We start from the raw sequence: 72089 nt of genomic DNA, 5'->3' as shown, positions 1-72089 counted from the left end.
CCCAGAACCTCCACCGCCAGTGCCCCCATCCCCACGGCGAGCCACAGCCACCCCCCGCCTCCGCAGGAAACCCTCCAACACCAGCAGGTGGGTCTGGTACAGTCTCCCCTGGGGTCACTGCTCCTTCCCCTGGGTCCTGATGCGCACACTACTTTGTGTGCCCTCCGAGAGTGGAGTCTCTATAAGTCTGATTCTCTAGGAATTCCTCCTCCCGTTGCTGGACCCCCAGGTTGGGAAGCCTGACATGGGGCTCAGAACCTTCACTCCAGTGGGTGGACTTCTGTGGTATAAGTGTTCTCCAGTTTGTGTGTCACCCACCCAGCAGTTATGGGATTTGATTTTATTGTAATTGCGCCCCTCCTACCGTCTCATTGTGGCTTCTCCTTTGTCTTTGGATGTGGGGTATCTTTTTTGGTGAGTTCCAGTGTCTTCCTGTCAATGATTGTCCAGCAGCTAGTTGTGATTCTGGTGTTCTCACAGGAGGGAGTGAGAGCATGTCCTTCTACTCCGCCATCTTGGTTCCTCTTCTCTTTTGAGTTTTTATGTAAACAATTTCTGGCAGTAGCCTTTTAAAAGCCTGCTAGTGTTGGAGGGCCTACTGCAGAGGCGGGGGTTGGCCCTGTCCCACCGTGAGGACAAGGGCACCAGCAGCAGAAGTCCCAGGAAGCACTCCCTGGCATGAGCCCCTCCAGAGTCTGCATGCATTTGCTCTTTATTCTCTTGTTTTTCCTTTCTTGCCTTCTTTTGGATATTCAAAATTTTTTTAGTGTCACATTTTAGTCCCTGTATTTGGATTTTTGGCTATATCTCTTTGTAATAGTTTTTTAGATTTTTTTCTTGTTTGATGCAGACCTTTATATAATTACATTAGTCTTAGCTTGTTAATTATATTGTCCACATCACCTATATATTCTTCCTAATTTTTTGTCTGTTTGAACTATTCATAATCAAAAGGAAGATGTTGAGACCTCTTACAATGAAGGCAAGTTTATCACTTTCCCCTTGTGGTTCTAGAAATTTATTAGGTGTTCAGATGCATAAAATACTACATTTTACTTTGTACCTTTTAAAATTATACAATAACTCTCTTTGTTCCCTACCCTCTCCATCCCTAATATTGCTTTTTTGCCATAAAGTATATATTCTCTGATAATTAGATACCCCAGGTTTCTTTTTATTTGTATTTGCCTGATATTTCTATTCCTGTCTTTTCACTTTACATGAAATTATATTTTAGATGTGTCACTTTTAAACTATGCATATTTGCATTTTATTTTTATTCAGTTCATCAATCTTTGTCTCTTAACTTGTAAGTTTAGTTTAATTATGTTTATTGTTACTATTGGTATTTTTTTGTCCTTGTTTTCATCTTTTCAAATTATTTCTTACTTTTTAAATAGTTGATAACTATTTCTCCCCCCAAATAAGACAAGAATTCACCTCACTTTCTTATTCCTTGCTCTTTCCCAAGTCTTACATTTTATTGATATCATCTAGACTTACACTGTCCAAAAAGTAGTTACTAGCCACGTGTCTATTAAGATTAACATTAATTAAAATTAAATACAATTTAAACATTCAGTCCCTAAGTCATAGAAGCCGTATCTCAAACATTCAATAGCCATGTGGCTAGTGGCTACCATTTACAGGGTGAAGATGTAGAATACTTCCATCATAACAGAAAGTTTTCTTGAATAGAATTGATCCAGACTTTCAAATCAGGGCAATTATGGATATACTTTGGGGGAGGGGGCTATAACTATTTTGTTTTAGGATACATACATTTTATCAAGATGTTCAATCATCTCTGCTTCATATATTTCTTGTGTTGTACTCTTGATTTTTTTTTTGTCTCATTTATTAATTTATCCAAAAGGCTTTTCAAGTAGGTCTTTGTGTAGTCAATTTCTGTAACCCCTGATGCTTGAGAATATTGTTGAATCAAATCCTTATAATTAAATAGAGTTTGGTTGGGTATAAAATCCTAGTTCTAAGTTTTTTCCTTCAAAACTTTAAAATTGCTATTGTATTTCCTTCATGAATCTATTACAGCTGTTGGAAAATGCGAGGTCAATGAAAATCTTTTTATTTTTTTTCTGTGTGATATGCTATTTCTCTTGGAATCACTGGATGTTTTTCTTTGTTTTGATATTCCTAAATTTGTCATAAATTTGCTAAGGGCAAGATTTTTTTTTTTTTAATGTTTTGTTTCCCTTCCCCCTTTGACTCTCGATGGCTTTTCTCATATGGTGCTCTTTTCTCTTTCTTAAGTCTGGAAAATTCATCTCCATTATTCAAATATTTACTTATCTCCCCTTTTTTGAGATATCATTTTTCTGGGATTTCTATTATTTGGACTTTAGCATTTTTACTTCTACACTCCATAATTTTTGGCTCTCCTTTTTTTAAAAAAAATTCTTCGTAATTTTTTTGGTTATTTCTGGAAAAAACTTTTTATTTGGTCTCTGCAGTTTACTGATTTGTTCCTCAATTCTATCTATTCTATTATTTATTCTATTTTATTCTGTATATTTCAACTATTAAGTTTTCTTATGTCTCATATTTTCCCTTGGTTCCTTTCTTTATGTTTTAGTTTCATATTTGAACTATCTTCCTTTACTCCTATTAGTATGTTTATTATTACTTTTGTCTCCTCTCTTCTAATATTTCTGCCTAGGTTGGAATCTGTAATCCAACATATTGCTTGTCTTTGGAAATGTTTGTTTCCCTAATGTGTTATTTTTGGGTCAGCTACCTCATTTTTACACAACACTATTGCTTATTCTACTAAGACATGCATATCGAGAAGGACAGCCTCAGATATTGTTAGCTAGAAAAGGGAGAAAGTGGGAAGTTGATGCATATCTCACAGGGTGGAAAACCTCAAATACAAGGAAACAAGTCAGTTACTCCCCACCTACAGACAGCTCTCAGACCTTCACCGTTTGCCCCTAGAGAAATAGCATTGTAAGATAAACTCTTCAGATGTTACTTCCTTTGTCAATTTAGAGCCGGTGAGGTGAGAAAGCAACTGTTAAGGATTAGTCTCATTTCCTCTGGAATCATACTGCTCAGGGTTTCTTTATTGCCCTGATTTTATTCCTGAATCCACCAGGACTAATCCCAGTTGGAGCAGATATAATACACAACACTGTGTATTCAAGGCAAATCTGGCAAACAGCCAGAGAAGCTCAATACATTCTGTTCCTCTTTTACCCTCTCACAGATTTCCAAGCTGCCTCCTGTTCCAAGCCAAAGCAGCACACAGAAATCTACAAACAAATCCACCCCCACTCCCACATTATCTGGGGAAGTCTTCCAGCTTCCTTAAGTTCTCCTGGGACTAAAGAAATAGCCAGATGTGCCACATCAGCTTATTTCCTTGAAATGACTGGATGATTTTTAAATGTAAACAAGATATGCATGTTTTCTTTCCTCACTAAATTTACCTAGAATTAGATCATTCAGCTGAATGGATCCTTTAAAACCCCTTTCTAATTACAAAACCTGTTTCTATCAGCCTAGCTTCCTTTTTCCCTCTTTACTTCTCCATTTTGTGTTTTAAGAAGAAAGCAGAAGTCTAAACCAAACAGCTCGTGTATCTTTAGTTGTGAGACCCACCTATTGCTAATGGAGGTATTATTTGATGTCATCTGAGTCACGGCATGGAAGATTTACCATCTCAAGAGATATTAGAAGGACTCAAATACAAGTTTTATTATGACATTATCTTCAGTTGCAACAAAATAAAAGGTTCCTGGATCAGTTCCAAAGGGTATGTTTGGCAAATAAGCATATGAAAACACTCAACATCGTATATCATGAGGAATTGCAAATTAAGGCAACAATCAGATACCACTACACACCTACTAGAAAGGCCAAAATCCAGAGCACTGACAGTATCAAATGCTGGGGAGGATGCAGAGCAACAGAAACACTCATTCTTTGCTGGTGGGAAAGCAAAATGTTTCAGCCACTTTGGAAGACAATTTGGAGTAACCCTACAATCCAGCAATCTCTTTCCTTGGTATTTAGCCAAATGGATGAAACTTATGTTCACACAGATACCTGAATATGGATAATTATAGAAGCTTTTTCATAATTGCCAGAAATTGGAAGCAACTAAGATATCCTTTAGCAAGTGAATGGATAAATAGACTGTAGTACATCCAGAAATGCAATTTTATTCAGCACTGAAAAGAAATGAACTATCAAGAATGAAAAGACATGGAAGAAACGAATGCATATTGATTGCCACATGACAAGCCAATCTGAAAAAAGTTACATACTCTATGATTCCAACTCTATGACATTCTGGAAAAGGGAAAACTTGGGAGACAATAAAAGGGTCAGGGGCTTGGGGGTGGGCAGGGGAGGAATGAATGTGCAAAGTAAAGACAATACTTTGTATGGTACTATAATGGTGGATATATGACATTATATGTTTGTCCAACCCCTAGAATAGACAACACTAAAAGTGGACCCTAATGTAAACTATGTACTTTGAATAATAACGGTGTGTCGTTGTAGTTTCATCGAGTATGACAAATGTACCATCTGGTTGGGGATGTTGATGGTGGGGAGGCTGTGTGCATGTGAAGGGGGCAGGGGTTCCATGGGAACTCTCTGTACCTTCCACTCAATTTTACTGTGAACCTAAAACTGCTCTAGAAAATAAAAGCTTTCTCTTTTCTCTTCAATCATGGGAATGAACCTCAAAAATTTAGTGAACCATGAATGTGTGTGGCAACTAATCAGATTATCCCAATTGCTTTGGGTTCTGCTACAGTTGCATATATTTTGTTGTTTACACTTGATATCCTTATACAACTTTCTTATTCAGTGACCACCAAGGGAGAAAATGATAGCTTCAAATATAAATATTGCTTGTTCTTAATTCTTTACAAGTTGAATTTTCAATATTGTCTGTAGCCTTTGTTTCTAATACTTAACTTTGGCTTCCTTTTACTTCAGTTAAAGCCCCAAAGTTTTTTATCAGTTGGAATGAAATATCAATACCAATAAAATATCCTATGTTTATAATTTAATTACAGTGTATTGGATAAGAGGTTGTGATGGCTGAAAAACATATATATATTAAAATATTTTTGTAATCTAATAACTTTTCCTGTTCCTGATGCTAATTTCCATGAACAAACAAGACCAGTTAGGATATAGGTAGCAAATGATGGCCGAGATATTCCCATTAAATCTTTGGTTCTTAGTGAAGAGTACACATCGGGATCACCTCTAGAATTTATTAAAAATCTGATGTCTTGATTCCTTCCTCCTTTGTTCAGATTCTGTTGGTGTAAAGTGGGGTCCTTATTATTTTAAAGTAATATAGATGATTTCAATGCTCACCTTTGGTCAAGACTCATTATTGCAGGAGAGAGAATATTGTAATACTCTCTCTAAATATTTTAGTGACCAAAAAGTATCAATCCAATGAGGTTAGAAATGATTTTATAGAAAAACAATAGATTCAGGTTTCCAAATAATCAATTGAGATAGGAACATTTATAACTAATGATTGTAAAATGATATAAAATGTAACCAGTGTCACTTGGTGTAAAGCCATCCAGTTTTCAAATATTAAATTTTCTCAGTGGCAAATTTAAATATGCTATGAATGCACATTTAAAAAAACTTTGAGTACTCTTTTTAATTTTTAAAAAATTTTTATTGAAATATAGTTGATTTACAATGTTGTGGTAGTTTCAGGTGTACAGCAGAGTAATGCAGTTTCATATGTGTATACATATATATATATATATTCTTTTCCATTATAGGTTATTGCAAGGTATTGAGCACAGTTCTCTGTGCTACACAGTAGGACCTTGTTGGTTATCTATTTTATATGTAACAATATGTGTGTATATATATATATATATATATATATAAAATATAATATGTATATTTTAATCCCTAACTCCTAATTTATCCCTCTCCCTGCTTTTCCACTTTGGAAAACCCTTTGTTTCCTAGGTCTGTGAGTCTGTTTTTATTTTGTAAATAAATTCAGTTGTATCATTTTTTTAGATTCCACATATAAGTGATATCATATGATATTTGTCTTTGTCTGACTTACTTCACCTAATATGATAATCTCTAGGTCCATCCATATTGCTGCAAGTACTCTTAAAACAGGTTAAAATATCTATTTCACTTGTTCAGTGATGATATGAGATATTAGCATGAGAAAGATCAATTATCTGGTTTCTCAATTCATGGTTTACAGCTTAGTTAGAAATAATTACTCCATTACTGTGACAAGTAATGGATTAAAGTCACTGGTGAAAAGGTTGGGTCAATGAGCTGAATTAAGCCTACACATTCCTCCCTTTTGGGGTTCTTTTCCTACTGGGTGTGAGTATAGCGTGGGTTAGGGCAAGTAGTTGAGAATCTGTATCTGTGAAATACCTGGGGGATACCAGTGTGAGAGCCCAGGAAAAAGGCAAAGTCAGGTTCTCAAGTTTGATCCAATAAATACCACCATGAAAACTCTCAGAAACAGAAAGAGCTGTGCTCCTTCTGATTTTTATGTATTTGTTTGGTTGGCTTTGCTCTGTTTATGTAGTTTTATTATCCTTGTTGATAGTATGTTTGTTTTTATTTTATGGGTGCTATCCATCTCCTATCAATCCTGTTTACTTCTCTTGTTTGTTTGCTATTTTGTCTTCAGATAGTTTGGAGTAAAACTTAGAGCTCATACTTATCAAACTTGTAGGGCTGTATGTTTTATATTTCACTGGTCTCATCTTACCCATGGCTTCATGGTTTCTGGAACTTTCTTGCTTTCTTGTTTTCTAATTCTCTTGTTTCTCTTCCTTTTGTTATACTTTTTGAAACCTCCACAATTTGTGTGTGCACAGTGTGTGTGTATGTTTAATGAAGGGTGGTGTATGTAAATATATAAAGAGACTCCTTAAAAAAAAAAAAAACGCTTTATTTCAGGCTAACCTCGATAAACCTGATGAACCATGACTTCATACATGCTACTGTTGAATCTCATTATCTCCCTAGAATGCCCCCTTCTTCTTGTTTCCTTTATAGGCCTGACAAACCTGCTATTTTAAGGTTTAAATGGCACCTCCCTGAGAAATTTCTCATGCCCTCCTTTGATAAATATTTCCCCCATGCTCCCTTGTGCTGTTATTTTAGCAATAAATTTATTTCTATATTTATTTACGTCAGTCTTTAGAACGAGGCTGTGTGTCCCAGGACAGCAGGGAAAGAGGTTAATCTTTCTATCCCAAAGGTCAACATTTTTGCAAATGTTTGCATTAAAGAACAAAAAGAACAAAAGAACAAAAGAAAACGTAAGTGTAAGTTGCATAATGCTAAATCCAGAGTCTTGACCAAAGACTTTTGTTAAGGACTTTTTGAGTACTTACCATTTTCCAGGCTCTGTGCTATCAATAGCAGCAAGAATGGGGAGAAAAATTAAAAGTTATTTTCAGAAGGAGTAGACAGCCAAGGGGCATAAAGTTTGACACCAACATCAGATAAATTTTCACTGGTAACACTGTAGAAAGGAAATTATAGCGGGAGATAAAGGGGAATTTCTCTACTTAGTACTATAATGTTAAATGTGCCTTTCTGTTCAAAATAGTTTTGCCTGCAGACAGTGTGGTTGTGTAGAAGGAACTAAAAACTTGGAGTCAGAATAGTTGGGTTTGAGACCCTATTTCAACACATCCTAGCTGAATAATCTGGAGAAAAATAACCTACTCTCATTTTTATTTCTGTTTTCTCATCTGTAAAATGAGGACAATGTAAGGATTAAGCGAAGACACACATGCACACACATATACACAGGCTTGCATAAATTATATTGTACTCTACAGTTGTAAACTTTTATCATTACCCTGTGATATTCTAACTTTTAAAAAAAATCACCAAATTTACAATCAGGTGTGATTTCATTTTTTTCTAATAGTTTTGTGGATTCAGTGCTTGTTGATTTCCCTCAAATATCAATTCCAGGTCATTTTACATGGCAGCCCCAAATCTAGGACAGTGTTTGATTTGACCCAGAAGTTCTGGCTGAGATTTAGACTTAATGGAAGAGGAGGAATAAAGGTATGGAGACAAATTCTAAAAGCACTTCATAGACGCAACAAAACACTAAGAAAAATAGAGGCTCACCAATGAAATATCTACACATAATAAGTAACTTTGCCCTACTTCCTGCTCAAAGATGCATGAAACAGTAGCCTGTACAGAGAAGGGCTCCACCTTTGACAAATCCAAGAACGGAAGCATCTTTATGGGTAGATCCATGACAGATGGACATTATCTGCCCTTCTAGACTATGGACATCTCCCTTCTTTTCTCTTTTTCTTTTTATGTTTTTCATACTACCTTTACATATTTCTTAGAAAACCCTCTTTAGATATTGGCAATTCGTGAATTGTTAATTGCATTTCATAGGAAATTTAAAGATGCCCACAGAGTTCAAATTATTTACTAAGTCTAAAAGGCTAGTTAATGGAAGAGCTGGGGTAACTGTCTCTGCTTTTATCCCTGTGTTTTGTATATTTCCCCCACATAACATATTTTTTAAAACTTTTCCTTATTCTTTTCTGAACATTTCCATTAAATTTGCTCATGACTTTCTCCGAGTCCCCATCTGACACTTCAGCTTTTCACTGGGTCTGCTCGGCCTGCTATTGACATGTAGGACTAAAGGAGTCTGCCTAGAACTGGCTGCTGTAGACTCTATTCTAATTATAGTTATAACATGTCCCCAAAGACACACAAACCTCAGTGGGCTACTTCACAGCAGTTGGAGTTTAGAAAGCCAAACAGGTGACACACATTGACTTAGAAGGGAAAATGTTATATACTGAGTCATTATGTACTTGGCCTCTGAATCAGGGGCTTTCTCTATGAAAAATGCAACAATTTTTGCAGTTAGAGGCTGCAGTCACCTTCATCAGAAGTTACTGGGACATCAGGAGGAGACCATTATCTATAGTCAGGTTGTTATCACCCTGTTTTTCACTTAGACAAACTTATCAGCTTCCTTTAGGTCCCCATCAGGGTTGTACACTAAGGACTTCAACACTCAGCTCATGCAGATGCTTGGTAAGGCTAGGAAAGCAACCTAAGACATGGTTCTTGCTAAGAAGAGGCTAGCAAGACCCTTGCTTTAAAACAACGTTCTAAAATACTAAGAATAAAGTGAGTAACATGATCAATTCAAAAGTATGTTCACCAAGAAGCAACGTGTAAAAAGAATTAGTGGGTTAGGAGACAAGCAAGCCTGAAAACAGTGATAATGTGCATGAGGATGTGGAACCCCAGAAATTGTCTCCAGCTGTTTTAAGGAGAAAAATAAATATATTAAAATGATATTAGGCTCTTAAGTCTTTTAAAGGAATCACATTCTGATATATTCTACAACATGGATGAACCTTGAAAACATTGTGCTAAGTGAAATAAACCAGTTACATGAAAGAAAAAAAATACTGTATAATCCCACTTATTAGGGTACTTAGAATTGGCAAATTCATATGGACAGAAGGTGAAGAAAGGTTATCAGGCCTGGGGGAAGTAGTAATGGGAAGTATTTAATGGGTACAGAATTTCTGTTTGGGATGATGAACAAGTTTTGAAAATGAATAATGGTGATGGGTACACAGCATTGTGAATGTACTTATGCCACTGAATTGTAAACTTAAAATTGGTTAAAATGGTAAAATTTGTATATATATTTTCAGAAAAACAGCCAGGTTTAAGAAAATGGGCAAAGGAGCCTAACACATTTTTCCGAAGAAGACAGACAACAGGTATGTAAAAAAGTGCTCAACCTCATTGATCATCAGGGAAATGCAAATCAAAACCACAGTGAAATATCACCTCACACTTGTTAGGATGGCTAGTATCAAAAAGGCCAGAGATCAGAAGAGTTGGCGAGGGTGTGGAGAAAAGGGAAACTTTGTGCACTGTTCGTGGGAGTGTTAATTGGTACAACTGCTATGGAAAACGGTATGAAGGTTCCTCCAAAAAATTTAAAATGGAACCACCATATGATTCAACAATTCCACCTCTGGGTATTTATATAAAAAAATTAAAATCAGGGTCTCAGAAAAAAAAAAAAATCAGGGTCTCAGAGAGTTATCTGCAATCCCATGTTCATTGCAGCACTCTTCATAATACCCCAAATGTGGAAACAATGTAACATCAATGCATGAATGAGTTTTTAAAATGTGGTATATATGTAAAAAGGAATATTATTTGGCCTTTAAAGAGGAAGGAAATCCTGTCATATGCAACAACATGGGTGAACCTGTAGGACATTATGCTAAATGAAATAAGTGAATTATAGAAGGACAAATATTGCATGATTCCATTTATATGAGAGATGTCTGAAATAGGCAAACTCCTGGAAGCAAAGAACAGAATTGTGGTTGCCAGAGGCTGGGAGGGGAAAATGGGGAGTTGCCAATCAATGGGTATAAAATTTCAATTATGCAAGATGAATAAGAACTGGAGAGCTGCTGTCTAATATTGTACTTACAGGTAACAATACTTTGATGTACATTTAAGTATCTGTTAAGAGGACAGATGTCATGTCAAATGTTCTTACCACAAAACATTGTTTAAAAATTTATTTTATAAAAAAGAGTATGGACTTCAACACCAGGTGTGAGAGAGAAAAGAGTTAAATTTTCACAAGGAGATACTTTCATAGTAAACAGCATACCATAATTTTCTTCTGCTTAGGGATTCAGTTTCCATAACAATGTTACTTATTTAGAAGATTAAGAATAGTAATATTGTAGTGTTGAGCAGAAGAGCAGACTGCCCAGGGCTAATTGCTAAGCAATGTCTATAGTTGTCATTGGCAAGGGAAGGTCTTTTTCTGGAAGCAGTCTATAGCGGTGATGATGAAGTGGAAAGCATGTGCCCTAATAATAGGAGCAGCTACGTTATTAGTCAGGATGGCTTCTGTCACAAATAAGAGCACATTTAACTTGAAATGGCTTAAACAATAAGAAGATTTTATTGGTCATGCAACAGAAGTCCCAAGAAAGTACACGGTGATGCAGGCGGTTACTAATCTACCAGTTCATGACATCATTAAAAGACCAGGTTTTATTCTTTTCATTTTTCTGTTCTATCTTATTCAGTATATCAGCCATGCCCTCATAATCACAACATGGCTGCAACAATACCAGATAGGATATCCAAATAGCCAGAAGGGACAAGGATATCTTTCCTAGAAATTGGGTTAATACACTTACCTCTAAATCAATCAACCACTGGTAAAGGAAATGAGGTTATTATGATTGACTGACTTAGAGTGATGATAGAAATGTATCCAGGAGATGGCGTTAGGATTATCTTTTTTGTTTAATTTTTTATTTTATATTGGAGTATAGTTGATTTACAATGTTGTGTTAGTTTCAGGTGTACAGCAAAGTGATTTAGTTATACATATTCATTTATCTGTTCTTTTTCAGAGTCTTTTCCCATATAGGTTATTACAGAGATGATCTCTTCACGCATGCGTGAAAATGGAAATGCATATGGAAAACTGAACAAAATTTGGCTTCTAAAAAGCAAGAAAGGAGTTTTTGGTAAGGCAACCTACAATGTTTGTTTGTTCCATCACCAGTCAGCTAAGTTGATGGTTGCTGTGGGCAACGTGATTCCAGTGTTGACAAACCATTTGATTACTTTTAAAATGCTGGATCTGGATGTTTATGCAGGATCTCCCAAGTTTTAAATATTGGCAATACATTCAAAACATTAAAAAGTACTTTTTGGCCAAAATCATTGAGGCCAAATAAAATAAATCTGCAGTCCAGACACATCCTGCTGGTCAGCAGTTTACAACTTCTGGTTTACGTTATTAATTTATTTAACTAAAACTTAGTTAGAAAGTACTACTAAGTTTCTACTAAAACTACTTAGAAAGTAATGTTCACTTTAAGCTTACCAGCAACTGAATTATACAAATTTCTATGAAAAAAAATTAATTAATAAAGTCTTAATCAGTTGTAGTGAACTTCCAATGACACAGCTAATAAGAATTCCAGAAGATGATAATGTAGGGTAGGAAAAAGACATGATATAAACCAGAGAATGTGTGTATAATTTTCTTTGTAACTGAGGGTTCTAATTTGACCATTTCAGGGTTAAAACAGTTAAGCTATTGCTAGTCATCCAATGAGGAGTATACAATTTTCTCCCATCCTTTCCAGTTTCCTGTGATTTCTTGTTTTTTGTTTTCATTAGAGGGTGAATTAATTCCTACTGAATGAGAAAATCAAGGTGCTCAAAACCCTTTAACAAATATTAGTCAACATCACAGTAAAAAAGCTGGGGTGGGGGGTGGGAAAGGTTAGGAAATTCACCTAATTAGAGATTTCAGCTTTATAACTCTTTCTTTAGAGCCATCCTCTTTCCCGTGAGTACAGAGAACAGAAAATTTTAATTCATACAAAGATTATCAAGAGTATGTCTGTCTTGAAAGTAAGTTTTATGTCTTCGAAGTATAATCAAGAAATAGTAAGGTCCTTGAGTGTCAAGAGCGACATTAGTACATTTATCTTCCATCCAGTTGGTCCAGTCGTCTTCTAAGCTGATCATTTACCCACCAATCCTTGCTTAGCTGTTACTTCAGACTTTCGGATTGGAGCCCTAAAAAAAGACAGAACTCTTAAATAATGAACTTTTCCTAAAAATTTAGATATTACATAACTTTGAACTATTAAGAAATTAAAATGATTTCTCTGTAGTCACTCTTCCTATTCTGTAGCTTGATACTTCACAGTGAAGGAGTGGAAACATAAGAGGGTAGAGAAAGGAGAGAAAAACATCACAACTGGAATTCAACTATCCACCTGGCCACTTATCAGTTGTAGAGGGTGGGGCATCAGGAGAAGAATTATGCCATGCTGAGTAATTTTTCTGTGGAGAATTGCCTCCATCTCACTATCCCTGGGTAATTTTTCTGAGAAAACAAAGAATATTGGGGTCATCATCACTGTCTAGCAAAGACCCTTACGTCGTCTTTCTCTTGGTTTTTGTCCAAGCTCAGAAGGAAGACATATACTAGAACCCAAAATATACTCATATAGACACGGTCCTTAGTGAGCATCTTCTAGGAAGACATGGTTAGCACTTCTGTCCTTGATTCTAGAAGGGCTACAAGATTAGAATAGTTTGGTTACAGATCTCTTACCTTAAGTGCAGGCATTGGCTTATCCTTGAAAACAGTAGGGGAAAGTCCTTTTGTGTCTTTATGCTATATTAGGGACAAAAATAATGGGAGGGCGTTAGAAATGCTGTGCAGTTCCCATCTTTGCTATACTTATTCCCTTATTTAAATCCTTCCTACCTCCTTGTCACTTATTTTAAATTCTACCCAACCCTCAGGGTCCAGTACAAATTCCAACCACTTAGTCAATGGACCTTCCTCTTACTTTCCCATTCCTACCCCATTCATTGTCCCCTCACCATACTTCTCTCAGTAGTATTGCCTGCTTTGGCAAACGTAATATATGAGGAGTTAAGTGCTCCATATGCATATGACTTGTTTTCCCACCAAAAATGTAAAAATTATTGAAGAAAATGACCTTAAGTTTTAATTCTCATGTACTCACAACAAAGTACCAAGTATGAGGGGAATATGTTCAGGACCCACTTGAGCGAATGACTACCTGTTACTTCATGAGTGCTTGGCTTTTATTCTGGGTTTGCCTCCATGTGCTCCGTTTTTCATACCCTTCCTCCTCTAGAAAACTGTGAATAATATAGACCTTATTCTGTCTAGAATAAACAAGTACAGTCTAATTTATAATACAATTTTGTATCCTCCAAAATGAGCGTCTAGAAACTAACCTGTGAAGGAGACAGTTCAACTTCTACAGCAGAACCATTTATCATTTCTTAACAATTATGTAACAGTAGAACTATTTTTAACAGTAAAAAATTAATACCCATTCTAATTTGTAGATAGTGAGCAGGCCTTCTTTCTCAGATATTCCCATGGGCTATGATATCTCAGGTTAGCTTAGCGTATCCTGAAGGGGAACCCAGAGATCTGAAGACACCCTTCACATGGGGCACAAGAGACATTTAAAACACCGTCAGTGACCATCTGATACTTACAAGGAAAGAGAATGACACAGATGTAGGAATCAGCGGTGGAGAAAAATCTGGCTTCGTAATGAGCTAGTAAGAAGGTTAAAAAAAATTTTTTTTAAATGGGGCCTCGAAAACAGGTGTGCTTAACGGAAAGGCTTAAATCACTTTCAGAAACGGAGAACTAGGCATCTTCTAAACCTGTACATTTAATTGCTTTCACTAAGGTGCGCACATGCAGTTCAGAAACAAGCTCAATGCCAACAGACATAGGATGAAGACGGCATTCTGTGAAGCAGATCGGTTCTCTTCTTTAATGAATTAGCTTTTCAGACCCAGTAACTCAGGTTGAAGGGTTAAATTTAGTAGTATAATGGAAAGGCAAGCTCGTATTTCGTCTTTTCAAAACGTTCTGCAGAAGAATCCATATTTTCTATGAATATTCACACAGGTCTGAACGTTCTCCTGAAGAAATAATTGGGCATTGCGGGTTATGTCTTTCACTAGTATTCCCCTGAGGTGAGATTGGAAGGGATTTTTAAGAGACGTTACCAACTCACGACAGAAGCTGGAGGCGCATCCTTCTCTGCCAGGAGCTCAGGTGTGTCAAGCTTCATCTAAAAAGAAAAAAATAAAATTTTTAAATGGGTTTATATGAAATCATGTGTGTGAAAACTTTGAAAATTGTAAAGCACTATAGAATTTAAAGAATGCTTCATTCAATAAATTTTTAAAAATGATCGGTGTCCTAATTTCAGCTTCCAAATAAGCACCCCTTCCTGATGTGAGCTCAGAACTAAGATGACACTAAGAGATTGGATGGAAAAATCACAGTGGCCCAGCTGCTGCATTCTGCTGTGTACAGAGCTATCAGAGATGGGTAAGTTTCCATCAAAAACATTATTACCAATGTCATTGTCATTAGGCAATTGCCACTTAAATTTTTAAACTTGCAGGACACAACTAGGGCATTAAGGATTATACATATTACAGGTGTTGTCATACAAGTATACATATTGTCACTATTGGGATATTGCAAAAGGAATAAGGAATCAACCTAGAATCCCACAGAGAGAAAGAGAGAGAGCTGGCATCTGCCCTCCCCTTTCTCTTTATTCTCTTTGCATTTTGTGAACCCCAGCAAAGCAGCCCCTGAATTGTAGAGAGACTCTTTTGCATTGAACAAAAGGCAAAGGTGAACTTTCTGAATGTGTAGTTCAGAGCCCACAGTCCTTGCTACATACTAACTAGTGAGATAGATTTGTAAAACACTGCTGAATAGAGATGACAGCTAGCTGGTCAGGACAAGACTGAGAGAATCACAAACTGGGAGCCAGGGCAAACACAGTACAGACTATGGTTCACCTCTTGGGGTTGAACAGCCTTTGCCGTCTGTGGTTTCCTCTTCTGCTTGTGTGGCCCGGTGTCAGTGGTAGACAGTAGCCTGTATGTGAAAACATATCATATAAACTGACTTAGAAATTCCTTCCCTGTGAGAGGGAGATTCAAGAGATGTCTGCTAGTGTCCTCTGCCCATTGTTTCATACTTGGTAATTGACTGGGTTTTCATCTGCTCCCTAGGGCATACTGCAGGTTTCCTTGTCTTGTAATTAATAATCATTACCACTAATTTTCTTTTCCATTCTCTACCAATCCCTGAAACCTAATAATGAAGATGCTGAATCCAACTTTTATCTAAATTATGCCATTTAATTAAAGATTTGTTTTATTCATTCAGTATTTATTAAAAGCCCATTCTGGGTGAATAAATCAATTTTTAAAAAATGCTAGAAAGAGACTGTAGTGTCAAGATAATCTTTGAAAGACTGACCGATCTATGTGCAAACCTAGACTCCATTACTTACTTAGTAAGACTTTGAACATGTTAGTTTATCTCCCTGAGCTTCTGTTTCCACATCAGTAAACAAGTGAAGTGCCTGACCTTGCAGGATTGTTGTGAGGATCAATCTATAACACCTTTTCATCTATAAAATGGAAATAATAGTAACTATTATTTCCTTATGAAGATTAAATGACATAATATATGTAAAAGGGCTAAGCAGAGTGCTTGTCAGAAAGCTATGATCGATACATTTTAGATACTGTATTTGGATAATGAGCATAAACATCTTTAATAATGAGAGTTATTATTAATTATAAACAGTGATTAATAGAAGAGAAAAAGGAGATCTTACTGTGAAGAATTTCCCAATAAAAAGAATAGCCTCTGGTCCAAGAAAAATGTATCTGTATCTTATTTCTGAGTATTTGAAGTAAACTAAAATTAAATTGGATAATTTGGGTCCTTACATTTAAAGTGAATTAGAGGCCAAAAACGTCCCCAAGGCAAGATAATGCCTACCTCTGGACTTCCTTCTGCTTTCCTCTGGTGCTTTGGTATCGGGTTACTATAGCAACCACCACAAATATGACGGCCACAGGGAACAGCATCCCAACCACAATGGAGAAATCTGCAGCCAGGAGAACGAGGGCCTCGTGAGAATATGGGAAGTTCACAAGTATACATCACACTGGTCCTTATTTCTTTATTTTATTTTTTTTGTGGCATGCGGGCCTCTCACTGCTGTGGCCTCTCCCGCTGCGGAGCACAGGCTCTGGACACGCAGGCTCAGCGGCCATGGCTCACGGGCCCAGCCGCTCCGCAGCATGTGGGATCTTCCCGGACCGGGGCACGAACCCGTGTCCCCTGCATCGGCAGGCGGACTCTCAACCACTGCGCCACCAGGGAAGCCCCCTTATTTCTTTATCACAAACTCCGCCTACCTTTTCCCCAAAGGACATGCAGTCCCTGGAACATCTCTCATAGCCAGTAAAATGAAAATATATTTTGATAATGATTATAATATTATTTAGATAGAAGAAATTAAGAGGATGTCTAGGGAAAACATTTTACATGAGATAGGTAAAGCATCATACTACAGGGAATTCTTAGAAGGGATGGTGTTTGTAATAAATTGAAAACAAAGGGCTGAAAGAATATGAAGTAAGGAGGATGCGGAAGAGGAGGGAAACATTGTTTGTTAAAATTCAGCCTTGGAATAAAACCAGTGAAAAGAATCTGAAGACTTGAAATCATATTCCCCTTAGTAGCAAGTAAGAAGCTGAGACGTGAAAAAGAGAATTGATGGATAACTGATAAGATAGATAGGACATAAGTGAGTGTCCTGCTGACGTTTGCTCTATAGTGGAATTATTATGGACAAAAAAATTATGTGACCTTGTGAACTGGGGAGTGGTTCTAACAAAGTTTTTTGATTTATAGGGTGTTTTTTACCTACTAATCTAATGAATGAATGCAACTTCAATCTTTTGCTATCTCATGTATTCATTTCTCTTATAATAATCTGAAAGCACAAAGACCAGGAGGTACAAGTTTGAAGAGCAATGCAAACAGCTACTGCTCTCTTATTACAGAGATGGCGGAGATCAGTAAATGAATAATAAGAATGAGTTTTGCATAAATGCAAGAAAAGTTCACAAGTGTGAGCACACATGCGTGCAGAGAGAGACCTCAGAAGTAGAATTCTAGGTAAGATAATAACAGTTCAAATACCTAATACTCTCTACCCTCCATAAAAATTCCTACCCAAAAAGTCAAAGGAAATAAAGTTCTGAGGCATCTGTGTTAGAAACAGTATAGATGCGTTCAGAATTTTAAAAGTGTACTTGCACTAACAACAGAATCGTAGCTATTTTCAAAAGAGTGACACGGTCCAGAGGAAATAAAGAGGAACTTGGCAGTACTTCACAGACATCCATAGTTTGAAAGGATGTGGTCTAGAGGTAAACCCGGGGCATCAGGCAGATGGAGAGTATTATAAAAGGAAGCAGGTTTACAGTTGAAGATGTCAGTGATTGAACAAAAAATACAGCCCTTTCTGTTTCTGGAAATGGTGGTCTAGGAAATTTGGACTAGCTCTCTCACTAAAAACAACTAATGAATTTTAAAAAAATCTTCCTAAAAGCACAGAAGTGCTGAAGAAATAGGGGGAAAATATTTTGGAGTGAGAGAAAATTACTTTGGAGTGAGAAAGCAGGAACTCAGAAACACAGGAAGGAAAACGATAGTAAAAGGAAGCTCCGAATGCAGAAAGGAACGAAAAGTAAATAAACCAAGAATGAACCTTAATGTAAACTGTGGACTTTGGATGATAATCACATGTCACTGTAGGTTCATTAATTGTAACAAATGTTCCACTCTGGTTGGGGGATGTTAGCGGTGGGAGATTGTGCATGTGTGGGGCAGGGATATAGGGGAAATCTCTGTACTTTCTGCTCAGTTTTACTGTGAACCTAAGACTGCTCTAAAAAGTAAAGTCTCTATTAAAAATAATAAAATGGAAATTTTTATGCTGGCCACGAAAAGAATATAAAATAAATGTATAATCTCCAAATTAATAAAAATAAAAATGAAGTGATTAAAATCCTCAGTAAGTCCATAAGAAAACAAGAAAGGAGAGAAAAAGGAACAGGAACCAGGCAGGACAAATAAAAAGCATATAATAAGATTGTAGATTACACCCAAATATATCAGTAATTAATTACATTTAATTTGAATGGACTAAGTTTTTAAAAAACGATTGAGACTAAAATTTTAAAATATATCTATTTTTTAAAATGAGAGACAGGTATAAAACATGAGGATTCAGAAAGGATGAAAGTAAAAGTATGAAGAAAAAGTTATACCAAAGCAAAAGAGGCCAAGAGAAATATGGTACAGCTATCTTTTTCTCCAGGAACTGTGGACTTTAAAAGGCAAGAAGACTAGGGATACACAAAAGCATTTCATAATAACAAGTGTTAATTCACTGGGAAGAGCATGGTCTCAAAATATATAGGTACTGATAGAACCAGAAGTAATAGCCAAATTCAGTTACAGTGGGGATTTTAACACTCTTGACTCAGTAATTGGTACAACAAACAAACAAGATATCAGTAAGGGTTAATATATTACACACAGTTAACAAACATGGCGTTAAAAACATATGGAAAACACCGCACATAAGTGCAGAACACACATTTTTGTGTTCATAGACAGAACACTTACAATATGGGCTTATGCTGGGTCATAGAGCAAGTGTCAACAAATTTCAGCATATTCTCAACACAGTAGGTTTTCTGATCCCTATGGAATTATGCTAAGTATTAATTTAACAGAAGCTAGAAAATCTCTGTATGCATGTATGTTAAGAAATATATGTCTGAACAGTTCAAGGGCCAAAGAAGAAAGCAAATAGAAAATAATTTGAAACAAATGATAATGAAAATACCAATTACGATATGGTCTACAAACTGAAAATTAATGAGCCAAAGATTCCTTTCAAGATTTTTCTTTTAAAGATGAAATAAACTTAAGGAAATGGAATTGTATAAAGTAGAAATTGAAATAGCAAAAAAAAAAATGTTAAAAAAGCGAATCATAAAGAATAATAAGTTTTAAAACTTTGTTAGGATAATATAAAAAAAGAGAAAAAACAATACTACAGATACTATTGATATTGAAAAGATAAGTGAGTATTATGAGCAATCTTAAACCAAAACATTGACATTTAGGTGAAGTAGGTAAATGTCTAAGAAAAATATAACATAGTAAAACTTGCATAAGAAGAAATTAAATACCTGAAGGGTCTTATAGCTACTAAAGACACTGAATCTTTAACTAAAATATTGTCCAGAATTCTAGGCCTACATGGCTTACTGACAAGTTCTACCAGATATTTAAGGAAAGAGTCTTCCATTCTTATACAAACTCTTCCAGAGAATTTAAATGAATGAAAATGCTCCACTTCATTTAATATGTCTAGCATAACCATGATACTCAAATTTAGCAAGTACAGGCATCACTCATGAACATGAAATAACAGCAAACATCATCCATCAGTATCCGTGAGAGCTATTTCCATGTTGGGTTTATCCAAAGTATGCACAGTTAGATAAATGTTCACATATCAATCAATTTATTTTGCAATACCAACAGAGTAAAGAGGTAAAAATCTTAACCAATAAATAAAAAGTATTTGGTAAAATTCTTAGCAAACTAGAAATAGAAGTGAATTTTCTTGATCTAATGAAGAGGATCCAATATGTACAGAATACCTTCAGATAACAGGGCAAAATACTGCAAGTCTTTCCTAAGATCGGGAAGGAAACAAAGAGGCTTGCTATCTCTAGTTCTATTCAGCATTGCACAAGAGTACTATTCAGTGAAGGAAAACAAGTATGAGAAATTAAAATGGTGAAGATTAGAGAAGAAGCAAAACTGTCAGTTTTCTGAAACAATGATTGAATATGTAGAAAATCCAATGGAATCTACAAATAAATTACTAAAATTATTAAGAGGTTAGCAGACGTGCTTGATACAAAAATAAATATACAAAAATTAGTTGACCTTCTATATTCTAGTAATAGTTGAAAAATATTTTTTCAAAAAATACCATTTAAAAATACAATAAAAATTAATTTCTTATAAAACAAATCAAACAAAATATATGTAAAATTTCTGTGGTGGAAACCATTGACTATTATTGGGCAAAATTAAAGACGACTAAGTAAATAGATAGATATTTCATGTCAATAGGTTTGGAATTCAATATTTTATATATGCTCATTTTCTGCAAGTAAATCTATAGCTGTAGTTTACACTAAATTAAAATCCCAACAGGAATTGTGTGTGTAACTTGAGAATCTGATTATAAAATATATGTGGAAATACAAAAGCTAACAGCCAAGACATTCTTGAAGAACAATGTTAAAGGACCTCCTATAAGATAACAAAATTATTTTAAAGATACAATAATAAAAGAGTGTTATACTGGCATAAGGATAGCCAAACAGGGCCACCAGCAAAGAACAGATATCCCAGAACAACACACGTGCATGGACACACGTGCTTTATTAGAAAGTCATTTATGATATGAATAACGGTGTGACAACTGGGCATCTATCTGAGATAAAAACGAAATTGAACACTTTGTTGACACTTGCTCTATGACCCAGCATAAGCCCATATTGTAAGTGTTCTGTCTATGAACACAAAAATGTGTGTTCTGCACTTATGTGCGGTGTTTTCCATATGTTTTTAACGCCATGTTTGTTAACTGTGTGTAATATATTAACCCTTACTGATATCTTGTTTGTTTGTTGTACCAATTACTGAGTCAAGAGTGTTAAAATCCCCCACTGTAACTGTGAATTTGGCTATTACTTCTGGTTCTATCAATACCTATATATTTTGAGACCATGCTGTTATCAAGGAAATGATTAACAAATTGACTACATTACAATTAAAAGCTTCTTTAGGGCTTCCCTGGTGGTGCAGTGGTTAAGAATCCTCCTGCCAATGCAGGGGACACGGGTTGAAGCCCTGGTCCGGGAAGATCCCACATGCCACAGAGCAACTAAGCCTGTGTACCACAACTACTGAGCCTGTGCTCCAGAGCCCGTGAGCCACAACTACTGAAGCCTGCGCGCCTACAGCCCATGCTCCGCAACAAGAGAAGCCACCGCAATGAGAAGCCCATGCACAGCAACGAAGAGTAGCCCCTGCTCGCCGCAATTAGAGAAAGCCCACGCAGCAACAAAGACCCAATGCAGCCAAAAATAGATTTTAAAAATAATAATAATTTTAAAAAGCTTCTTTAATCACATGACATCACGAAGAGAGTGAGAAAACACAGAATGAAGGGAGTTATTTGCAGCATGTATAACTGAAAAAATAGCTTATATCAAGAATATATTAAAACTTACACAAGTTATTAAGGGGTCAGGGGAGACACCCAATAGAAGAATAAACAAAATGGCTTGAACAGATGCTTTGCAAAAAACAAAATCCAAATGGCCAAAAAATAAGAAAAGATTTTATTATTATTATTATTAGTTATAAAGAGCAAGTCAACCTAATCCCACATTGAAAGAAGGATCATACATACTGAAGAAAAACAGCCCAGGGAAATACAAGAGACAGGGTGAAAAAACAAAACAACTGGACTCAAAAGAAATAGAGATAATCTAGAGACCAAAGTGAACCTACAAAAATTATGTCATATTCTTAGAGTTTTATGAGGATATTATATCTAGTATACATTCAGTCAAGGCTGCTATGAAAATGGAACAATCATAAAGCAAGAAAATTTGGAAAATTAAAATGACAAATATAAAATTTCAAGAAATCTTTTTGTATGTAGCACAATAACATAAGAATGTGGAAAATATGATTAAAAAGTTGCTGTAGAAACTTTGGGGATTAATATTGTGGATTCAATATCTACAGAATAGGAACTCCAAGAGGAGTGGAAAAAAGACAATGAAATCTTACATAACAGGAAATAAAAGCTTGGAAGAGGAGAGTAATTTTCTCATATTCAATGTGCAATATTACTTACTGAAGACCATGGAAGAACCACCGCAATCAGGAGGGGCCCATCCTTCTTTACACTGACATTGGAGCTCGTGGTCACACACCTAGAGGAGCAACGATCCTGTTAGTTTTCTCACTGGACTAATCCCCAACCCGAGGGTGGATTCATCCATAATTAAGTCCACTCCAAAAAAAGAATAACCTCTGCTCTGTAGCCTTTCAACTGTCTACATAATGTATGAATCAGTAATAGTAATTTCAGTACCAGGTTCTTTGAAGGAATTTTTCATTGAATAAAACTAGTGAGGAGTTAGATAATAATTTTAATCATTCAACGCTGAAACATTATTTTAACATCATCCAAACTGTCTGACCCGAAATGACACAGGATTCAGCAAGCTTGGGGAAACATTGTCAAGACTTACAGCATGTCCTTTGCATTTAGAGGAGCAATTGGCCGATCTGTAAGTTCTTTCGACATCCACACATTCTGCATTAATGCAAACCTGAAAGTGATATGAAAAACACAAAGTAGACATGAATGTCCAGTGGTTTCAGTTCTGCAAACTGTTGACTCTTTGGTATTTAGCCTTGTATTTTTAGTTACTATTATTGTTATCAAACTTGCCTTTTCATTAGGGAAATCACCGAATCCTTTTGAAAATAGGAATATGGAATCTAGATCATTTTTATAATAAAATATTTAGGAAGTCCTCTTTAAAGAAGATTTCCTTACTTCACGTCATATCTCATGGGTCATCTTTAATGCACCTCTTTAGTCCAACTCTGAAGACTGAGAGCACTGAGCTAAGCATTGCACATGGTACAAGGTACGTATCCTAAACAAAAATACTACGGAAAACATGTTAATATCACATCATCTCCAATATTAAGATAATTATCATTTATGTAAAAATAAATAGTATTGTTACGATTTTTTTCATTATTATCATCAGAATGGCTATCATTTATTGAGACCATACCAATTTGGGGGAAATAAAATTTACCTAAATTTAACAACCTAGTGCTAAGCACATAATAGGTACTTATTAAATAACATTGAAGGCAAGAATGCAGTCATGTATACATGAATGGCATAAACGTTACTTTGAAAAACTGTGCTCCATGAAACACAAGGAGGCCTTGAGAAGCAAGCAAACAAAATGAACAAACAACCAGAACATTTTGAGTAAAAGCCACCATTAATCAATGTACCTTATTCTCTCCACACTTGGTTCCATTGGCTACTATGCTGATTTCTTGACTGCTGTCTTCAGGTTCAAATGTTTTACATGTCAGGAACGTTATTATATGTCCTTTCCGGAGCAGATAATCTGACCCACCATTACAGAACAACTTCCCACACAGGGCATCACTGAAGCAAAGCCAAAATTTGTTGCCTTTGAAATAGCAGGATCCAAAATGCAGTTTTATACAAATGTACATCAGCTCCCTATCGATATTTAACTAATGGTATTTCCCCCTAGGGCAGAGACTTCTAGTTCTCCTTTATACCAATTTCCCCCTTATTCTTCAGTAATAGAACCACTGAATATTAGCAAGGCACAATGTTGCTCAAAAGAAAAATCCCATGTCTCTCATATTGCCAAATTTTGGCCAGTTGCCTAAATTCTAGCCAATGGGAAGGAAGCAGAATCTTAACTGCAGATTCTTGAGGGTGGCCTTACGTGAGGGTATATGTCCTTTTCTCAATATTTTCTCCTTTTTGCTTACTGGAATATGACGGTTGGAGTTGGAGAAGCCATCACAGACTGAGAGAAACATTTGGGAAAGGAGGTCATACGTATGATGGAGCAAGAAGCTATAAGGAGGATGGATGTCTAACATCATGGAGGGCACCTAGGGAATCAGTTTCTGTCTTGTTTCAGCTAAGGTTATTTATTGCCATGAAGGGCAGCAGAATAATTCTCTCGACTGTAGTTGTATCGGTATAAGGCTGAGCCTTGGTTGAAACTCCAAGGCATTGTGTGTTACTGGAAGAACCCCTGCAAATTCAGATGAAACTGCTCAGCGCTCACTAAAGCCTTGCCTTCACTAGCAAGGGGAAGAAAGTCATCGCCAACAAAATTGGAATCAATTGCTTTATGCAGAATTTAGAGGAATGCTGTGAAAAACTCTTCGGAGAGTGGTAGAATCAGATTCTTCTGATGTCTCTGAGGCTTTTAGATAATACCATTGAGGAGTGGAGAAAGGCATGCATTCTCTCCAGACTTGAGAGGGTGTTTTTCTTGAATCATTTAGGTAGAGCTTTATGAGGAAGGCTCTAGGACACAGGGACTTTCAGGCTTACTTCCCACTACAGCCAAAGACTATCAAGAAGTGACCAGGAGGTCAGCCTGTGGGAAGAAATGAAATGCTTGTGCCTCTGGTTGCAGAAATTATCCAGTGTTCACACAAAGTTATACAGGACAAGGGTGTATACACTCTACAGAGGAAAGATGGAGTTACCCTAGTCTCTTTTCCCTGTCACAACCTCTCAGACTAAATATTGCCACACTCCCACCCCACTCTCCCACACATATTGCCTTTTACATAATTTTCCCTGATTTCCTGTAAAGAAGAACCACAGGGTATGATTATCTTTGAGGCTTAGACTCCCCAAGAGATGACCTTCTGTCCAAAATATAGTTTGTTTGGTAATATCTATCATTGAGAAAAATCAATGTTATTTTAATAGAAAATCTTTGAGAAATGCTGATTTTTTTCATTTAATCGCTGGTTACACATTAGTTTGTATGTGTAAAATTTGGAGCAGGTATAAAGTTTAATCTATTATCATTTGAATTTTAAAAGTCATCTTAAAATTGCAGAATCAAAGGAAAATATGTAGAAAAATCTCAAGTTCATTGCTTATGGTGTTCTATCATTTTTTTTCAGACTATCAATACAAAAAGGACAACAAATTCTTTAGGTAAATTGTCAATCTTTCCCTTACTGTATTTTTTCTTTATAGAATGCCATGGCAAGTTTAAATAAAACTGTACCATCATCATATTGCTTATTTCTCTGAGTAGGTACATATTTATACACTAGAATCAAAATGAAAGACACTAGATGGAAAAGCACCTAAAGTATACTGGAGAGTCAGTGTGCAAATTTCCAGCCAGGCCCATTTAACTATTGCATGCTCGGTCTCAAACATTCATTCTATTTAACAACAGCTGTACTTGGTGTCCTTTGGAGCATCCATTATGAGAGATAGGAAAAAGTGGATCATTCCCTATTTGTCTTTTTAACTCAGTGCCTAGCCTAAAATATAGCATATAATAGTCACTCAATGAATGTTTATCAAATGAATGATGTCCAAATTCACTTTCTCTTTAAATGGGATAAATCAGAATGTGTCAAAATGAGCAGGAAGGTTCAAATAACAAGGCCACTTACTTTGCTTTACAGGGAATGCGTGTGTCATCCACTTTTCGACAGTACCCGTAACTTGACCCACCTTCATTCCTGCTAAAACATGACTTATCTGCAACCTGGGTTCCTGGGACCAGGCACAGTCAGTAGGCACACAGTTGAAAAGAAAAGAGATAAATAGTTCAGTGCCATAAAGGATTCATGAAACAGAAAACCAGCATGAGGAATACGATTTTAGCATCATCCCCTTGACCCTTCTTGGAAATATAGGTTGCACTAATTTGATATCAAGAGAGATGGCTGGAGTTAAAACAATCTTTTAGATAGCCTATTTTTGAATAATGGCTATCTAAATATTTGGAAACATCTGGATGATTGAAGACTTAGCTGGAAGAGCCGTAGTTATTGTAGTAGCAGCCCACAGGCAGATACTGGAATGTTATCCTGCTGGAGGGTGCAGCTGTGACAGGTACATGCTGTGCTTAGTCAAACTTCTACTCTGCCAGGCACAGAGATGAGCATCGCATGCTTAATTTCTCAGGTAATCTTCCTCAGATCCCCATCAACTGGGGCAACAGAACACAGTGGTTAAGAGCTCAGGCGTTAAGTAAGAGCTGTGTGATCTTTAGCAAGTGCCTTAACCTCTTGGTTTGCTCTGTGTAAATATGAGGATTCTATAATAGTACCTCCCCCACAGCGTTATTATGAGAATTAAATGAGTTAGTATATGTGAGCCACTGAGAAGAGGGCCTGGTCTGTAGTACATGGTTCAGAAAGAAAATGCTTTGTAAATAAATGTACCTGGGTGCCACTGCTAAGGAAAGGAGCACATTTTCTTTTTAGGTCGCACACACATTTTTCCAAATTCTCTGTGAAAAGACTGTACTAATTCATACTCTTACCAGAGCATATTAAACTAAGTGTTTTGTCACATCCTCACCAACACTAAGCATTAACTGTAACAAAGCTCTGCAACTTAACAAGTGTAGAAGATTAACTTGTCTTCATTTATATTTCTTACCATATTGCATGTGCTGATGCATTAACAGTGTTTCATACTTCTTGCTAGTGAGTTAAAATGATTTTAATGTTTATTAAACACGTGTACTTCTTTATGATGAATTGCCTGTTTCTTCCTTGGTCACATTTTCAATATTTGGAATTCCAAATGATTTATAGGAGGTTAAAGACAGTGATTTTTCCCCCTTATATGTGTTATAAGACTTTTCAAACTTTGAAGACTAATTTAAAACAAATGTGTGATCCTTGTGAATTGTAAAATTTGAAATTTTATTTAGGCAAATCTATTTTTCTGGTCTTTTATAAAGGCCACCTTTAAATATATGATTTAAAAGTTCTTCTCTATTCCAATATTGGATAAATATATTCAACATTAATTCAATAGATCACTTGGAACATTTACTAAAGTCAGGCACTGTGCTAGGATACACTGGGAATAACAACTATGAACAAAACAGTGTCTAGGTAATAGAAAATTTACAGATTTGTAAGGGAGGCGATATTGAAGGGTCAGGCAAAAAGAAGAAAGTAATAGTTTTTATCGCAGTGATTTATAGCCAAGTAACAAAGGAGATGTTCAGAGCTTCATCTCTGTGCTGAAGATTTCCTTTCCCCAGGTTTCTGCCATATACTGAAGTTAGCCAAGGAAGTACAAGGTCTTTAACCAGCAAAGCCATCTTTGCTTGCAGCTGTAACTTAGCACGTCCATCTGCATTACCTATAAACTGGAGGAGAGCCAGAACCAAATTCCAGACCATCAGAGCACTTCCTGATGCACCAATGGTATCAAGCTTTCTCCTCAAATTGTGTCTCAGCTCACCCTGGCCTGATACAGAGGCTTTCATTCAGGGGTTTTTCTAGGTTCCTGTCCATTTATTTCCCAGGTGTCTTTTTTTCTGGGTATATTGTCAATCAGTGATTTTTGTTGCTTTTGTTGCTTTCCTTCATCTCGTCTTATGTATATTTTCAGGAATTATGGAAAGTTTCCAGCATATGATAACCTTCCTCACATATTTTTAGGAATATGTATTTTCCCTGTTAAAAATAGTCCTTCAGCCATTTAAGTAAGAATCTGGAAATGTAGCAGAAAATGGTATGAAAATTAAATATATCTACACAATATACATCATATCCAGGAAGTCCAACGAATTGATATTTTAAAAATTGCTCTTCTAATCAAGTTATTTAGCATAATTTAAATTTGGGTTTAAAGTTTTTGAAGATTCTTAAGTTATGCTTTTATTTTTAATTTCTTTTTTATGGTGTAATCAGAGAATATGACCTTTAAAATTCTGGTATTATGGACAAAATAAACATTTTAAAAACTTTCAATTTTCCTCACTGCTCCTTTGCATTCCACCCCTATACACACACACACACACACACACACACACACACACACACACAATTCCAAGGGTCTGCTTAACTGGGAAGGATTTTGGTTAGAGCTGCCAGATAAAGTACAGGACATCCAGTTAAATTTAAATTCCAGATAAAGACTTTTTTTCAGCCTAAGTCTCACCCAAATATTGCATGAGACATACTGACACCTAAAAAAAAATTGTTAATCTGAAATTCAAATTTAATTGGACTGTCCTTATTTTTATTTGCTACATCTAGCAAAATTCTCCAGGATTTTGAGCAGTGGCACAGTCTCTAAGATGGAAGAAAGGGACAGAATGCTACTTTGGCCATGATTAAACACTGTCACTTGGAGTGATACGATTTTCCTTTGTATGTACAAAGGTAGTGCCAGCATCACTGGGGTTTGTCCTCCTACCTGGTCCCCATAGCTTGGTGCACTGCTCCTCCAGGGTGGGGCACATCCCCATCAAGCAGTAGCCCTTCCCATTTTGGCAAGGGCAGCCATTGACCTGGAATCGATCATCCGGGCAGAGACCAGATTTGCCATCACACGTTTCGGGCAGGTCACACTCATCTTTTGCTGGTCTGCACACCTCACCAGCCTTTTTAAACTATAGGGAAATAAAATTGGAGAGAAGGCTTTTTTTTTCCACCTGACTTAACCCTAATATCTCAAATTGATTCAAATAACATTTTCTCTGTGGCCTTTTTTTGGCAACGTAGTTAGAGGCATCGTTCTGTTTTAGTTTACGTTTTCATTGTATAAGCTGAAGACATCTCCTATAATCTCTCTTCTGTTGACTTTGGCCAAGCCCTGAGTCTTTAAGCAATCAATATTTCTGAATTTGTAGAGCAAACGTTATAGAAATAACAATGAAAAAACACAGAAGAAAACTGAGCAATATCTTAGATGGAAAGAAGGAAGTTATTTCTCCCTTTGTTGAATGCATCTTTGACAAGCTTTTCAAGGAGATTTAAATCTGCAGCTTCAGAGATTTATTGGTGAAGTAAATCTTCCATAGTAAGCAAGATACATTTATAAGCCCAGATCAGTGTCTCTGAGACTTTCCCAGGCATAGAGTTTCCTAATCCTTAATTCGTTTTATTGTATGCGCAGATATTTCTTTTCAACTCACGTCTTTCTATGGAATGATTTATCAGAAGAAGGAAACAACCAAATATTCATTTCATGTGTTAATTCCATTGCAATCTATTACTGCGAGTCTTGCTCTTATGAGCTCAGAGAAACCTTAGGAAAAGAAATTCTGCCATTCATACAAATCTAAGAGGCCTGTGTGGATATTGGAAGCATACCCTTCTCTAGTTGAAGTGAGAAGGCATGCTCTCATATCATCAAAAGACTTTCCATATCTTTACGCTGGTGACAGAATGTGCCAAAACTAAGATCCGGCACAGCCAAATAAATAAATAAATATTTTTAAAAGAGTCCAAATTTTCATCAGAGCGTATGAGACCCTCCAAATTCAAGCCCCCCCTACTCCAGTCAGACTAGCTTTCTTACCAGATGTCACACAAACCATGCTCATATCTTCTTTTCTTTCTTCCTTCTCCCTGCCTGCTCACTTGGAATTTTTTCCTTCTATTCATCTAAAATCTCCTCTGACCTCTTCAATGCAAATCACTGTTCCTCTTTTCTACATGTGGTAGGAAAAGAGCCCTGAATTTGGATTTGAAAGATACAGGTTTGAATCTTGGCTCTGCCAGTGGCTAGATGTGTACCCTTAGCAAATGGATTTAATCTCTCTGAAGATCCGTTTCCCGATCCAATATTAACTTTCTAACGTCATTATGAACATTAAGTGAAAATATATGTGGAAACTATTACCCATATAATGGCCATCTGTCATTATAATATCTATCTGAGCATTTAATCACGTATCATATTTTCGTCTGTTTTAGTTATGTATGTCATCACCCTAAAGAAATAGCACCCTAAAGAAATAGCAAGTTTTTTGAAGTCAAATATTAGTTTTCTTTATCACTCATAATCTCTAACAAGAGATTAATAAATATTATAACAAGACTTAATAAATACTTGTTGAATACTACTTAAGTTCTCAAATTTTCTTCATTTTGGCCTCCTTTATTTCTTTCCTCTCCCTCCAACATTAAAAAAAAGAAACAAAAAAATCCTATCTCAAACACTGCCTATAACCTGGCATGCCATCTGCACATTCCTTTTACAGATGGTTATTGGGCTTTTAAAATGAAGGCAATTCTGTGTTAGGTGAGCATGAATCAGACTCCAGACATTAAGAATCAGTCTAACTAAGAAGACACATAAACAAATAATCATAATAGAGAATTCTCTGCAACAGTAGAATGTAACATGCTGAACTCTAACTGGAAGAGAAAGTCAAAAAAGCCCCACAGAGAAAATGACACGGCATCCTCATCTTATGTCTTTTTCTAAGAATTTCACCCGGAAGTGACTTCAAAGGTTGACGATAGAGGAGCCCCTATATTATTAAAATTAAAAGCTTTTCCACTACACCATATTAAAGTGTGGAATAAAATTCATATTTTATGGCAAGACAAGGAAAATTTCAACATAAGAAATTGTCTCTCCCTCTGACCTCCTCTCTCCCCATACCGTGCACTGTGTGTCTGCATTAGGCATTGACCAGACCTCCCCCATCAGCAGAAATACCTGCTCAACCATAAAGACCAACATACTCCCAGCACCAACAAGATAACTCCTTAAAAGATAACATTCCTTCTTGATCTTGTAAGGGGCCATAGTGATGCTTAGACATGGATTATGTAAACTATCAATAATATGCCATTTAACGTACAGCCCTCTGTCTCAAAAAACTTAACACAACTGTGCTTTGACTTCTAACTGGCTCAGCAGTTTTCAGGGCTTTCTGAGATGCTCTTCCCCGGTTACAATCCTCAATTTGGCTAGAATAAAATTTTCCATTTCTTTCTTAGATCGGCTGATTAATTTTTTGCCAACAAAAGGGATATGCAAGCAATTACTAGATTTGGTCCAAGAGGGTCACACGGCATCAGAAAAAATAGCAGGTGGGAATAACAAAGCATTGGTTTTGGAACTGATCATACTTGGATTTTGCCATTTAGTGGCTGTATTATTTTGTACATTATCTGTTCTGAGACTCTGCTCGAAAACAAAATTAAATAATAATATATACTTCAAAGGGCTGTTGGAGGATTAAAGAGCCCATCTTTGCAAAGTACTCAGTGAGGACTTGATAGATGGTAGGTAACATTATTTTATAGACAGAAAAATATTACTTTGCCTATTTCATTGAACATAATCCCTAAGATTTTAATACAGAAAAAACAAAGAGTAATTATAATTATTAAGATAGAATAAAATAATAATCTTACCTGGCATTTTTCACAGCATTCCCCTACCACACATTGAAAATTTGCTTTGATTTTACATGTTTTTGCATCACAGCAAACGTTGGTACATTCCTAAGAAATACCAGAAACAAATGCAAATGCAAGATTACCTTTTGGTCTCATTTTGGCACAATTCATAATACAATTTATTCATCACACAGACCTTTCTTTGATACAGTTTGAAAATGATTTGGGGGAAAACTAAAAAAAAAGGTTTAACATTAGAAATACTGAGTTTATCTGAATTCTACTTACATAATTTTTTTATTTGAATATCTTTTCTAGTTCCCCCAATCTCCCATAGTAATACTGAACATGGTCTGTTTTTGGTGAAATAGGAGAGAAAACAAAAGAAAGGGACAGTTTTTTGAAAATCAAATTCTTCTAAATTGTTACAGAACATAATTAGTTCAGCTCATCAATTGTGTATCTATCCAGCAGTAAACTTAATCTCTAGAGCATGTACTGAAAATCTAAAAATATAGTTCTTTATTCAAGTTTGACATTTAATTCAGCTCTCTATAAAGCAGTATATATACTTTGTCTTGTTCTCCCCACCTTGCTTCTGAGAAATTAGGCATCTGTACAAGGCTTTGGGGAAACTCCTACTTTGGGAACCTCAGAGTGAGATATTTACAGTTACCAATTTTTAGGGTTAAAACTCTTGCCCTGGGCTTCCCTGGTGGTGCAGTGGTTGAGAGTCCGCCTGCCGATGCAGGGGACACGGGTTCGTGCCCCGGTCTGGGAAGATCCCACATGCCGCGGAGCGGCTGGGCCCATGAGCCATGGCCGCTGAGCCTGCGTGTCCGGAGCCTGTGCTCCGCAACGGGAGAGGCCACAACAGTGAGAGGCCCGCGTACTGCAAAAAGAACCCCAAAAAACTCTTGCCCTTATTCAAACAAACATCATCTGGGAAAGATTCCTTTGTCTCACAGAAGGGATAAATGTGTAATCCTATTTTGAAGTACTGAAAGGCCAACCCCCTGAGAGCTTGGCCTGGTGCTCACATTAGGTATTAATAAGATGGGGGCAAAGGTCCCATTCAGAATCCTGGCTGCCCTGTCAAGAGGATGGGACAAAGCCAGGCACTTCGAATGGTAAAAAGTCCTGAGTCCCAAAGTTGGCCTAACAAATGTCTACAAACAAACATTTACAAAATTACAAGAAGTGTGATTTTTTTAGTGAACTGCACGTTGATAGTTTATCTCTCAGCAATTGAAAAACAAAGTAGATCATTTTAGAAAGAACTTGGTGGTACCTCGGGGGTCCCACAGTCACAGTCTTCTCCCATTTCTAACAACTGGTTCCCACAGATTGGGGTGGATATGATATCTGTAGGCAGCGGAATGTTAAAGAGGCAATTGGATAATTTATCTTCCAAGAATTTTTCATAGCTGACACGGCTGCAGGAACTGAAGTCCGTAGGTATATAGAAGCTGTAAAGGTAAGGAAAAAGAAAATGGAATACAGTAACGCTGAGCAGATAGGGGGAAATATCAGGCATTGGGTGTGATACACTCAAAACGTGACCCAAAAGATCAAAGGGAAGACACTCACCAACTGCTAAATCATGAGCTCTTATTTTTGTGCCTGAAGTAGCCCACCTGGGCAGGTATAAACACCTCCAGCTTAATGAACAAGGCAAGTATGGTCACATCTTAAAATAGAACATCCAGGCTGCTGTTTAATAAACTAAAAATCCTTCTAATTTATCCAGATAATCTCATTCAGCCTTCGGTCGTTTTGGTTTTGAAGTCTTAAAGGCACTAAAATTATATTTATTTACATGTTTAAGAATTCATTTTCCTTCAGAGGGATTTCTACTGACAGCCTCTCTTCATTCCACAAATAACAATGAGGTTAAAAAAGCAGTAGCCGGGCTTCCCTGGTGGCGCATTGGTTGAGAGTCCGGCTGCCGATGCAAAGGACATGGGTTTGTGCCCCGGTCCAGGAAGATCCCACATGCCGCAGAGCGGCTGGGCCCGTGAGCCATGGCCGTTGAGCCTGAGCGTCCGGAGCCTGTGCTCCTCAACGGGAGAGGCCACAACAGTGAGAGGCCCGCGTACTGCAAAAAAAAAAAAAAGCAGTAGCCAAGGGGGTTGCAGGGGAGGGAAGGAATGGGAGTTTGGGATTAGAAGAGGCAAACTATTATACATAAGATGGATAAACAACAAGGTCCTACTGTATAGTACAGGGAACTATATTCAATACCCTGTGACAAACCATAATGGAAAAGAATATGAAAAAGAATATATATGCCTACTTATCTGAGTCACTTTGCTGTACAGAAGAAATTAACACAACATTGTAAATCAACTATACTTAAAATTTAAAAATTTTAAACTACAGTAATATATGTGAGAGATAGCATAAGATATGTAACTGGCATGCAGCCATATGCTGTTTTGTGGAAGGGCATGGGAGACTAACCCTAGCTTGAATGAGCTGGGAGAGGGAAATACAAAAAGAGGAAATGAACACATAAAAGGGATGTGGGGTTCTTAAAAATAAAATTCCAGGGCAGTTTTGCCTAAGGTGTGGCAGGAATGTGTAATCTCTTTTCAAAGACTCTCGTCATCTTCCTATGAGAACATTCTTCTTTTTTAAAAAAAAAATTTATTAGAGTATATTTGCTTTACAATGTTGTATTAGTTTCGCATATACAGCAAAGTGAATCAGTTATACATATACATAAATCCACTTTTTTAGATTATTTTCCCATATAGGCCATTACAGAGTATTTAATAGAGTTCCTTGTGCGATACAGTAGGTCCTTATTATCTATTTTATATCTAGTAGTGTGTATATGTCAATCCCAGTCTCCCAATTTATCTGCCCCCCACTTTACACCCTGGTAACCATTCGTTTGTTCTCTACATCTGTATCTATTTCTGTTTTGTAGCTAAGTTCATTTGTACCCTTTTTTTAGATTCCACATATAAGTGGTATCATATATTTGTCTTTGTCTGACAGTTCACTCTGTATGACAATCTCTAGGTCCATCCATGTTGCTGCAAATGGCATTATTTCATTCTTTCTTATGGCTGAGTAATATTCCTTTGTATGTATGTACCACATCTTCTTTATCCATTCCTCTGTTGATGGACATTTAGGTTGCTTCCATGTCCTGGCTATTGTAAATACAGCTGCAATAAACATTGGGGTTGCATGTACCTTTTCGAATTATGGTTTTCTCTGGATATATGCCCAGGAGTGGGATTATATGGTAACTCTATTTTTAGTTTTTTAAGGAACCTCCATACTGTTCTCCATTGTGGCTGCACCAATTTACATTCCCACCAACAGTATAGGTGGGTTCCCTTTTCTCCACACCCTCTCCAGCATTTATTGTTTGTAGATTTTTTGATGATGGCCATTCTGACCCATGTGAGTTGATACCTCATTGTAGTTTTGATTTACATTTCTCTAATAATTAATGATGTTGAGCATCTTTTCATGTGCTTTTTAGTCATCTGTATGTCTTCTTTGGAAAAATGTCTATTTAGATCTTCTCATTTTTTGATTGGTTGGTTTGTTTTTTTGATATTGAGCTGCATGAGCTGTTTGTACATTTTTGGAGATTAATCCCTTGTTGGTTGCTTTGTTTGCAAATATTTTCTCCCATTCTGAGGGTTGTCTTTTTGTTTATGGTTTCCTTTGCTGTGCAAAACCTTTTAAGTTTAATTAGGTCCCATTTGTTTATTTTTTTTATTATTTTCATTACACTAGGAGGTGGATTGTTGTCCCCTGCATCGGCAGGCGGACTCTCAACCACTGTGCCACCAGGGAAGCCCCATTCTTCTTTAATTACATTTTTCTTCTAAAACTTCTCCATTACCACCACCCAATCTGAATTCACTGAAAATGTGATAAATGCTAATGATTTTATGAACCCAGATCTTGTGTAGCTAAGATGAGGATAAAGTGACACATCACCCCAACAGCAAAGAGACAGTATGTTTAAACTATGTCTCAGTTAATGAAAAACATTACACATAGATGAGGTACAAGGTAGTTTGGTATAGATACACATCCATGGTTTTGTCCTGATACTGCTATTTAATAATTTGAAAGTTTGAACATGTCATTGAAGATGACAGCCCAGCGTGAATCCAAAACACAGATAAACAGCATCTTCCCAGAAAGACTCACCTTAGTGCTCTGTCCATCACACATACTGTAGAAGGGCACTTGCAAGCATAGGTGTCATGAAACATTCCGAAGTTATGGCCCATTTCATGGGCCATGGTCCCTGCAGTGATGAGCATGTTGTGACTGTGGTCCTGAGGATGAGAATAGGGAGACAGATACTCTGGTTTGCAAACTGAATTATCACTCAGGACATAATTAAGTATTTTCACTGTAGTCAAGTGGAGTAGAGAGTCTTGATTTTAGCTTCAGTTTCCTCACCTTACCCATCTCTTCCCCTCTCTCCTTCTCTTCCCTTCTCTCCTGTCTCTCACCCTGACTTTCTCTGCCTTTTTGTCTCTCTGTCTCTGTATCTCTTGCTGTCTCTCCCCCCAACACACACACCCCTTTGGTACTGAATCCCCATCACAAGGCATAAGGCTACTCTCTGTTCTTGTCAATGGGTCCCTATAATGAAAATTTTTGTTATTTTCTGCCATGGCGGATAATGACAACCTTTTTTTCAACAATAATAAGAAATTAGAATTTTTAAAAACTGATTTACCTCCCCCCTCACATTTGGATTGTTTTTCAAATTCTTTCCAATTTATCAATAATTGGAGGTCTTTAATGTATTTAGTTCATAGGGATCTAGACGTGCTCATGAACCTAGAACTTTAGAACCACTGGTACCTTTTTCAAATCTACTACTGCCAAGACTAGACATCAGTCAACTCCAGACTTCCCTTACTGCATGAAGTTCAGCGAGTAGCCAACTTCATTACCAGATTGTTTCTGATTAAAGGTGTTGGACCAGGACATCCAAGTTATCCAGAAGCAATAAAACAACACGAAAGAATCATTGCTGGTTGTAATTTCCCAGTAGGGATGCAGGAATATGCCAATAACACCCACCCACAGAAAACTGATTCCCTTATGTACTTCGTTTCAAAGAACAAAAGAGAGAAGTCCATCAGGCACAGTACAAGGCTGGCAAACAAGGAACACGTATGTGAGACAGGAAGTTAACACCTACCACTCACAATATTGTTGCATCCTATTGAGGTGAACCTGGTAACCTTACTATCTATTAAGATGGAGAGTCTTCAGTGGGGACAGAAACAAACCAAACCATTTAAGAAAAAAAGAAATGTGTTTAAATAGACACTTTCCAGATTGCCTTATTTGAGGTTCCTTCAAATTTAGCGTACCTTCCTTTAAATAATTATTTTCATAACTTAAATGGTTTTTTCTACTGGAATTACCTCCATCCTCTCTTCCCCTTCAATCCAATCCAAGCTCTGAGGTTCATTTTAACGGAACTTTTCCTGACCACATTACTCTTCATCAACAATCCTCTCCTCTGGATTCCTACTGCAGTTTTAAGTCTATTGGGTTGGTCAAAAAGTTTGTTCAGGTTTTTTCCATAACATCTTATGGATGTTACTATCATATATTATTAACTATTGCTTTAAGTGGGCTAGTTTCTCTTCCAGTTTTATGGTAGGCACTTTCAAGCTTTAAAATACATATTTTACTTCCTCCGTTTATGACAGGAAGCCTATCATAAACCTAGACTCATAAGATATATTGGGGAGATATATACATATTCACTGACGGGAGAAGTAGCAACAACCTATAGCAGAACTGCCGACCTGTTACAGATAGGGCATGAGTTTAACACGCACACACACACACACAGCCCCCACACAAAACTACAAAAACCTCTACTCCTGAGAGAGAGGGGCAGACAAAAATCCTGAGTCTAGGATCCTATATTGATATCAAGTGAGGTTTTCTGCCATTGCAGGAGGGCCAGCAAACTCTCTTCCAGGAATGATCTGCAAAAGTCAGAAAGCAGACTTTTGCTGCCATTGAAAGGACGCAGGATCACTGAGAAAGCCTAGCTGCTGAGACCCAGGGCCTGATGAAAACTGAAATTAGACAAAGTCAGATGAGAATTCCCTGACCCCTGTTTCTCATCACCAGATAACAGAAAGCTGGACAGAGCATCCCACCCAAACTTATTGTAGTCAGATTCACAATTTTCTAGAACCAATCCTAGAGCTGAGGTCACAAGGCAACAAAGCTGAAATCTAAGGAAAGACAGGCTGGCACCTAGTGGGAGAGGTGGACGTGAACTTCTGTTTACCTGGGGCAGACACTACCATATGCCAGTAATAACTCATACAAAACATTAAAAACTGATGTGAAGTGAGAGTAGCATCGACATATATATACTACCAAACGTAAAACTGTCACCTAGTGGGAAGCAGCAGCATAGCACAGGGAGATCAGCTCGGTGCTTTGCGATGACCTAGAGGGGTGGGATAGGGAGGGTGGGAGGGAGGCTCAAGAGGGAGAGGATATGGGGATATATGTGTACATACAGCTGATTCACTTTGTTGTGTGACAGAGGCTACTGCAGTATTGTGAAGCAGTTATACTCCAATAAAGAGCTATTAAAAAAAAAGTGTGGTGGAAACACCAAAAAAAACCCCCAAAAAACTGATAAATGTTGATTGTGGAATAGCAAGAGAATATGCAAAATGTGAGGAATTCAGAAATTAGAGAAATTCCCACGTATTCACAGATTTTTCTCCACATAACGTCACTAAGTCAGAGTTCTGGGAAATCCTCCATCATGGTATTGACCTGGGGGAGCAGAACAGCAGTAGCAAAGGCATGAAACCCCTTCACAATCCTTCTCCCTTCTCCCTGTAATGGAGCAAACATGACCAGCACCAGGGTGAGCTAAGTGCCTCACTTGGCTTACTCTAGTCCTAGCCCTAACTAAGGTCTTAAACTTCTAAGAGAAGGGCAACAAATCTTGTCACCCTTAACGCACTGGTGAAGTCTCAGTGCAACTGTGAAAAATAAAAAGAAAGGGGAAAAAAAAAAACCAAAAGCAAAAAACCTCTACCACTGGAGGAGAGGGGCAGAAGGGGCAGGAATGCCTGCTGGGTTTACGTCACTAGAGGTCTCTACCATCTGGCAGTGGATCAGAATCACTGGAAGGACCCATGCCAGAAACTAAGAGATGCAGGACTTCCCTAAGACTGAGCTTAATGAGAACAAAAGGACATGCCCTCCTCCCACCAAAAGTCCAGCGATCATCCAGCAACAACAACCTATGGATGGGAGATGGATGACAGCTTAGAGACTCCCTGTGAGGTGCAGGAAAGCCCCAAAGATGAGTGTGGAACACACAGTGAGAAAGACTCTGGCAAACCGTCCTTCATTCTAAACACAAAATAACGTGAGAGGAATTTAACATCTGTGATGCACTGAGATGTCCATACCAATCAAAAAATCCCGAACCCAGCTCAACTCCTGCTAGATTGATTCAGATCTTCACACTGAAGTCCTAGAAGAAGGAAAGAAGTGATCATTTCCAGGCCAAAAATTATTTACCTCAGACTATTGCCTTTCATGAGAGGCCTAACTTTCAACAAAAAGTAATAAGGCCTCACCCCCCCAAAAAACAATACCTTGCCGATCAACAGAACCAGACTCAGATTATTAGTGCTATCGGAGAGGCACTTTAAAATAACTATGATTAATGTGTTAAAAGCTTCAGTGGGAAAGATGAATATCATATAAGACTGGATGGAAAATTTCAGAAGAGAGTTGGACACCATAAGAGAGAATCAAATGGAAACACTAGAATTGAAAAAGACAGTAACAGAGATGAATAATGCCTTCCATAGGCTTAACAGTAGATCCGGAATAGCTGAGGAAAGAATCAGTGGATTTAATGTTTCAACAGAAATTACCCAAATGGTAACACGAATTGAAAAAAATGATAAAAAGGAAAAACCAAACAAAATGAAACAAACATGGAGATACAAGTTTTGTGGGGTAATATAGAATGATCATACATATATGTTCAATTACTTATACGTAATTGAAATCCCAGAAAGTAAAAAGGATGAGAATGGAAGAGAAGAAATATTTGAAGACATAATGGCCTAAAATTTTCCAAAATTAATCACAAATACCAAGCCCCAGGACAAAGGAACACTAAGTAGGATAAATTACCTCTCCCCACAAAAACCCCTTAGTTATAACATAATTATAATTATAATCAAATTGAAGAAATTAAGGACAAAGGAAAAATATTAAAATCAGAAAAAAAAAAAAACACCCACACACATTAGAGAGGAACAAAGATAAAGTTTACAGCAGATTTCTCGTTAGGAACTCCAGCAGACAGTGAGATCACTAAAAGTGCTGAAAGAAAAACACTATCCACCCAGAATTGTCAACCCAGTGAAATATATATACAAGAATGAAAGAGAGATAAGGTCATCTTCTTACAAAAATGGAAAGAATTCATGGACAGGAGACTTGTATTATAAGAAATATTTTTAAAAAAATTCTTATGGAAGAAAAAATACATTATGCCAGATAGAAATTTTCTCTCTGCAAAGAAAGGAAGAATGTTGGGAATGTAACCAAAATAAGCACCAGTAAAGATAAGATAAATGGAAAACTAATTTTTTCTCATCTTAAATTGCACAGCAAGATGACTTTTAAAGAAAAATTAGCAACAGTGTATATTGTAGTTATAGTATATGCGAAGTTAAACATTTGATAAAAATAGCACAAAGGATGGAAGGGAGTAATTAGAGGTGTTCCCTTGTAAAGTCCTTATACTATATGTGAACCAGTTAATACCATTTCAAGGTAAAACATACAAGCAGAGATGTATAATAAACCCCAGGGTAACCATTAAAAAGAAACAAATCAATAAAAAGCTAATAATGGAGATAAATGAAATTTTTTTTAATATACTCAATCCTAAAAAGGCAGAAAAAATAGAAGAGATGGCATAGGAAACATCTAGCAAAATGAAAGATTTTAATCCAACAATATGAATAATGATATTACATATAAATTATTTAAACATACCAAATAAAAGACAGAGATTGTCAGATTAGATAAAAAATAAAATCCATGTATATACTATCTAGCAGAAACCTTCTTTAAATGTAAAGAAATACATATGCTAAAAATAAAAGTAAGGAAGAGGTTGTATCAAGTACACTATAGCCACAAAGTATTGGAGTGATTATACTGAATTTGGACAAAGTAGACTTCAGAATAGGAATATTTCAGGGAAATAGAGGCACATAATATGATAAATGGATCAGTTCTCCAACAAGACATGACAACTCTGTGTATTCACTTTACAATAGAGCTTCAAAATACATGAAGTGAAACTTATAGAACTGAAAGAAGAAACAGACACATCTACAGTTCTGCCTGGATACTTAAACACTCTCTCCATAAACGATTCAAAAGAACTGAACACTATAAGTCAACCTGACATAACTGACAATTACAGAACACTCCAACAACAGTAGGACACATTCTTTTTGAAGTTCATATGGGGCAATGACCAAGAACAAACCTCAAAAAAATTTAAAATATCAAAATTCTACAAAGTATATTCCCAGACTATTATGAACTAAATTGTGTCCTGCCCACTAATTCATATGTTGAAGCCCTAACTCCTAACATGACTGTATTTGGAGATAGAATCTTCAAAGGGATAATTAGGTTAGACGAGGTCATAAGGGTGGGGCCCTAATACAATAAGACTGATGTCCTTATGAGAAGAGGAAGAGACACCAGGGGTAAGTGTGCACAGAAAAACGGCCACATGAGGGCACAGCAAAAAGGTGGTCATCATCAAGCCAAGGAGACAGGCCTCAGATACCTTGTCACCTAAAGCTACTGACACCTTGATCTTGGATTTCCAGCCTCCAGAACTGTGAGAAAATAAATTTCTGTTGTTTAAACCACACAGGCGATAGTATTTTGTTATGGCAGCCCCAACAAATGAATACACAGACCATGACAGAATAACAGAATTAAACTAAAAAGTCAATAATGAAAATTATTACAATACACATCTAAATAATACATGAGTCAAAAAGAAATTAAGGGGACTTCCCTGGTGGTGCAGTGGTTAAGAATCTGCCTGCCAATGCAGAGGACACGGGTTTGATCCCTGGTCCAGGAAGATCCCACATGCTGCGGAGCAACTAAGCCCGTGTGCCACAACTACTGAGCCTGAGTGTCACAACTACTGAAGCCTGTGCGCCTAGGGCCTGTGCTCCGCAACAAAGATAAGCCACTGCGATGAGAAGCCCATGCACCACAATGAAGAGTAGCCCCTGCTCGCTGCAACTACAGAAAGGCTGCACGCAGCAACAAAGACCCAACGCAGCCAAAAATAAATAAATGAATAAATAAATTTATTAAAAAGATTAGCAAATATTTTTAACTTAATGAAAATGAAACCACACGTATCCAAAAAACTTGGATGCAGCTAAAGCAGTGCATAGTGGGAAATTTATAGCATTAAATGATTATATGTGAAAAGAAGAAAACCCTCAAATTCACAATCTAAAATTCTTCCTTAAGTAACTACAAAAAGAGTAACAAATTAAATGCAGAGAATGCAGAAAAAATCAATAATCAAGACAAGAGCGGAAATCAATGAAATTGAAACTAGGAAAGCCTCAGTAAAGCAAAAACTGTTTCCTTGAGATCAATAAAATTGATATACCTTTGGCCAGACTGATCATGGGGAAAAAAAAACCCCACAAATTACTAATATGAATGATAGAGGGAAAATCACTACAAATCCTACAGATATTAAAAGGATAGTAATGGAATATCATCGACAAATATATGCCAACTTAAATGGACAACTTTCCTTGAAGACACAAACTACCAACGCTCACTCAAGAAGAGATAAATAACCTGAGAAGTCCAATATCTATTGAGGAAATTGAAAATGTAGTTTAAAAATTTTCCACAAAAACATGCCAGACCCATATGGTTTTACTAGTGAATTATACCAAACATTTCAGGAAGGAATAATACTAATTTTACTCAAATATTCCAGAAAATCGAAGAGTTGGGAGCACATCCTTTACCCTGACACTTGCTCTAATAACAAAACCTGAAAAACACATTACAGGATAAGATAACTACAGACTAATATCCCTCATGAATATAGATGCAAAAATCCTCAACGTATGTTACCATGTTGACTCCAGCAATATATACAAATAATACATTATGACCATGTTGGGTTTATACTGGATATGCAAGATTGATTCAACATTTGAAATTCAGTCACTGTTTTTTACCATGCCAAAGGACCAAAGGAGAAAAACTACATGACCTTCTCAACAGATGCAGCACAACAGCATTTGACAGGCTTGAGCTGTAGAACCAACAGTTTAAACAAACCTGAACAATGCCAACAGAATGATACGGAGAGCACATTGTAGACATGAAAGCAAGGCCCACAGTTGTTCCAGAAAATTCACTTGCCCTGCGAAAAAGAGAGAAATTGATAAAGCTTATGACTCTAAGTATATTTTCTATAGACAATTCATCCAGAACCCTAACTAATTAACAGAGAAACTCACATCGCGAATCATCACTCAAATATTTCCTTCAGCGAGTTTGCAGAAGGCATTTTTAAAAATACAATGGTTTTCATACCGCCTAAATCCAAGCATCTGGGAGTAATCACTTTAATATTTTATATCTCTTATTCATGATTCTTATATTTTTCATTGTGGAATTCATCTCTTGTCAGGAAATAAAGGGGGATTTTTTTTCTAACAAATATTTTGCTTTATATATACATATGTATGTATAAATTTATATAAATATATAAATTAAGATGAAACATGTTTCACCTTAATTTATGTTCTCCTCATGTATTTTTATATATGTTTACTTTTATTTTAGCACTGTTTTAGCTGTAGCTTGATTTAAGTTTGGGCTCATTCTATAAGTATTTGTGTTATTGAAGCATTTATGCATTTGCAATATTTGTCCTATTGGAGCGACATTTGAACCACTTGCATTTATTTATGTAGATGATATATTTGGTCTTTAGTAATTTTAATTTCTATTTTGGTTTTATTTCATTTTTTCTTTCAACTTTTAATAATTCCATGTGCTTTTTTGTTATTATTATTCTGTTATTATTGTCTGTTAAGAATCTGACCCTGGTTTGCATCTAGAAATTTGCAAGTATGCATCATTTTTAAAATTCCCTTAGTAGGTGCATTTACATAAAAAGTTGAACCTATATTTTCCCACTTATCAACATAAAGAATGGCAAGTACACATTCTGCCATGAAAAATGAGGAAATGAGAGAACTTCCTGCCACTTTCCATTCCCTATGGAGATTTCAATATCTGTTATTCTGTAATGATATTTTGTATGATACATGATATTTTAAAGATTTATGGCATTTATATTCTCTTTTAAAATTATATTGTGAAATTATTTATACTTAAGTCTACATTTTTGTGGATTTAATTCTTACTACCAGCTCATTTATAAAAAATAAAATCTTCCTCCATTATGGGATTACCTATTTTGGTTTCTCTTTTCAGTGGATAGAGTATATTTGGACTCTAAGATTCATACCCGGTTATGTCCAGGTATAGGTATATTTTGTTAATTTGTCAGGTAAATGGTAAGGCTTTCAATTTACACATGAAAGGACAATTATTTCCTTCCATCCTTATCTTTTTAGTTCTTTTATCTTGTTTATTCTGGTCTATTCAGGAAATCTACTCTTGATATTGGATTACTATTTTTTATCTATACATCTGTCATCTTGTCTATAATTTATATTTCTCTACCCTATTACTTCACAATACTGGATTCAACTACCATTTTAGCTTTGTCCTGGGACCAGTCTGGTAAGAGTTGAATTCCCTTACTACTTACTACCTTCGAGACCCTGGAAAATCACCAAACCACTCCCCAAAATGAGCTATGTCTTGTGGTGGGCCCCTGAGTCTGGAACTCATCTTTCCAAATTAAGGAACTGTGGCAGCTAGCCTTCAAAGATAACCCAATGAGCCAGCCTTGTGGTATTCATATCCTGTGTAGCACCTTCCCTAAAACTGGATAGGTCTATGACTTGTTCTTGACCAACAGAATACACCAGAAGTGATGTGTGATTTCTAAGACTGAGTCATAACAAGCCTTGAAGTTTTCTCCTGGGCCTGTTAGAATGCTTCTTCTGGGGAAAGCTAGTCACCTTGTTAAGATATCCAGAAATCTGAGACTGCCATATTGGAGGAAGTCCAAGTTAGCCACCTGAAAAGCTGTATATGCAAAGAGATGACCAACCGGCACCCCAGGCAAGGCACTAGACATATAAATGAAGAAGACTTATTTTAAGTCTGTAAGTTGCGGGCTGATGCATCATGCAGTCATAGATAACCAGCACAGAATATTAATTAATTCTGACAGGACCTAGTCCACTTATTTCCCATGACACCCACTGTTTTCTTAGGTAGTGAAACTCAAGTAATTTTAAGTCACTCTTTGTTGCCATCTGATTCCAGCTGCAAACCATCCGGCGAACTGTCTTGAGGCATATGCTTAGCAGTCTTGTGTCATTTATAGCTGTTGGATTTATTTCCCCTATTTTTTAAATTAGTCACTAATTAGTCATTTTGTCAGGATGGCAGAAGCATGGGATTAGAATATCATGTTCAATTTTCCTTCAGTCCTAGAAGTTAGTCCTGATTGGTACGTACAGCTAATCCATTCTTTTAAAACACTGAATCTAAATCCCTCTTGCCATTATCTAAACCCGCCTTTCCTTTCTGTTATACACAATCAAAACAAACAAGCTTGTTATGAATCATTGCTCACTTACTAGCCTCTCTCTTAAAAAAAAGAAAAAGAAATCGTTGGAACAAAAGTAAGAGCACATGCAACATAAGATCCAAATGAATACTTTTTAAACTTTTAACGCTCTATGTGTAAACCTGTAACCTGAGATACCATTTGCTTTGCCAAGGCTTTGAAAAACGTCTATGGCAAATACCACAGAACGCACAAAGGGGAAAATCTCTACATACGTGATTAACTGAGCAACATCATGACGCTTTCTTCTTAGGAGGACACCCCCCCTCCATTTAGCAAAACTTTCCAAGGTGAGGCTTGCATTGGGGGATATCTTTATCTTATCCTTGTCATTCCAGATTTCCATCCCAATTAAGGCAACATGAATATTGAGCTTTTTATAAAGCTGTTGAAAGAGAATAAATGGCAAAGTAACAACTCATAATGGTGTTATTATCTTTTAATATTTTCAATGTACTTTAGATCTTGAAACTTATTTACAACAGCACTGTAAAAACCTTCTTTCCAAACATACTTGTGAAGTGGAAGTTACCATCTCTTTTGGCAGACACTAGCATCCCCATTTGTAGGCAAGACAGGCACCCTTAGATATTTTAGGTCTATAAACTCCCTTTTTTGGGACAAAGGGTCTATTGAAACAAACTTTTCCTGTTTGCAACCTCAAAAAATATTATAATTTCCTGCTAGTAGTTCATGACTATGACTTTACTATAAATATATTTCCTCAAATGCTATGTTACTTCCTCAGAGTCATAATTTTTCAGAATTAGCAAGCTTGACTCGGTGCTGATTTGGACATCAGAAAAGGAGCAGGCTACATGAAAAAGTCCTGCATATGTGAGTTACAATAAAGTAAGGGACCTCTAATACTTGAAACTGGACTGAACCAAATAATCTACAATGCGTATAGAATAACCTTTAGAAATAACTAGTTAAGCTTATGAGAAAATACACTTACTCTAAAGATGAAAACTTAAATTACTACTATAGTTCATAAAACTGCACAGTGCTGGTCAAAGAGTACAAGCTTCCAGTTATAAGATGAGTAAGTTCTGGGGATCTAATGTACAACATGGTGACTAAAGTTAATAATACTGTATTCTATGCTTCAGAATTGCTAAGAGAGTAGATCTTTAATGTTCTCATCACAAAAAAGAAATGGTGGAATCATGTGACGTGATGGAGGTGTTAGCCAACCTATTAGGTGAGCGAACCTAATCACTTTGCAATATATAAGTGTATCAGATCAACACAATGAACTCCTTAAATTTGCCCAATGTAATATGCCAATTATATCTCAATAAAGCTGGGGGAAAAAACTACACAGTTACAGGCCTTCTCCTGGGGCAACTTTCTGCTGAGAAACCTGAGGAGATATTTTTTCAAAAAAACCAAGAAAACAAGAAAAGTGTTGAGGAATGCAATTATCATCAAAAGCAAAGTAAAAATCTAATCAGATTAAAATCTTGCCTTTGATTTTTTTTCCAACTTCCTTATTCCTCTCTTCTTTATCTTACTCACCTGACAAAACTCCAATCCCGGTTAAAACAAACTCTCCCTTCTGTCTCTCCTCCATCAAGCCCCGAACACAGACAGGGGAAAACAAATGATGTTGGCTGCTTTCACTTAGAAGCCATGACCACTAACCTCAAGTGATCTGAACCACCCTCCAGCAAACCTGCTGCATTTCCAAAACCCATTCACTCTCACAACCTTCTATACATTTTTTCATGCTTGCTCTTCTTTCTCAAAAATTCTGCCACCTTCTTTTAAATCCTCACTTTGAGCAGATGTCCCTGCTGCCAAATTCATCGAAGAGCATAGATGCAACCAGAAGAGAATCTCCACAAGCTCCCACCCCGTCCACCCACTGGTCTACACCTGTTCAAACAACATGTGCTTCCCCTTCCTCACTATCTGAATGAACTGTGAGCCCAAGGCCAACTTCTCCATGCATGCACTGGACCTGCCATCTCTCCCCAGATCAAAGAGATTCCTCCAAAAATTATTCCATCTGTTTTTCACTGTCAGTGTTTAGCCTTTTGTGCAGTGGTTCTCATCAGCATATAAAGGATGCCTCATCGTGGCGGGACCGGAATTTCTCTTTATGATTCTTCCTCCAATGACTTATGCCCCATTTCTCTGCTTCCATTTATAACAAAACTTCTGTATTTGCTGTCTCTAATTCCACTTCTTTCATTGTCTCCTGGACTCCCTGGAATCATGCTTTCACACTCCACAGGAACTTGCTCCATCCAGGAGACCAATAACTTCTACTTTGTTAAATCCAGTGGCCAGTTCCTGGTCCTCAGAACATTTCACATCATTGATCATGTCTTCCTTTGATAGATTTTTGTTTCAAGTAGCTTCTAGAATAACAACCTCTCCTGGATTTCCTCCTATCTCACTGTCTACTCCTTGGTCTCACCTCCACTCTCACCTCTTCCCCTCTTACTCCTCCTTAGAGAAGTACTTCAAGTATATATCTTTGTATCCTCTTCCTACTTATCTACACCCATTCCCTTGTTGATTTTACAAACATTTTCTGCAAAGGTCCAGGTAGAAAATATTTTAGGCTTTGAGGCCATGTGGTTTTGGTTGCAATTACTCACCACCTTTGTTATTGTAGCAGGAAAGCAACCATAAACAATGTAAACAAATGGGCATGACTGTGTTTGAATAAAACTTTATTTTATAAAAAGGCAACAGGCCAGAGTTGGTCCACAGGCTACAGTTTGCTAACCTGTGTCTTATGCCATCTGTATGTGCTAAAGTCATAGATTTATATCTATGGACCTGGACCTGCCATCTCTTGCCCTGAACTTCAATCTTGTATCTCCAGCATTTCCACCTAGAAATTTTTATACAAAGAGATATCTCAAAGTTGCTGTGTCCAAAATGGAAAACCTAATCTTTCCTCTGATAGATTTCCATCATCCCCCACCATTTTTCCCCATTCTTGAAGTTGCTTAGGTCAAAACCCTTGGTGTCACCTGACTCCACTCTTTTTCTTATGCTTCTCATCTTCCACCCACCTCGTAAACCCAGTTGACTCTGTCCAGACATCAGATCTTCTCAATAGGTCTCCCATCACTGCCTTTTCTCAAGCCACCATCTTCTCTTGCCCTGAATTATGACACGATTCTCCTACCTGGTCTTGTTTCTGCCCTTGCTTTCCTTCAGTTTATTTTCAACAGAATGGCCAACGTAATCTTTTAAGAACACAGATCTGAACATGTCACACCTCAGCTCAGGCTTTCCAATGTCTTCCTCATTCGTTAAGAATAACAAAGTGCTAAATACCATATGATATCACTTATATGTGGAATCTAAAATATGACATAAATGAACCTATCCACGAAACAGAAACCGACTCACACACATAGAGAACAGACTTGTGGTTGCCAAAGGAGAGGGGGGTGGGAGAGGGAAGGATTTGGAGTTTGAGATTAGCAGATGAAAACTATTATATATAGGATGGATAAACAACAAGGTCCTACTTATAGCACAGGGAACTACACTCAGTATCCTGTGACAAACCATAATGGAAAAGAATATGAAAAAGAATGTGTATATGTGTGTGTGTGTGTGTATAACTGAATCACTTTGCTGTACAGCAGAGCAGAAATTAACATAACATTGTAAATCAACTATACTTCAGTTAAAAAAAAGAATAGCAAAGTCCTTACGCAGACCCACAGGGCCTTCAGGTTCTGGCCACTGCTACCTTTAGATATCATCTCCCACCCTAGCCCTGGCTTATTACAACCAGCCACAATGGCCTTCCCCTTATTCCTCAAACAAGGCAATCTAGGTTCTGCCCTCAGGTCCTTTGCTTTGCCTAGGGTCAGACTTCTCTCCCTTCCTTCAAGTCTCTACTCAAATGTTATCCTATTAGAAATGACTTCCCTAACACAGCACCCAAGATATCTCAATCTTTCTCCTCTCTCTCTCTCTCTCCCTTTCTCTCTTTTTAAAAACTCTGCTTTATTTTTCTTTATAGCACTTATCACCATCTTACATACTCTTTATTTGACTTGTTTGCCTCCTTGAACAAGGATGCTAACTTCCTGAAGGGAAGGATAACTCCTTGAAAAAAAGGGTATTTGTCAGTTTTGTCCCCCATTTTATTTCCGTAATCTAGAAAAGTACCGACACAAAGTAGGTGCTCAATAAATATGGCCAGTTCTTGGGGCTCATTAAGAGGAGTCAGCATACTCTTTGTGGTGAGAAGATGAGATATGACCTTGGTCATTGTACCCACCTTCGTTTTATTTCTATCCTCAGAGGATTTGCAGGACCACAAGTGACTCAGCCATTTCAACTAAGTAGGTAACCATATGTTCAACTAATAGGAAACTAACATATAGTTTAGTTTAGAACATATAGTTTAGTTTAAACTAAACTAACATATAGTTTAGTATAGTATAGAAGGTTGTGAGAGTGAATGAGTTTTGGAAATGCAGATTTAAATAGAAATGATATAAAAATCATTTTTTAAAAGTTTTTAGAAATTAGATAATAAAATCACGTTTAAAGAACCAAATCAACAGTTGTACAATGGAAACAGGCGTGGAAATCTAACCAATCTAAGTTGAAATCTTCTCTCTACCATTTCCTAACTTTGTGATTTTAGGCAAGTTATTTTGCATCTTAGAAACTAATTTCTTAGCTATAAATTACATTTAATAATATGTTAGCGTTGTTCAAGGATTAAATGAGATTAGGTATTGAAAGCTGCTATGTACCAGAGCTTGGCTTATTTTGTTTTTCGGTTGGTTGGTTGGTTGGTTTTCCATTTTCTTCCTTAGATTGGTTTTCTATTGGGATTTGTATGTCAGCATTTTCTTACTGGGTTTTAGAAAAATAAAAACCATGAAACAAAACCACCTCCTATACCTTCATGGACCTGAGAATAGTGTGGTGAGTATGTGAGATACTTCTCTATCATGTAATATTAATATTCAGTTAAGTTGCCAAAGTTGTGGTCACCCTTCAAGAGCCAGTAAGCAGTATTAGTCTTAGGACTATTGGCTTTTCTTCCCTGCTTCATGAACATTCATAGAAACACCCAATGGCACCACCTAGCAAATTGTTAAAATTACACTTAATAAAATATATCATACCATGCTGATGTAATTGACCATCTCAAACACCCTCTTTCTTATTTCCTCTTGATCTTGATTGTACTTTTTAAACTACAGACAAAATATAGACATTGATAGAAATGAATATAATTGGAAGGTAAGAAAAAGCAATTTCACTTTATTTTACTTATTATAACTAATGATCAGTTATAAAAGTTAACACTTAAACATTAAAAACAAAGCACTTCCTTATTTCTCTACCTAAATTAAAGCAGTCTGGCAGAAGAGATGATGTTTTGTCCCCTGAAGTACTAGCTCAGTGTAAAGCTCTAAGGAGCTATTGCAGACATATTTTCAGTTAAATACCATGGTTTCCTAAGCTGAGGAGCACTAGTGCAAGGAATAGTCTACTTATTTCAAAAAATATGAGCAGTAAGTGAATTTAGTATAATAAGAGAGGTCAAAATTTTAGGGTCCGAACTAACTTACATTATCGTAACACAAAAATTTTCCTTTTGAGAGCACACATGTGGACTTCAGGTTTAGAACAATCAATATATAAAATGCATTCTTATAAAAGAAGATTAACAATGAATATTACCAAAAAATCATCTTTTTCAGAAAATTCTATCCATTAGTTTTTTTTAAATTTTATTTACCACTCCCTGATGAGCATAAATTTTAATTTACCAATGATTTAACTACTTAACAGAAGACAAAGTGACAAAGGAATTTAATTGGAAAATAAGTTTGGGGCTCTTAAGACAATGAGAAAGGCACATTATAGTGCAAAAAAATCAGTTTATGCATATCATATTAGGTGTATATTCCTTAAAAGGTAAGATCATATCAGTCTAATTATATGTTATATTTCCTAGGTTCAAAACAATTTATAAAAAAGAATAGCTCATACTCATTATTTTTAAAAACTTATCCATTATTTAATATCTTGCATAATAAATTTATGTAGTATAGCATTTTAAAAGACACATTTATGTGATATAATTACCTCACCATTATCCAGGACCAAAAAATATTCTATGTATTTATTTTGTTCCCAAGCCTTCTGGTCTTTGGATTTCTATAATAAACATAAAAAAGAAGATTACTAAGACAACATCTTTCTCTGCAAGAGTCATTCTTAAATTTTAAATGAGTAATTTTGTAAGAGTTGGTTGGTCTGGGAATGAAGGAAGACAATATTACCATTTTGACTCTAACTAACCATCCAGAATCATCTGTAGACAAGGCTCAGAATGTCAGAGGTAGAAGAGACATTGGTGATATTCTAGTCTGGCCCCTTCCTTTTTACCAAAGGGTGTAAAGTATTACACAACTGAGTGCTAAAAATAAAACCAAAGTCTTCATATTTTTTGAACGGTGGACTTTCTCCACTAGCCTGCTGTGAAATAGAGGCACGTTAACTTCAGCATCCTCCTAGGATTTTGTTTTGTTTTGGTTGCCTTTTATTCCTATCCCAGTGAATACACCCTCCTTTACCAATGGTGCAAAGTCCAGAGCCACCGCAGCACCCAGTCTGTCCTTTTCTTCTCAGACAGTGCTTGATCTCCTTCCCACATTCCAAGCCTCCCTATTTTCAGTTTCTTTCTCTCCACAAAATGAAACAAAAACAAAAAACATGTTTCACAGTAGATTTTTTACTGATCTGGGTTCTTGAACTCTTTAATCAGTAGAAATTGGTAAGAGGCCAGATGAGAAATTCAGACAAGGGTTAGATGCATGAAGTAGGTAGCTACTTGTAACCACCTGGCCTCTAAAGGCAAAGGCTGGAGATATACATTTGATGGTAATTAGTGAAGTTCCTATTTAAATAAGACATAGCACTGGATGAGATTACCTAGGAAGAATGTGTAGATAAAGTAAAGAATGGGACCCAGTATTGAGTTACATGAGGCCTCTAATATTTAGTGGTCCATCAGAGGCGGGATAACAGTGAGAGGAACTGAGAAGAAGTAGCAAAACCAAACAATAAGATGTCATGAGAGCGAGGTTATTTGCACACAGTTACCAAGGAATTGAGACAGAAAGACTAGAGGCCTGTACCAAGCTAAACCAGGAGATCAACATTCATAGGAACATATAGCTCAGAGTGATTCTCCTGGACTCTTAGATATCATACCGCTGGTAGAATTTAAACCATAGCAAATTGAATCCAACAGAGATTCTATTTTATTCAAACCTATTCTGTCCAGTGCTTATGCATTCTGAGGACATGTATCAGTAGAAGAGATGATTGGATGTGAAGCGTATCCTAAAGAAAATGAAGGTAATACTGACAAAGTTTTTGTGTGTATATTTTATAGCTTCAAACACAAGCAATATTCATTTTCCTTCCGTGACCAGAAGCTGAATTCCAGGTATGAAAGAATATTCTAAGTTCCTGTGAGAAGATCTGATATTTATTTTGCCCACTGCTATATCCCCAGCACCTATGGCGGTACTTGAAGAAAGATTTATTGAATAAATTAATTCATGGAGAAGGCAGGGTATTTTATCTCAAAGCAGTAATAATACTTTACACCTTTGTTGTACGTTGTAGCATCACGAAAGCTGTCTGCTTCTAGGAGGCCAGCATTATATCGATGCATCTTTTTAACCCTTGCACACAACATGTTGTTAATAATAGTTGATCCTTACACACTCATTAAATAAATCGTCAATGTACAGTAAGGTTTTAATGTCTCTTTAACCTACTAGTTTCAATGACTGTAAAGTTTCAGTCAGTTGGAGCTACTAAGACTGGAAACCAGAGCAGCCAGGATGAGATACATGAGAGCACCGCAAATAAAAAATAAAAGTAGGCATACAAGAAGACTGGTGGCCGATGGGACTGCATTCTGATGAATTTCAGGTACCCATAACATGTCATCCATCCCACAGTTGCTGTTAGTCTTCTGTTCATCAGGATCGTGCTTGAAGAGTGCATGTTCCTGTTCATCCTGATTTGTGGGGCTTAAAGGTTCAATGAAGTACTTTTGATCTCCATGACTGAAGTAACCCCTGAAAAACACAAGAATCTAAGCTTCCTAAAAATATTCCAGTTCTGAGCACTAAAGACTTGTCGACTTCAAAAAATGACCAATGCCAAGGCATTCCAAGCTCAAGGCAGTAAAATATAGTATAACATTATAGCTGAAGAGACGCTTAGAGATTACCTAAACTTATTTTCTCTATGAGGAAATTGGACTAGTTGGGGAGAAGTAACTACTGCAGTCATATAGCTAACCTGTGTCAGAACTGGTGCTAGAATGGAAAATTCCTGACTCTCAGTCAAGTGTCCTTCCGATTCTCATGCCTGGTCTGCTCTAAAGATACACCGACAATAAAAGAGACTTTGAAGTCTTACAGATAGAGTTAAAATTCTGAGTCTATCACTTATTATCCGTGATACCATGGGAAAAAGACTTAAACTCACATAGCCTTAGTTCTCCACCTCTGAAATGGGAATAATAATATCTACCTAATAGTATAGTTGTAAAGATTGAAGGAGATAATACGTAAGGCACATAATCAATGAATATTATCAATTTCTTCTCGATTCTCTCTGCTAAAGCCCTGGGCTAAGATTCATTTAACCATGAATTAGGGAGCGAGCACCCATTATTCATTAGACACTGGAGCAAGGGCAGAAGGTAAAAGGAAAAGAGTCGTGGTCTCTCATCTCATGGAGCTTATATTCAAATAAGGAAGATGGATGTGGATCGAATAATCACATTTGATCCACAAATATATACAATCATATGATGTATACGTAATACATGCAATTATGGCAGATAATTGCTAGGAAGCAAAAGTCTGAGAATATATAGCAGGGAGACTGGACTAAGCATACATGGAAGTAGAAGAGTGGATTGGGGAAATAAGTTAGGCGATTTATTGCAATAGTCTGCCTAAAGGATCATGGCAGTTTGGACTAGGATGTGGCAGTAGAGAGAGAATGTAGTGAATAATCTCAGGGAATATTTAGAACATATAATCAATAGGGCTTGTTAAATAGATAGAAAATGCGTATTTGAAAGGCAAGAAGTCATCAAGGAATCTAGGTTTCTGCATTAGGTGGTTGGTTGACTATATCTTTTATTGAGATAGGAAGCAATGGAAAGACGCCACATGAGGGAGAATATCATTAGTTTGATTTGGAGTATATTAAGATTGAGATTTCCTTAAGATATCCAGATATGGAGAGATATGGAGATATGGAAGAGGAAGTGAGATAATGAAGTCTGGGCATCAGAAGAGATATCTTACTGTAGACAAATACATGACAAGTCATTAACATCCCAAGAGAAATGGATGTCATAGGCATGGATTGGACACACTAGAGAGAGTTTAGAGTGAAGAGAAGTGTTCCCATTCCCTAAAGATTCTGACTCTAAAACTGGGACTCAAAAACCTATATTTTGAAAACAAGCAAACAAACAAAGACAACTCTGCAAGCAATTCAGAGGTGTAATTTACAAACTACCACCAAGAAAAGCCATGTTTCCTTCAAATTTCAAAATTTTTGAGTCCTTAGAATTCATACTCAACTATAGTATAATTTATTATATTTGAGATTCTTTAGGTAATTAACACACACCCATCATCACAGGTACAAACAAACCATTACGAAGCCTTACCTTAGACCCCTACATGTGCTGATACTAGCATCAGAAACTTTTTCATTAATGATGTGTCCTTGGTAATAACAGTCATCCTAGAGAAAAGGGAAAAGGGGTTTGACAAAGGAAAAGTGTGCATGTACTTTAGACCCGCTACTAAATTTGAATTTAAAATCTTGAAACAAGATCTATAATGTTTTCAAATCATTTTATGCTGAACAACAAAAAAAATTTTTTTTATTTTCTTTTTTTTGGGCTGCATCGGGTCTTAGTTGCAGCACGCAGGATCATCGTTGTGGCATGACGGATCTTTCGTTGCGGCGTGCTGGCTTCTCTCTAGTTGTGGTGTGTGGGCTCTCTAGTTGGGGCACGCGAGCTCAGTAGTTGTGGCATGCAGACTTAGTTGCCAAACGGCATGTGGGATCTTAGTCCCCCAACCAGGGATCAAACCCTCATCCCCTGCATTGGAAGGTGGATTCTTTACCACTGGACCACCGGGGAAGTCTCCCTAAAAAAAAATTTTTTAAGCAGCCTTTTGTGGTTAAAATCTTTACCATTTAGCTAATGATCCCAAATGCTTAGGGGGCATTAACTAAACACTGTTGTAAATTTTGTTGTTGCAGAAGAAGGATAACAGGGATGAATACAGTCTGGGAACAAAACAACTCACAGGTATAAGTTTAAAACCTGAGCCCCCAAAACACCAGACATTCATTCTTTTCCTTGGCTAATTGCTCAGTAAAATTTCCTAACACTGATGAGCTCTTTCCAATGAATGGATTATTCAGTTTGTGCTGTTATTTCTTGATTTTTCCAAAGAGTGCCACCAGACTAACTAGATTAGTTTAACATCCCTGTATCCACTCGAAGCCAAACGCTCAGTCTTAGCACTTTTTCACATGGATGTACTTCAGTCAAATTCACCTTTCTACTTTGGAACAGGTGAGGTATTGGCCCACATAAACCTCTGTGCATTGCTATGGAAGAAAATGCTTGAAAAACTTCCTCAGAATAGATGGCAAGGATAAAACACTCCTCATACCACTTCGTCCTGTCTTCTTCTCTGAATAAGAGTCCAGAGTGGAAATTATTTAGGGAAAACACAGAATTCCACAATTCTACCATTGAGGAAATAGTCTTGAGTTTGAGAGACTACATGATCCTGAGAGGTGACTGGCACTGAATAAGAACACCAGATACATTTAATTCTCTACTTTTCAAATGAAAATAAGAAGCTCTTTCTGCCCACTCTCCTATAAGGAGTCCTTAAAGGCTGGAAAGGGTTACCATGGTGGTCAAGGAATACATTTGTTCTTGTCAAACTGTAAAAATGTTTGAACCTAGGGGTAAGACAGGAATAAAGACACAGACCTACTGGAGAATGGACTTGAGGATATGGGGAGGGGGAAGGGCGAGTTTTGACAGGGCGAGAGAGAGTCATGGACATATACACACTAACAAACGTAGTAGGGTAGATAGCTGGGGGGAAGCAGCCGCAAGGCACAGGGATATTAGCTCGGGGCTTTGGGACAGCCTGGAAGGGTGGGATGGGGAGAGTGGGAGGGAGGGAGACGCCAGAGGGAAGACATATGGGAACATATGTATATGTATAACTGATTCACTTTGTTATAAAGCAGAAACTAACACACCATTGTAAAGCAATTATACCCCAATAAAGATGTTTAAAAATAAATAAAAAAAAACAAAAAAACAAAAAACAAAAAAAAATGTTAGAGGATCTATTAAGAAATGACTACTGTTTCTGTTTTGTAAAAAAGTTCATTTGTATCATTTTTTTTTAGATTCCACATGTAAGTGGTATCATATGGTATTTGTCTTTCTCTGTCTGACTTACTGCACTTAGTATGATAATCTCTAGGTCCATCCATGTTGCTGCAAATGGGATTTTTCATTCTTTTTTATGACTGAGTAATATTCCATAGTATATAGGTACCACATCTTATATACACCATTATATATAAAATAGATAATCAACAAGGACCTACTGTATAGCACAGGGACCTCTACTTAGTATTCCATAATAAGCTATATGGGAAAAGAATCTGGAAAAGAACAGATATATATATACATGTATAACTGAATCACTTTGCTGTATACCTGAAACTGACACAATATTGTAAATCAACTATACTCCAATATAAAATAAAAATTAAAGAAAAGAAATTACTACTGTGAAAAAAACATCGTTGCCATAACACTGTTTCACTTTCACTAATTGGCAATGACACTGCTTCTGAGTGTGTGGGTCACACGCCAATTAGCAATGAATTTAGGATACTCTGTCTTACCATGATCTGTGGGCTCGTGGTGACCTCCTTTCCAGTGGAATTATAATATGTTTCCGTGTAGCCGGGTGCAGGGAGACCCCTGAGGGTGGGAGGAAAATGTCACGTTTACTCATGCTAATTGCAAACTCCAGTGATCAAAGGGAGAGCTTTCCCTGGGTGTGGAGAAAAGTTTTACCTCTTAGCCCCTCAGGGCAAATCCAAGCGTGAAAGGGATGCTTAAACTGGAGAGAGTGGGAAGGGCAGGGACATTCCTAAGTAGTGTGGAACAATGTCTGTTTCCTCATCAGACTCTGCCTGTTTGTCTGAGGAGAGATTTGAGGAAGAAATAGAACTGAGTAGGGCAAAGTTGATAAAAATGACTGAAAAGAGCAATGTTCTTCCCCACAGCTAAGGATGACTGCCTTTTTCACCCAGTCCTTGTCAGTTACCAGTAACTGTTAACAGTTGCAGGGGTGGAAAGTGTATTGAAAATTGACTTGCACTTGGTAGTGTGGGCTCTTTCAGCATTCTCACTGAGCTTCCTAAAGTTCTTTCAATTATCCACCAGCAAACAGGAGTCTGAATATATTTTTAAAAGAGGCAGGGCAAGGAGAAAAGGAAGCAACTAATATGTATTCTATACCATCTGTATCCTGGCTGCTGGGATAGTCCTATTACACATATCATTTAATCATCTCAACAATCCTACCAGATAAATATTACTCTCCTTATTTTTCAGATGAGATTAAACAGTTCAAGTGGCAAAGAATCCTATCCAGATTTGCCTGAATTCAAAGCCTGTACTATTTCCATTGTACCACACTGTTTCCAAACTCTCGACAGTTGTGGCTTTTTGCAAAAGGTGATAGTCTATTTGAGGGGGGAAAAAATTCTCATTGCCCTATACTAAACAACTGAGGGATTAAAAAAACTTGAAAGCATAGAATTAGGAAGAAACTACTTTGGATATAGTCTAGATATAGGATGATCAAGATGTGGGTGAGAGCTGAGGTAGTGAAATTTGAAAAAGAATGTTGAATTTCAATGAACTGAATGAAGAGAATGAAGGAATACAGGAAAATGTAATGTATGAGAAAATGGAGGGTTAGTGGTTGGCTGGGTAGAAACAGCATTGGCGTTGCAATCAGGGGACCCTGAGTCAGTTTTTACCACTGACTTGTTTTTTGGCCCTAGAGTTTACTTAACTTATGTATGTCTTGTTTTTCTGATGAAAATAGTTGCAAATTTTTTTAATATCTAATCTTTCAGTGTTAAAATAACAAAATGCAGTGATGCATGGGGGAGACTTAAAAATCTATGTGCTGTTTCATAGAAGTTGATAAAATATATGTCTGCCTGCACCTCGTTCATTGTGTTTTATGACTTCAACTGGCAGAACACTAGTAAACTGTTACTTTACTTAGTGTCTCTACTACTTCAGTACAAACAAATACTCGCGGAAGCCCTTGGGTCACTTGAGAGTAAAAGATGATTAGCCAAGGTCTGTGGGAGTCCTAAGTAGTAACAGACTCAGTTATCACACTTGCCACATGCTAACTGGCTGTTGGTGAGGATAGTATCAGAAGTAAAGACTCTTACTTGTTTTTCTTCAAGTAAAGCACTGCGATTTTTCCATTAACTGTCATTTCATACTTCAATTCAGTTTCAAATTTTTCCTGCAAAAATGCACAAACACTTACTGGTGATTAAAAACATACACACACACAGATTCACTTGGCTATGTCCATCTGTCTCATCATTAGAAAGCAATGTCTGCTTTTCTTTAACAGTGGTCTCTATAATTCCAAATGTCTGCTTCTGCCTCTTTTAACAAGTCAAACAGCTGCCAACTGAATAGACACATTATCTGAGGCCTTTATACAAACCCATCTATCCATCCAGGCAGCCTCACATTCTACAAAGAAGATGTGAGTGTGGGTTATATGCCAGGCACTGCTAAGTTCTGGAAACTGGCCTCTGAGCAGGAAAAATTGGTACCGACTGTCAGAAAGCTTATAATATTGTGGAAAGACAGACAATTCATACCCCTTATCAATGAGTTACATGATAAGGGGTATGAATCTGGAAGCAGGGTAGGATGTCTAACGTCTTAAGGGCAGGGAAAGGCTTTCCTGAGGAAGGAACATGTCCGCTGAGATATGAATTAGCCGGATGACACAGGGTGGGGAAGTTATTTGAGAAGTACTACTACGCACACAGACCCAAAGACCCGCAAGCCTCTCAACTGATGATTTGGTCTAGAGGTCTTCTCACTGCTACGTGGAGGGCAGAATATGGGCAAAATGACATGAATCTGTACCCTAAGGCAGGAAGAAGTCATCAGGAAGAAAACATAGTCTCGGGTGTTCAGAAAGAGAAGAAAATGTCACTTCTAGTAAACTGTGTGGAAACGGAGAACTATTTTTAAGTTTAGATTTATATATACAGGAGGAGATAGAGAGGTCTATACAGAAGAATTTTAAAGAAGATGTTATCAGGTGCTGAATTCTGACTTTGTCCTATAAAACAGGGTTATTAGCCATGGTGACACGTCATACCTACCAATTCACTGGGAAGTACCAGGACATTGTTGTTATTAAAGAGATCCAATATGGCAGAGCAAACGTGATAGAGCACCAGTTATTATGGACTCAGTGATGCTTCCACTGCTGTGTTACACCTAAGGTCAAGCTGTCTTGTCTCCTCCCTCTCGTGAAGGAGAGAAAAGGACCTGAGCTCATCCAGGGACAATAGGAAGTTAGAGCCAAATGAGAAGGAAATCCAAATAAGAGGGGATATATGTATACCTACAGCTGATTCATTTCCACGTGCAGTATAAACTAACACAGTATTATAAAGCAACTATACTCCAATATTGATAAAAAAGAAAGGGGCTTCCCTGGCGGCGCAGCGGTTGAGAGTCCGCCTGCCGATGCAGGGGACGCGGGTTCGTGCCCCGGTCCGGGAAGATCCCACATGCCGCGGAGCGGCTGGGCCCGTGAGCCATGGCCGCTGAGCCTGCGCGTCCGGAGCCTGTGCTCCGCAACGGGAGAGGCCACAACAGTGAGAGGCCCGCGTACCGCAAAAAAAAAAATTAGAGCCGTCTGGTCAGAGTATTGTGCAGGGATTTGCCATCTCCGAGGTCAGTTATTTCAGCTAAAATTTCCTTTAAATTTTCAGTTATTGAAGTGTGTCTCTGGTGTCAAAAATCTCAGACTATAAATATCCTACACTGTGGGTCTAGAGGAGGGGAAGCTGCTCTAACTCAGTTCACTTTCATGAATAACAGGAGCTGGAAAAAAGCCTGAGGGTTGAAAACAAACGTCATGGAGAATTGTTGTCACCACTTCTTGTTCAGGCTTAAGAAAGGCCAGATAAAATGAAAAAATTAGGAGGATACCAGATATGACCGTCCATACAGAAGAGCCTTCCAGATATCTGTTTTCTGTCAGCAGTGGATTTTAGTAGATTTTCAGATAAAATATTATTTGGAGGTTGTTTCAGAAAAGATAATTGGGTAATGGGAGTTTTAGCCAATACTATCATAGAGGGTACGGATGAAAGAAAACAGCAAAGAAGAAAACCAGAGACTATACGAAAGAGGGTGCACTGGGTAATGTTATAACTGTGCTTCTCAAGTAGAAGCTCATGGTGGAGAACAATGCCTGCTAATAAGAAGTGTGTCTTATTTGTATTCTATCTAGGTTCTGAGCTATGGGTTGGGAGAGGAAATAGGCACCTTGATTTGGAGAGTTTCCACTAGAAGGAAATGATTTGGAGCCCACTGAGTAAGATTAACTGGGCACAGGGACATATACATAAAAATTTCCTCCAGGAAACACCGTGGGTAAGGTCTAGTGGGTGCATTGGGACAGTTAGAGTCCTGTGTGGTTCTGAGATGGAAACAGAACTGTAGAGTCAACGTGATGCCCGTGAATACACAAGGGAAACCCTGTAGCCCAACTATTGTGATAACATACAGTAATCCGAGGCCTCTGAAAGCCTTGGTGGACCTAGCTAAGGCCTGACATTGTTCCCAATAGGGGAGGCACTGTGATGCCAGATATTTTTTTTTTTTTTTGCGGTACGCAGCCCTCTCACTGTTGTGGCCTCTCCCGTTGCGGAGCGCAGGCTCCGGACGCGCAGGCTCAGCGGCCATGGCTCACAGGCCCAGCCGCTCTGCGGCATGTGGGATCTTCCCGGACTGGGGCATGAACCCGTGTCCCCTGCATCAGCAGGCGGACTCTCAACCACTGCGCCACCAGGGAAGCCCCAGATATTTTGTTTCAAGGCATGGACCAACAGCAAGATGATTTTGGCCTCTAAGGAAGCACGTGATCCGAAGACTGCAAGAACAGTGACCACCTTCAGAATGTAAGTTTCAACGTCAGGGACCTTGACTGAGAATGTGTTGACTATACATCTATGCAGGTTTATAGGAAATGTATTCCACTTACACTCATTCATTTGTCTATTTGTTTACTTACTCATTTGCTCACTTATTCGACAAACGCTTATTCAGGTCTCCTTATGCCATGTATGTAAAGTACAGTCAAGAATACAATCATGGGGCTTCCCTGGTGGCGCAGTGGTTGAGTGTCTGCCTGCCGATGCAGGGGACGCGGGTTCGTAAAAAAAAAAAAAAAAAAAAAAAAAAAAAGGAAAAAAAAAAAAAGAATACAGTCATGAATCAAATCTTTAAGATTCTGTCTTGGCTGTTAGTGCCTCCTCCAGAAAATGTTTCAGGGGATTACTTCATTCTAGCTCAAATCTTAAGTAATGTGGCCAGGTGTGAGGAAGTCAGGAAGATGGGCCATGCTCTTGGCATACCTGACAGGTAATGTTGGTGCCTTAATTCTCTGGTCCAGCAGAGGGCACAGTGGTATAAGAAGTACAAGCGTCCTCCTCTTCACTGCCTTGAGAAGCGATCAATCCAGACTGAGATCTGTGTAGATACAGGGATCCCCTCTGTCCCATGCACTCTAAATTCTAAATGTTTCAAGTATTTGCTAATCAATTATTTGCACAAGGAAGACCAAGAGTCTCAACACAGAAACCACAAAGTTAATTTCTAGCAACTTGGCTTTCACCTCAAAATATTCAGTGGAAAATGTAGTTGGCATTTTTAAGAGCCTGCCAGAAAGCATTTGAAGAAAGCCATATTGACAGGGAATCCAATGCATATGGGTCCTATATAAATTTAGCAGAAACATTTTGTTGAGAGACAATTATTTTGGGAAACAGAGTCTACTCTGGGTTCTGTTGCTATACATGTGTTTGCTTTAGAAAAAATAATTTGTGAGGAACTTTGTCCAGTTGGGGAATATGAGCTTCCAGTGAGTTTCATCTTACAGTAGGTAGATGTAAAAGTTGTCATTTATGTCTCATTTATTTGTATTTTCCTGGCTCCCAGCAGAAGACTTCCAGGTGTAGGTAATTAGAAAATTGCTGTGGAATGAATCGTCATGTTTTAGCTCTCCTCTTTTGACTGAGAATGTATGTTTTGTCAAGTGGTAAGAATTCTACAAACTTTAATAGCCGACTCTTTTGAAAAAACAGAGGTAAATTTTATGTTCAATTACAGTAATTAATCCTAATTTACTACACATATATGCATTTATTCACCCACAGTATTTTATTTTTTACTTCAATTTTAGTGTTCACGGTTTTGTTTGTATGTGTGTATGTATAGATGATAGATAGAGAGAGATATATAAAGAGATAGATAAAAGAAGTTGCATCAAATTCTTTAGAAGTAACAGAATAAGTTATAAATTACCATAAATAAAGTTTACCCTCTGTGTGACCTTGGACAGTTAGTTTATTTCAACCTCCAGAACTTTAAAATCAAAATAAAGCTAGTAATAGAATGTTGGGTTATCGTGAAGATTAATAAAGGTAAGACAGGTTAAAAAACACAAATGTGTGTATGTATATATACAAAAATATGTATATATATCTACATATTAAATATAGTTATATATATGCGTATGTGTGTGTATATGTGTGTGTGTGTGTGTGTGTGCGCGTGTATTCAAAATTCTTTATTAAATCAAAAGCTGTACCTGTTGACCTGGATCCTTGACCTCTCTTTTATGCAGTGGATGAAGTCTTCTGGGATAAACCACTTCATAGTTTTTCACTCCAGGGAGTTCTTTTATAGAATTTACTGAGCAAAAAAAAAAAAAAGGTAGAGAAGATTCAGCTAAGCAGAACTAACATATGCTGTTCCGTAGTGGTCATGTTGATTGCGTTTCTGATGAATGATGCCACACGCAGGGGCTTTAACTGAGTTATGTGAGAGAGTTATAAAAGTGCAGACACCAGAAAAGATCAGCAAAATCAGAAGCCCACTCTTCCTCTCAGATCTTTAATATATATCTTCAGATATTCTCCCACTGAAAGTTTACCGGTGTTTCTCAGCTTAGTGAAGATATTTCTTTGGAATTTTCCCGCTTCTCTTTACCACTCTGTGTCCCCTAGGGGAAGGGAGCAAACAGTTCAGGCAAAAGCCAGGACAGGAGAACAGAAGCCAAAGTAATCCTCTAAGAACCTAATCAGTGTCAGAATAATCAAACTGAAGCACTCTGAAACTACACAGTGTCATAAAAATGAAATAACTAATGGATACCATTTCAGATTCTAATATATTTTTCTTGGGTTTTCCAATAGCAATATTTTACAGTAATGAAAGAAACGAAATCAGTAAGAAAAGGCTCCAATATCAGCTCCATAGAATGGGCTGACTTTTGCAGTACAGACATACCTTCATTTTTGAATACAAAACATGAAAAACATGAAACTCGGAGAAGCAGACAATTAGAACACTAGGACTGGCCTGGAAGGAAAACTTCTGAACCTGCAGTTAAATTGAAAGAGAATTGGAAAGATTCAACCTACTATTGGCATCTTGAATTCTCATTTCAATGTTGTTTCTAGAAGTTATTTTTTTCAGAGAAATTCAGTTTTCCCAAAGCTGATGCTGAATTTTCTATTTTCTTTTTTATTTGCCCACATGGTCCAGTCCCTGCTCTGTATAAAGAAGTGCCTGAGGAAATGTCAACAGACCAGCTCTTTAGAGGTTAAGGGGCTGCAGATCCACAGAGAATGTAGGTACAAGGGAACAGGGATCCACAGGATGGCCCAACCCAGCAGTTTCCTAACTGGAACTGGAAAGGCTTTAAATGACTAGAGGGTAATTCTAGCTCATTAAAATAGGCAAACCTAAATTCTATGATAACATAAATTTATGTGATGGGGTTGATCTTTTAGCAAATAAAACAGTATTTTTCATTAGTCACTTTGCATGAATGTACACTTATCCCAGTGATGTTCCAGAGAATAAATGCTTATTTTTTCAAAGTTTCTTCAGAAACGAAAGTAGAAACTTTTCAAAATTCCTAGTGATATCAATTTTCTTTTATCATTTTAGGATGGCTTTCATTCTTCTGACCATTCAAGAGCCATTTGCATATCTAACTTTGAAGAATAGAAAAAGTGATTAAATTTGCTAAAAGCTCACTGGGTCAAAAACAGAGTGTTAAAGTGATGAAATGGCATTTCTTTCACTGGCTCAAGATTTACTATTAAAAATAATTCAAAAACACTTAAAGCCGTGGCGTCAACACTAGACTACATTAACTTTGGGTTTAGTTTGGGTTTTTCAATTGTGAAAAGAGGGGACAGATTAAATGATCTTGAAGAACAGTTCAAGTAGTCTACAACTTTATGCAAATAAATACAGAATCTCCAATGATCTCTTTGAACAGGTGACGGTCATTTCAATAATGTTCTAATCAGAACCTTGTGATAAAATGTCTCATTACATAGCCACACTTCAAGAATTACATCACAAGTTCCCTCCGTCACTTACTTCTTACTTCTAGAGCTAATCACTGGGCATCTTTTATTTCTATTTAATTAATTTTTGGTAGAGGAAAATAATAATGTTAGTTTTAAAACAATAAGCGAGGTTCAAAAGCCTAAAGGAACAGTAAATCAGTCATTTTCTTTCCATCGAGTGAAAATTTTCCTAATTATCATAATTATTTCAAAATAATAAGATGCCAAGAGTAAGAAAATTACTCTTGCCAGAAATTAACTGATGGTAGCAATTCCGTACGGTCTCCTGTTACTCTCTAAGTACACCATAAGGCACCCGCATGCTGTCTGGTGGACTGTGTTCAATCAATGCAATTAGTCCCATTAATATGGAGCTCATGAAGCCGTATATTCACCAACATTGCAACCAGAGTAACTCTTCTAAAAATGCTGTATGAAACACACATTATTCTGATGGGAAATATTAGTCTAAGCTGCCCTCAGTTCATAAAATAATAACTACCCAACTAATTCTTTTTATAAAAGCAGAAAGGGATAACACTCACACGCTCCCCTTCAGAAGTGGTGAGAAGGGGACAGGCCAATCCAACCAACACAAGTTTTCTCTGATATACACATTGATCTCCATGCCTCTAGTTAGTATCTAAATGCTAATGTATCCCAGCTGACTATGAAATATGGAGTCTCAGCATGTAAATCAGTGGAGAAATTTCTTTCCAACTCTTTGTTTGATGGCCAAGCACTTCCAAATGGCAACCAAAACAAATCAATGAATAAACTAAACCAGGATATTTTTTAAAACGCCTCCAGCAACCTCTCACTTTCTTCAGTGTGAAGTGAACAGATTTCCAGCTTTTCACATTCTTGCAGCAGGGTACATTCTCTAAAGATAACAGATAGAATTTCCCTTAATGGCCCTTCTTTTTCTGAAACCAGGAAGGCCCTGAAAGGATGAGATTTGAGATACAACAAATTATACAGCAGTTAAAGAGAGGCAACAGACCTAAGTGTTGTTTGGCTCATCATTCTAAGGTGTGATGGTGCCGTCTCCTCCCAGCTGTATAACAGCACACTAATTATTTTGAGGCCTGTGGAACAAACACAACTAACTATCATCCAGGGATTACACAAATCTGAGATGAAACACAATATGTTGCTACTAATTCACTTTAATACTTGCTTTTCTCTCTCCCACAGAACTCACAGGATGGATTAGTTTTGACTAGCAAAACCGGATCAAGAAAAAGAAAACTGTTACTTGGCTTTGGGTTAGATCATTATTTTCACTGTTTATTAGTTTTAGAAAAGTGAAATCTTTGGGGGGGGTACTTTTAAACACTTTTTATTTGGCAATAATTTCAAATGTATACAAGAATTGCAAGAATAGGAATAGTACAAATAACATCTTTATATCCTTCACCCGGATTTACCTAATTCACAGATCTACCCTATTGCCAACATGTTCATGAGTGAAAGTATTCTTGTAAGCCACCAATATTTTGAGGTTGTTGTCACTGAGATTTTGAATATTCTCAGTCTCTCACATATATACATATGTGTATATACACATACATATGTATATAAATATACATACACATACACACAATTTTTTCTAACCATTTGAGGATGAGTTACACTACATACATCATGGTTCTTTACCCCTACAAACTTGAGTATTTCCTAAGTACAAGAATATTCTCTTACACAGCCATAGCACAGCTCTCAAATTTAAGAAATTTAACACTGAGCCAGTACTTTTATCTAATCTACCATCTGTATTCCAGTTTTGTCAATTGACCAAATAATACCCTTTATAGCATTTTCCCCATTCCAGTGCAGGATCCACTCTAGGGTCAGGTATTTTATCTAGTTTTCATGTTTGTGGCCTCTCCTGTTGCGGAGCACAGGCTCCGGACGCGCAGGCTCAGCGGCCACGGCTCACGGGCCCAGCCGTTCCGCGGCATGTGGGATCTTCCTGCACCGGAGCACGAACCCGCGTCCCCTGCATCGGCAGGCGGACTCTCAACCACTGCGCCACCAGGGAAGCCCTCTTTACTCTCTTTTAATCTGGAAACTTCTGACCTTCCTTCCACCCTCCTTTCATCCTTCCTTCCAACCGTTTTCTTTCTTTCTTTCTCTTTCTTCCTTCCTCTATCTCTCTTTCTCTCTCTGCCTCCCTCCCTCTGTCTTTAGAAAAGTTAAATCTTGTTGACAAGATTAAAATACCAGACATTAGTCTGGATGGCTACTTTATCTTTTAATGTGTTTGGAGCCATTTTAGAGTTTAGCCCCTTTGTACATAATACTGATATTTCCATTTTTCTTCAAATCTGTTCAAAACTGTTGAAAGCAATGTCTTTCCAAACTAAACACATGATGTTAAGCCCTGAATCAGGGTTTATGCAATGACATGGACTTAAGTTCTGGGATTCTCTGTACCCCATCAAACTATCTGGTGATTTTAAACGTCATGCAGTAAAAGTGAGTACAAACACTAAAGGAAAAAACACATCCTAATTATGTCTATCACTTTGGCTCTAAAGATCAAAGTACGTATACTCTTTGGGGTCTTCCAGTCGACTTATGAAGACAGGAAGAAATTGCAATTTGAAATAAAATAATTTCAAAAAGTACTGTACCCCCTGGATATCCTGCTGAAGTAAAGAAATTTCTCCTTACTTCTTCACCCCCAAGCACCTGTCACATGCTTTAAATTTTTTTCCCTTTCCTACAATGAAATCTTATAAGTTATTTTTCTCAGGGGATTGTAAAGCTCATTACAAACAGTTGGCCTGATTTGACCTCATTTTTTAATTTCGCATATGTAAGAACCAGGCAGGAGTCATGGTTGGAGGGGCACATACTTATTCTCTGGATGATGGGGGCAGAGAAACAAAAAAAGGAGGAGATGGGAAAATGGAAATGGCTTTATGTCTTACATTTCAGTGGGTATTTCATTTCAGGGTTATTTCAGGGACCATGGAGACATTCCTTTTTTCTTTTCTTTTTTTTTTTTTTGGCTGTGTTGGGTCTTGGTTGCTGCACACGGGCTTTCTCTAGTTGTGGTGAGCAGGGCTACTCTTCATTGTGGTGCATGGCCTTCTTATTGCCGTGGCTTCTCTTGTTGCGGGGCACAGGGTCTAGGCTCGTGGGTTACAGTAGCGGCACACTGGCTCAGTAGTTGTGGCACGTGGGCTCAGTAGTTGTGGCTCACAGGCTTAGTTGCTCTGCGGCATGTGGGATCTACCGGACCAGGGCTCGAACCTGTGTCCCCTGAATTGGCAGTCGGATTCATGGAGACATTCTTGAAAATACACAATGGAAAATAAAAAAGAGGGGGCAGCTTTCTGTTCCAGATGGAAGATACGGGAAGGCAGCTTTCTGTTCATCCCTCCATCCTCACAAAAGCCACTTCAGAACCTCTGTCCCCTTCTCACCAAGTATTCAGAGATGTCACACTTTGAGACATGACCTCTAAAAATGTTTTGTCTCTTGGGGCAAATGATGTGAATGCAAAGACAGGAGAACAGAATCAGTTAGTATGCCCGAATTCACCGAAAAGGCTATAATGTGGATGGACCACACTGGTAGCTATGTTATTCTGTTAACAGACCCAGCTTGATCTTTATGCTGTTGGGTAAGGCTAGTACACAAACAATTCTTATGTTTCAACCAAGCAAATTGTCCCAGAGAGTGTTCAGTGATCCTACTTTTGGAGAATGTAGGGAAAGAAGATTTCTATTAACTTTGACTCAAAAAATAGGAATTTTAAGTCAATAATTTAAATTCCTAGCACAGTTCTACACCAAAAGATGTTAAGTTAAAACTTTCCCAAGTCTGAAAAACAAATCAGAAACCAGCGTAAAAGGAAAGATGCTTTTAGTGACAAAGTACTGAGCGGGCAAAAGGGGTAGGAGAATATTTCCCTACCTAACCCCATCCTTCTTGTTGATAATTTGTTCCCATTTCTAGGTCCCAGCAAACATTCTAAAGCCCAGGAAAAGGTTTACCAGGGAAGGAGTCTCACGCACTGAAGCTAACGTGCTGAATTTCAATAAGCTCTCGAAGTAGAAATAAACAAAGGAAATGTGTTAGCCAATCTAACCAAAATCTAATTGGAGAATTCATCAGAGATGGAGAGATATGCTAGATATAATTGATTATTAGGAAGTAATATTACTCTACTTTTGAATTCTTAAACTAAAAATTGCTGCTCACCATCTGGCACAACAAGAATGAAGTCACTTGGGGCTTCCCTGGTGGCGCAGTGGTTGGGAGTCTGCCTGCCGATGCAGGGGACATGGGTTCGTGCCCCGGTCCGGGAAGATCCCACATGCCGCAGAGCGGCTGGGCCTGTGAGCCACGGCCACTGAGCCTGCGCGTCCGGAGCCGTGTACGCCAAAAAAAAAAAAAAAAGAATGAAGTCACTAGCCACTGCAGTAGTTGACCTTCAATACACAGCCTGAAACAGGAGTTCAGGGCCGGCAAAGATCAGAAATGAGGCACTCTGTACTCTGGGAAAAACTGGCAGAACAGACCTTCAGATAATTAGATACTTTTAGGAGAAGATGTTATGAACCCAATTTCTTGCATTTTCTCATATCTAGAAAAGCTCTAAAATTATTAATGGAGACATCCGCTCACCGTGACTAGCAGCAACCTCCTGCCAAAATGTATGCTTGATTCCATGGATCCCCCTTCAACAAAACACATAATACTGATCTCCCTGCCCTACTTCTTCTGAACAGTTCCTCACAGTTATCTGAGAAGTTGTCTCCCAGGCTATAATCCTCATTTTGCCCCAAATAAAACTTCACTCACAACTCTCACATTGTGCTTTTTCTTTTTTCAGTCGACAAATGTTTGATCTAACCAGCAAAATGTAAGTGAATGATCAACGTAAGTTCAACGGCAACATTGTTTTGATCAAGTAATATCACAGTGCTTTATAAACATGAAATGGGTCCACTACTTATTTCTAATTTGTCATATTTATCATCACCAATAATGAAAGGACTAAATATAAAAATGTGATTGAAAGGAATAGGACGAATCAAACTGGCCCCAATAATAATAATAGATACTTTCTGAAGCCTTCTGTACCGCAATAACCAGTCAAACCTGCCTCATCTTAACTGCTCTAAAAACTGACTAGGTTGATTTGGGTGCATTCCATTCTTTGATGCAAAGATCACAATCACTGTTTAAATGATGCTGAATTAAATTTCCCCTCTGATTTCTAAGTGTTCTCAGATCAGACATGTAAATATTGATTCAAGAAGTCTGCTTGCCTCTCCTTTACACTGAGTGTTTAAATCAGTCAGGGCCCCCCAAAACAACAAATTAAACCAGCTCAACTGGTTAGTAAAATTGGTTAAAAAAAAATACTGGGAGAAGATGAAAAGCAAGCAGTTCCCTGGGTATTTAACAGAACCTGAAAAGGAGTTAAACACCTACCCGGAAGTGGAGAAAGGAGGAAAGTGGCTGTCAAAAGAAGCCCTCGCCACATGCTGGGTGATCCTAGGAGCCTGGTGTCTGTCCTTCTGTCTCAAGCAGACGTGCACTGGGTCTGTCCCTTCCTCTCAAGTGAGACAGAATGAAACCTCAGGGTTCATTCTTGTCTCTGCTTCAGGAAGTGTTTACTAAAGGTGTTGCACAACCTCAGAGCTATGGTCCTGTGACAATGGCACAGCAGGCGGAAGTTCTGGCCGCAGTCTGGCTCTAAGATCCCTTGATCCTACGCTATTGTTTCTCTTTCTTTCTTCCCCATATTCCCCACTCAGAAGTAGTACATTTCCAGTAAAATACTATATTCCAATAAGCCACTGCAATAATGGCTTCAATGTAGCTTGATAAATGTGTGTATTTATTATGTGTATAATAAATATATGTGTATATACACACTACTATATATAAAATAGATAACCAGCAAGGACCTCCTGTATAGCACAGGGAACTATACTCAGTATTTTGTAATGACCTCTAAGGGAAAAGAATCTGAAAAAGTATATATATATTTGTAAATATATATATATATACACACATATATACATGTATATATAAAAGTATATATAAAAGTATATATATATATATGTAGCTGAATCACTTTGCGGATCCCTGAAACTAACACAACACTGTAAAGCAACTATACTTCAATAAAAAAATGAATAAATGAAAATTTAAAAAAAAAAGCAAAATAAATATATGTATTTGCTATGTTGGCAAAAATTTATTGAGAAGGTTATCCTCTCACATATACAAGTGGTTCAGTGAAGCAATTTCTGATCCAATCCCATTATTGTATAAAACTCTCTTTTCCAATTATTTTGTATCCTTAGCCTGTTCTTCCACAATGGCGATCTCAGGGAGCTTGAACTCTCATGAAATAAGAATGTAGGACTCTATAAGCTCAAGGTTTTTCAGCTCTCCAAGGGTATTCGTATCATCAATAACAACCAAGAGAAGGGGGTAGGGGGAAGCCTTTAAGACTCAAAAAATGTAATTTCCAGGATAATTTCAGCAGTTGTCAGAGGTGGTAGTGAGTCTAAGCTGGCATGCCCAGATATCACACAGTATAGCTAATATTAATTAGAGCTGCTTACCAAGTTCCAGGTCCTTTATACTAATTACCATATTGATTCTATGATACTCCTGTGTGATAAATATCATCTTATCCATATTTTGTATATGAAAAAAACTGGGGTTTAAAAAGATAAAAAATTCAGAAGATTAAGACTCAGTTTTCCTCATTTTATAGAATAAAAAGAGTAA

At 37.3% G+C, this 72089-nt stretch overlaps 1 protein-coding gene across 2 annotated transcripts; it reads right to left on the bottom strand.

The window, feature by feature from the left end:
• Positions 1 to 12345: 12345 nt before the first annotated feature.
• On the bottom strand, positions 12346 to 70894 carry ADAM28 (ADAM metallopeptidase domain 28). 2 transcript variants are annotated; one of them, XM_024747758.1, is made up of 24 exons: positions 70776 to 70894; positions 63542 to 63645; positions 59076 to 59152; positions 57498 to 57576; positions 55207 to 55283; positions 53395 to 53587; positions 51576 to 51647; positions 50606 to 50677; positions 45695 to 45864; positions 43040 to 43124; positions 35792 to 35922; positions 32898 to 33075; positions 31622 to 31711; positions 28662 to 28857; positions 25886 to 25988; positions 23696 to 23855; positions 22906 to 22986; positions 22506 to 22584; positions 16466 to 16574; positions 15469 to 15547; positions 14664 to 14720; positions 14131 to 14193; positions 13202 to 13264; positions 12346 to 12657 (listed from the first exon to the last, which is right to left on the bottom strand). In XM_024747758.1, the coding sequence occupies exons 1-24, from the start codon at positions 70825 to 70827 to the stop codon at positions 12637 to 12639; spliced, it is 2391 nt and encodes a 796-aa protein (XP_024603526.1). In that variant the 5' UTR covers positions 70828 to 70894; the 3' UTR covers positions 12346 to 12636. The 2 variants fall into 2 exon arrangements, with proteins under 2 accessions (XP_024603526.1, XP_024603528.1); XM_024747760.1 differs by lacking the exon at positions 13202 to 13264 and having other exon boundaries at positions 12637 to 12657.
• Between the last annotated feature and the right edge of the window lie 1195 nt (positions 70895 to 72089).

The sequence above is a fragment of the Neophocaena asiaeorientalis genome, unplaced genomic scaffold (assembly GCF_003031525.2).
Source record: "Neophocaena asiaeorientalis asiaeorientalis breed wild unplaced genomic scaffold, Neophocaena_asiaeorientalis_V1.1 scaffold429, whole genome shotgun sequence".
NCBI lineage: Eukaryota > Metazoa > Chordata > Mammalia > Artiodactyla > Phocoenidae > Neophocaena > Neophocaena asiaeorientalis.
Note: the sequence above shows the minus strand (reverse complement) of the source record. Positions and strands in the feature narration are given on the sequence as shown.

Bases quoted from the DNA above. Each gene is read 5' to 3' on its own strand.
- ADAM28 (XM_024747758.1), bottom strand. From the start codon at position 70,827: ATGTGGCGAGGGCTTCTTTTGACAGCCACTTTCCTCCTTTCTCCACTT. The intron at 63,646-70,775 runs GTAGGTGTTTAA...TTTTTTGCTCAG, and splicing joins CCTCCTTTCTCCACTTCCGG to TAAATTCTATAAAAGAACTC. The intron at 35,923-43,039 runs GTTTGTTTAAAC...TCTCATCCTCAG, and splicing joins ATTCTGTTGGCATTGTTCAG to GACCACAGTCACAACATGCT.